This window comes from Ovis canadensis, chromosome 15, assembly GCF_042477335.2.
Source record: "Ovis canadensis isolate MfBH-ARS-UI-01 breed Bighorn chromosome 15, ARS-UI_OviCan_v2, whole genome shotgun sequence".
Lineage (NCBI taxonomy): Eukaryota > Metazoa > Chordata > Mammalia > Artiodactyla > Bovidae > Ovis > Ovis canadensis.
In genome coordinates this window covers 61310631-61372625 of record NC_091259.1, presented here as the reverse complement: position 1 = coordinate 61372625, position 61995 = coordinate 61310631, and the positions used below count along the sequence as shown (strand labels likewise).

General features: G+C 43.4%; 3 protein-coding genes and 1 pseudogene across 3 annotated transcripts; all 4 read left to right on the top strand.

Annotated features, from left to right (window-relative positions):
- The first annotated feature begins 6996 nt into the window (after nt 1–6996).
- On the top strand, nt 6997–10069 carry LOC138420044 (olfactory receptor 2AT4-like; annotated as a pseudogene).
- A 4944-nt stretch (nt 10070–15013) lies between these two features.
- LOC138420043 (olfactory receptor 2AT4-like) lies at nt 15014–19028 on the top strand. Its single transcript, XM_069553100.1, has one exon. It carries the CDS (start codon nt 17561–17563, stop codon nt 18524–18526), a length of 966 nt encoding a protein of 321 aa, XP_069409201.1. The 5' UTR covers nt 15014–17560; the 3' UTR covers nt 18527–19028.
- Nucleotides 19029–37606: 18578 nt separating this feature from the next.
- Nucleotides 37607–38690, top strand: LOC138420042 (olfactory receptor 2AT4). Its single transcript, XM_069553099.1, has one exon. It carries the CDS (start codon nt 37647–37649, stop codon nt 38616–38618), a length of 972 nt encoding a protein of 323 aa, XP_069409200.1. The 5' UTR covers nt 37607–37646; the 3' UTR covers nt 38619–38690.
- An 11653-nt stretch (nt 38691–50343) lies between these two features.
- LOC138420735 (olfactory receptor 2AT4-like) lies at nt 50344–51309 on the top strand. Its single transcript, XM_069554158.1, has one exon. It carries the CDS (start codon nt 50344–50346, stop codon nt 51307–51309), a length of 966 nt encoding a protein of 321 aa, XP_069410259.1.
- The last annotated feature ends 10686 nt before the right edge of the window (nt 51310–61995 follow it).

Sequence of the window (61995 nt, the reverse complement as noted above, 5' to 3'; positions counted from 1 at the left end):
ATACCACCCCCTCCTCACCGGTGGAGGCTGTCACAGCAGACGTGGCTGATACCGCCCCTCTCCTCACCGGTGGAGGCTGTCACAGCAGACGTGGCTGATACCACCCCCCTGCTCACCGGTGGAGGCTGTCACAGCAGACGTGGCTGATACCACCCCCTCCTCACCGGTGGAGGCTGTCACAGCAGACGTGGCTGATACCGCCCCTCTCCTCACCGGTGGAGGCTGTCACAGCAGACGTGGCTGATACCACCCCCCTCCTCACCGGTGGAGGCTGTCACAGCAGACGTGGCTGATACCACCCCCTCCTCACCGGTGGAGGCTGTCACAGCAGACGTGGCTGATACCACCCCCTCCTCACCGGTGGAGGCTGTCACAGCAGACGTGGCTGATACCACCCCCCTCCTCACCGGTGGAGGCTGTCACAGCAGACGTGGCGATACCACCCCCTCCTCACCGGTGGAGGCTGTCACAGCAGACGTGGCGATACCACCCCCTCCTCATCGGTGGAGGCTGTCACAGCAGACGTGGCGATACCACCCCCTCCTCACCGGTGGAGGCTGTCACAGCAGACGTGGCTGATACCACCCCCTCCTCACCGGTGGAGGCTGTCACAGCAGACGTGGCTGATACCGCCCCTCTCCTCACCGGTGGAGGCTGTCACAGCAGACGTGGCGATACCACCCCCTCCTCACCGGTGGAGGCTGTCACAGCAGACGTGGCGATACCACCCCCTCCTCACCGGTGGAGGCTGTCACAGCAGACGTGGCGATACCGCCCCCCTCCTCACCGGTGGAGGCCGTCACAGCAGACGTGGCGATACCGCCCCCCTCCTGACCGGTGGAGGCCGTCACAGCAGTTCTAGGGCGCCTCAGGGATGACTGGTCACCACAGGTCCTGTTACCTGAGGAGACAGTGACGGTGGCGCGCTTCTACCTAAGACCTGACCACCAGGCACATATCCCCTCGCACGACCAGCTGCCACAGTACTTGTACCTCACTTGTGGCCAACAGCACAAGCTGCTTCACCAGAGGAAGCTGTCCCCCTGCAGAGGGGAAGACATCTAGGGGGTGGCCTCTCAGTGACTATGGTGGTGATAATATAGAAAACTTCTTCACAGCACTTCACAGCTTGCAAAGAACTCTTGCCTAGAGTGTCTCACTAAACCTTCACTTCAGCCAGTATAGCCGCTACTGTTACCTACTGTTCATGAGGGGGAGACAAAGAGGGAAGTGACGTCACTGCCCAAATGGAGGAGCTGGGATTTGAACTCAAGTGTGTGGCCCCAAAGCCAATGGCACACTGCCTCCTGGTGGAAGGAACGATGGTGACAGTGATGAGTGTGCTGGAGGCCCCAGTAATGGCCCTGGATTCTGGACTCTCCTCCCCAGCACTCCAGGAGCCTCCTGCCCACACCAGGAGGCAGGCCAGTCTCTCCCCCAATGTATTTATAACTTCCCTTTCCCCCTTGGCACCTTCTTTTTCCAGCCTCTTGGATCTGTCGAAGCCTGACGCCAGGGAAGGTGAGGAGCAGTAGGGGCGAGATGGAGACAGACAGAGCGTCACTGACGACTTTCCAGGGCAGAATGGCTTAGGCAGCTGGCCTCCACTGGGTGTGGGGGCAGGGCAAGGAGGAATTTAGAGGGCCAGCCTGTCTTCTGTTCGGAGCTCAAAAATATTCCTGAGATAGGACATCCCTGGTGGCCCAGTGGTTAAGACTCCACCCTTCTACTGTAGGGAGCACAGGTTCAGTCCTTGGTAAGGGAAATGAGATCTTATATGCCGCACAGTGTGGCCACAAAAACAAATAAAATAATTTTTTAATAAAAAGTAAAGGAACCTATAAATTTTAAAAAATGTTCCTGAGATACATGGACTTCTCCTGGAGACATTTCTGGACCACCCCATCCACTTTCTCAGATGGACGAGACCTGGACTGGGAATGTTATGGGCCTTCCCACAGTCCCGGGAGAGACAAGGTCGTGTAACCTGGGTGGGAGATGCTTCTGACAACTGCTGGCCCCCTTCGCCTCTTCTCACCCTGCACCTCACCAGTACAGAGCTTGCACAGAACAGACTCCTGTTCAACAGAAGAGGAAATAGAACCTCAGAGAGCTCCAAGCCAAGCTTGAACCCAAACTGGTCTGCCACCAGGGCCTGAGCACATATCCACTCTATGGCCTCCCAGACTCATTCGATGGAGAACAAACTCCATCTAAGAAAGACAGAGTAAGAGAAGCCAAGGAGAGAGAGTGAACATTTGGGAAACTGAGTAGCTCTCTGCTCAGTAACACCTGTTCCTCTAGCTTCAGTTCAGTTCAGTCGCTCAGTCGTGTCCGACTCTTTGCGACCCCATGAATCACAGCACACCAGGCCTCCCTGTCCATCACCAACTCCAGGAGTTTACTCAGACTCATGTCCATCGAGTCAGTGACGCCATCCAGCCACCTCATCTTCTGTTGTCCCCTTCTCCTCCTGCCCCCAATCCCTCCCAGCATCACAGTCTTTTCCAATGAGTCAACTCTTCGCATGAGGTGGCCAAAGTATTGGAGTTTCAGCTTCAGCATCAGTCCTTCCAATGAACACCCAGGACTAATCTTTAGGATGGACTGGTTGGATCTCCTTGCAGTCCAAGGGCCTCTCAAGAGTCTTCTCCAACACCACAGTTCAAAAGCATCAGTTCTTCGGCGCTCAGCTTTCTTTATAGTCCAATTCTCACATCCATACATGACCACTGGAAAAACCATAGCCTTGACTAGATGGACCTTTGTTGGCAAAGTAATGTCTCTGCTTTTTAATATGTCTAGGTTGGTCATAACTTTCCTTCCAAGGAGTAAGCGTCTTTTAATTTCATGGCTGCAATCACCATCTGCAGTGATTTTGGAGCCCCCCAAAATAAAGTCTGACACTGTTTCCACTGTTTCCCCATCCATTCAAAACCCTCAAAAGTTCCCCACACCCCATCCTCTGGCCAATAGCACAGTTTACAATTACATGGAGATTTTTTCACAAACTTTTTCTCCTTTGTGTGGTTCGTTGGCTCAGAGGCTAGACTAAGAATTAGCAAACCTGAGATCTCAATCCTGCCTTGTCCTGTGTGAACTGGGCAATTCCTCTCACCTCTGCACTGTTTCCTCGCCTGTCACGTGGGGCTCTGGATTGTTGTTCAGTTGGTGGGAAACCTCCATAGACCACAGAGTTCTGTGCCCCAGTGAGGACTATTAATATTATTGTTCTCATATCAGCAAAGCCCAGTGGTATCTGCTAACCAGCCACTTGGGAGTCCCCAGAAAAGCAATACACAGGGCCCTACTAGAAGGAGGCCTCAGGGGACAGGACCCCAACGGGCTAGGGATGAGGGCTTAGGGGTCTAATGAATCCAGTTTCAGACCCAGCCTGGTCCTCCCTACTGAGGTGATGCTGGCCTGGGGAGAGGAAGGGGCAGCTGGAGTGGCCTGAGCTACAGGAGAGCTGAGCCCCGCTCATGTAGACTTGGAGGCTACAAGGAAGTGCCCAGAGTCTGTCAGAGCCCAAGGAGGGACAAGGCTCTGGAAGGATATGGTTTAAGGGGGCAGACAGTCAAGGACCTTCACCCCACAATGAGAGGGAAATGGGCTAAACTCTTTCTGCCTCAATTTATAGCATTGCAGGCTGACTTCCCAGTTGGTGCTAGTGGTAAAGAGCCTGCCTGCCAATGCAGGAGATGTAAGAGATGTGGGTTCAATCCCTGAGTTGGGAAGATCCCCTGGAGGAGGGCATGGCAACCTGCTCCAGTACTCTTGCCTGGAGAATCCCATGAACAGAGGAGCCTGGTGGGCTACATATAGTCCATGGGGTTGCAAAGAATAGGACATGGCTGAAGCTACTGGGCATGCAGGCTGGCTGCTGACTCACTGACTGTGTAACTATGGCCAGGCACAGCCCCTCTCTAGGCCCCTCCTCCCTATTAGTAACAGTAAGGGAGCAGGGCCAGAAGTTTCACAGAATCAAGGGTCTATTCCACAGGATGCTGGAGGGAAAGCCCTGGGGGGGGGTGGTCAGGACAACTCTGTGGAAACACTGAGAAACGAGGTGCTGGGCCCCACGGAGATGCTGGGACTACAGGAGAGGAGCTGGCTCAGTCTCCAGCCCCAAGAAAGCCGCAGGCTGGTGAGGGAAACATGAATGATCCTGGCTGTCAGACAGGGGCGCTTCAGTGCCTTTTCCATGGTGGACTCTTGGGAGCCCTGGGCAGGGAATCGGGGATCTGACTTTCATCTCTTTGTGTGACCTTGATTGAGCAAGTCGCTCCCTTCGCTGAGTAACTTTATCGGATAAATGAGGGGAGGGCCATGGGAATTGGACTACATTGCTTGCTTTTAAGGATCCTTCTGGCTCTGATGTTCTGTGACAGCCCTGCGAACCTTGCACAAACCTCACACAACCCACTTACATGGGCTCAGTCAGTGGGGAGAGAACAGCATCTCAGAATTGTATCAACTTCCCTGGAAATATGGTTTGTATTCACTTAGATGCTAAAACAAAAGAAGGTAAAAATCCCTGCTGATTAGTCCATGATGGGAAAAAGTTAAGCTGAACTCGGGTTAACTGTGTCATTCATTAGTTCATTTATTTAAAAAGTGTTTGTCGAGGGTTTATTATGAGCTAGGCTCCACCAGGCACAAAGTGTACAACAGTTTTACTCAGGATGGGTGCTTTGACTGCTATGACTTCTTTGCATGCAGAAGCATCCAGTCCACCTCTTCTTTAAGTCATTTCTTTCTGTTTTAAAAAATTTATTTGGGTGCATCAGGTCTTAGTTACAGAATGTGGGATCTTTCCTTCCTTGCGTTGCAGACTCTCGAGTTGTAGCTCACAGGCTCAGTAGCTGTGACTCTCAGACTTAGTTCCCCTGCAGCATGAGGGGTCCTAGTTCCCCCACCAGGGATCAAACCTGGGTCCCCTGCGTTGCAAGGCAGTTTCTCAACCACTGGACCACCAAGGAAGTCCCCTTAAGTCACTTTTTGAGGATAGCATTTTTTTTTCTAGCCATGCAGAGCCTCTGTTTAGTAATCAGTCCACTTGAAACTGTTTGAAAATACCCTCAGAACAAAAGAGAAATTCATAACTGTCTTTGACAGCAGTCTAAGAAACAGAGAGAGGAAAAGGAAAATTTTGGCCTTTTCTTTCCCCAGGTACAGACCAGAGCTTCTGAATTCTCCAGGTGGCCTTTCTTGGTGGAAAGAGTGTAAGACCAGATCTAGAGGCCTAGATTCCAGGACCGAGGCTGGTACAGACCAGCTGTTTACCTGAGGCTGCTCGCCATTCCCACCCCAGCCTGAAGATTCATTTGTGAAGAAAGGGTTAGGGACTCAACTGTCTGCAAGCAATTATCATGCTTACATAATCTTTGACACAAGAAGGGTTTTGTTAGAAGAGGGAGAGAAGCTGGAGATGGTTCTGGAAAATCAAGTGGACCGGCTCCAGGTGTTCCTGGGGCAGAGAGGCAGTGAACGTCAACATAACCTGGCCCTGGATCTCTCAGTCAAGGTGAAGGGTGAGTCAACACTGCCATTGGCTCAGTTCTGAGGGTTGGAAAGTCTCACTTTGGGGGCCTTGGGCTGCCACGCATCCTCAGGAGCTTTCTTCAGTGGTCTCCCAGGGGTGGAGTTACTCTCTGCAGAGGGCTTGGGTTGTCTCTCCTGACACTGCTTCTGAGATGTTTTAGTTCCCCATGGTGCACTCTGGACTGGGGCCCAGGCGGTGGGCATGAAGTGGCTGCTGAGCTACAGCAGCCGGGCGTGGGGAAGACCATGGAGTGGTCCAGGAAGTGCCTGGGAGTCTGGTTTTTTCTTTTTTTTTCCAATAGGTGGAGAATCCACATTCCACTTGGATTCACTGGGGAAAATGACTCCTGTTACCAAAAGCATATAAAATGCTCCTACCCTAGTAGGGCGACTAACATCTCAGTTTGCCAGGGACTAAGCGATTTCCTGGGATGTGGCACTAGCAGTGCTAAAACCAGGCAGATCTGAGCAGAACAGGATGGTTGGTCCCTGGACATGACAAAGAGACAGGATCCAAGGAAGGCCCCAGGGCATTCATGCTAGATTGGGACAGAGCCCCAGCAGCAGCTGCATGGAAAGAGGAGCTGTTCTCAGCTGAAGCAGATGGCATTTTGTAGTGGCCCTTGAGGAAAGCAGCTGTCTCTATCAATAAGACATCATAGAAAGGGAATCCTCCACATTCTGATTAATGTCACTCAGTTATATTACTTTTTAAAAAGAACAATGGATCTAGGGTCAGACGGTTGCTTAAAGATTTTTAATCTAGCTCCTATCTAAACATTAAACTTCCTCTGCACCATTTTAGCCAAAAAGACCTCAGCTTTGCATACCTCTAGTTATATGGAACAGAGAAGGCAACGGCACCCCACTCCAGTACTCTTGCCTGGAAAATCCCATGGATGGAGGAACCTGGTAGGCTGCAGTCCTTGGGATTGCTAAGAGTCGGACACAACTGAGCAACTTCACTTTCACTTTTCACTTTCATGCATTGGGGAAGGAAATGGCAACCCATTCCAGTGTTCTTGCCTGGAGAATCCCAGGGACAGGGGAGCCTGATGGGCTGCCGTCTATGGGGTTGTACAGAGTCAGACACGACTGAAGTGACTTAGCAGCAGTAGCAGCAGTTATATGAAATTTGCTCATTTTCAAGCCAGTCTTTTGCCGCATGGGATAATGCTGATTATAAGAAACTTATTTCACATGTGGGACTCCGTGCGTCCCTGGAGCTGCTCACACTGGCCCCAGTTCTTGGTATGTGTTCTACCCGTCCTTTGACAGCCCTTTAGAGGTTTATGTCCATTTCTCTTCCCCACCAGACAGGACCAGCTTTGCAACCAATGTTCCTTAGACAACTCATCATCCTGGGCATCTTAGTTGTGCAATGAAATTCTAGGCACAAAGAAACTGTTAGGATTGAAATCCATGGTTGGAAAGAAAAAGATACATGTTTCAGTTGACATTTTCATGCTTGTTCCGGTTTACAGAAATGTACTAATATTTCCAGTCTGTCTGCTGATATCCAGCACTGACTCACAATGGAAGCCATCTGCAATGGATCAAAGGGCTCCTCACCTGTCTTCTACTTGGTGGGCATCCCCTTCTGCCCGAATCCCTCTTCCTCCTTGTCTTTGTCATTTTCCTCTTAATCTACCTGCTCATCCTGGTGGGAAACGCCCTGATCCTGGTGGCCGTGGTGATAGAGCCCAGCCTTCACAAGCCCATGTACTTCTTCCTGATCAGCCTCTCAGCCCTGGACATCCTCTTCACCACAACCACTGTCCCCGAGATGCTGTCCTTATTCTTGCGTGGGGACCGTTGCCTCAGCTCCCCTGCCTGCTTCCTGCAGATGTGCCTCTTCCACAGCTTCTCCTGCTCTGAAGCCTTCATCCTGGTGGTCATGGCCTATGACCGCTGTGTGTCCATCTGCCGCCCACTGCATTACGCTGTGCCCATGACCCCGCAGACCAGTGCTGCCCTGGCAGCCAGTGCCTGGCTCACCACCCTCCTCCTGCCCATCCCGGCGGTGGTGCAGACCTCCCACATGGCTTTTGAAAACACCGCTCACATCTACCACTGCTTCTGTGACCACTTAGCTGTGGTCCAGGCCTCCTGCTCTGACACCAGCCCCCAGACCCTCATGGGCTTCTGCATCGCCATGGTGGTGTCCTTCCTGCCCCTTCTCCTGGTGCTTCTCTCCTATGCCCACATCCTGGCCTCAGTGCTTCGCATCAGCTCCCGAGAAGGACGCTCCAAAGCCTTTTCCACCTGCAGCTCCCACCTCCTGGTGGTTGGCACCTACTACTCATCCATTGCCATAGCCTATGTGGCCTACAGGGCTGACCTGCCCCTCGACTTCCACATCATGGGCAATGTGGTGTATGCTCTTCTCACACCTGTCTTCAACCCTCTCATCTACACACTGAGGAACAAGGATGTGAAAGCACCCATCACCAAAATGGCATGTCCCCAGAACCTAGGGAATTCCAGGGCCCTTGATCCTTCAATTCAGTTCAGTTCAGTCGCTCAGTCGTGTCCACTCTTTGCAACCCCATGATTTGCAGCATGCCAGGCCTCCCTGTCCATCACCAACTCCCGGAGTTCACTCAGACTCACGTCCATTGAGTCCGTGATGCCATCCAGTCATCTCATCCTCTGTCGTCACCTTCTCCTCCTGCCCCCAATTCCTCCCAGCATCAGAGTCAACTTCTAATGAGTCAACTCTTCGCATGAGGTGCCCAGAGTACTGGAGTTTCAGCTTTAGCCTCATTCCTTCCAAAGAATACCCAGGACTGATCTCCTTTAGAACAGACTGGTTGGATCTCTTTGCAGTCCAAGGGACTCTCAAGAGTCTTCTCCAACACCACAGTTCAAAAGCATCAATTCTTCAGCACTCAGCCTTCTTCACAGTCCAACTCTCACAACCACAGTTACAACTAATTCAGCTCCCTGGACACAAACGACAGTATGCAGTACAGAATAAACACAATAAACATTTTTAAATGAATTATAGCAATCCAAATTGACTTCACTTGGTTGATCAAATATCTAAAACCTAGTCCTCAAATAACGGATCAAGAAGTCTTCCCACTGGTGCTACAGAATAATTGATTTTCACAATTTCCCCCAGTCGTTAACATGATGAATAAAATTTGATCATTCAGTGATTCATATTAAAAATCTTTACTTGATCTGCACAGAAATAAACCAGACCTATTTGCTGCTCTTGTGGTATTTATAGTTTAACTGCAGAGTCAGACCCAAAGAAATACTATAAGGCAATATGACCAAGAGAAGCAACAGGGGAGGGGACTGAAGGAGCCAAGAAGTTAGCATTTGATTCAATGTGAAAATTTTCCTGTAAGTTCTTCTATTTTTGGCATTGATATCACTTGTTTGTTAGCAAATATTCATGAATCAGCAATACAGTTGGGGGAGAGGCTTGAAAAGATTGCATAAGAAAACCATTAGCTTCTCCAGTCAGGGAGCGGTAACAGGGTCCGTGTTCTTGTCCAGTGGAATGGATCCATTTTCAGCTTGGCTGTCCATTAAAAAGTGATGCTTCCTGCCAAGAACTGGCGGGTGGAAGTTAGAGTGGCTCCACTCATCATTACCCTCAGTGACCCAGCTGGGGAAATGTGTGTCTCCAGTCCTGATGACTCTGGCCTCTGTGGATTAAGCAGTCCTGATTCAACTGGAGACACAATAAATCTCACTAAATTTAAAGCTACAACTTCTGCCTGGTCATTTTAAGCTCACTGTGAGAGCAGACCAGCAGTCACAAAAAGGAGTTACCATGTTAGCAAGGGCAATTTACCGTGATCTTCAGGAGGAAGGAAAACTGCTCTTCCATAATGGGGACTGGGAGGTCGGCACTCAGGCAAGTGAGCGTTTCTTATTTCTGCCAACTCTAATTCTTAGTGGGCCATGAAAACAACCATAGCATGATGAAGCATAGCAACCAGGAGTTCAGAACTGACATGGACGAGGATCTGGATCATGCTAGAATGAACTCCATCTAGAGCCACTGAAAAGATTGAGTGTGAAGGAAAAGGGGAAGGGGAACTAGAATGGGTGAGAGAGGAGGAAGAAGGGCAGGACTGCTTGCAGCCTTGGGACTGACTGCAGCAGCAGGGGCAGTCGTCAATTCAACTGATCTTTTTCTTGGAAATTTCCCTCGAAAATGTGACCAGTCAGAATTCTGGAAACCCTATGTCCAAATGGAGTGAACTTCTGAAAAGTGAATGGATCTAGGACTTTCCTGGTGGTCCAGTTGCTAAGACTTTGCCTTCCAGTGCAGGGGATGTGGGTTCAGTTGCTGGTGAAGTGAAGTCGCTTAGTCATGTCCAACTCTTTGCGGCCCCGTGGACTGTAGCTTGCCAGGTTCCTCTGTCCATGGGATTTTCCAGGCAAGAGTACTGGAGTGGGTTGCCATTTCCTTCTCCAATCCCTGGTGGGGGAGCCTAAAATCCCACATGCCTCACAGGCAAAAAACCAAAACATAAAAAAAAGAAACAACCAAAACATAAAAAAAAAGAAACAATATTATAACTAACTCAATAAAGACTTTTAAAATGGTCCATGTTAGAAAAACTTTTTAAAAAGTGAATGAATCTGAGAGGTTCAAGGGATAGACTGGAGTAGACAGTGGTCTGTCCTCTTGGAGCTGAGTGCTGGCTGCTAACAACTCACACACATATACCCTAAGATAGAGGTGTGCTGAACCTGACCCTCATTGCTTTCCTTTTTGGGGGAAAGGGAATAAGAGAGTAACTTTATAAGTAGAACAAACCAACTACTGGGTACTAAGCAGTCCAAGCTTCGATGCCAGCTGTTGACATCCTATAGAAGTACAGTATCTATAAAGCCAGCTGTTAGGCATATAGAGACCCTAAGAGCCCATGAAAAGTACATCTTCCCTTGCAGGAGATGAACATCACTAATCCCCTGGGAAACTGAATGTATGCAGGCAGCCTCTCCCCTGGGTATTGCTAGAAAATGCAAACAAAACTCCTGGAGTAATTTTCACATAATTGTGTTTCACTCCAAATACCCTATGTCTGTTATCTCATTCAGTTCAGTTCAGTTGCTCAGTCATGTCTGACTCTGCGACCCCATGGACCACAGCATGCCAGGCCTCCCTGCCCATCACCGACTCCTGGAGTTTACTCAAACTCATGTCCATTGAGTCGGTGATGCCATCCAACTACCTCATCCTCTCCTCCTCCCACCTTCAATCTTTTCCAGCATCGTCTTCTCAGATGAGTCAGTTTTTCACATCAGGTGGCCAAAGTACTGGAGTTTCATTTTCAACATCAGTCCTTCCAATGAATATTTAGGACTGTTTTCTTTTAGGATGGACTGGTTGGATCTCCTTGCAGTCCAAGGGACTTTTAAGAGTCTTCTCCAACACCACAGTTCAAAAGCATCAATTCTTCAGCATTCAGCTTTCTTTATAGTCCAACTCTCACATCCATACATGACTACTGGAAAAACCATAGCCTTGACTAGATGGACCTTTGTTGACAAAGTAATGTCTCTGCTTTTTAATATGCTGTCTAGGTTGGTCATAACTTTTCTTCCAAGGAGTAAGCGTCTTTTAATTTCATGGCTGCAGTCACCATCTGCAGTGATTTTGGAGCACAAAAAAATAAAGTCTGACACTGTTTCCACTGTTTCCCCATCTATTTCCCATGAAGTGATGGGACCAGATGCCATGATCTTAGTTTTCTAAATGTTGAGCTTTAAGCCAACTTTTTCACTCTCCTCTTTCACTTTCATCAAGAGGCTCTTTAATTCTTTGCTTTCTGCCATCAGGGTGGTGTCATCTGCATATCTGAGGTTATTGATATTTCTCCTGGCAATCTTGATTCCAGCTTGTGTTTCCTCCAGCCCAGCGTTTCTCATGATGTACTCTGCATATAAGTTAAATAAGCAGGGTGACAATAAACAGTCTTGACGTACTCCTTTTCCTATTTAGAACCAGTCTGTTGTTCCATGTCCAGTTCTAACTTTGCTTCCTGACCTGCATACACATTTCTCTAGAGGCAGGTCAGGTGGTCTGGTATTCCCATCTCTTGAAGAATTTTCCACAGTTTGTGATGATCCACACAGTCAAAGGCTTTGGCATAGTCAATAAAGCAGAAATAGATGTTTCTCTGGAACTCTCTTGCTTTCCCCATGATCCAGTGAATGTTGGCAATTTAATCTCTGGTTCCTCTGCCTTTTCTAAAACCAACTTGAACATCTGGAAGTTCATGGTTCACATACTGTTGAAGCCTGGCTTGGAGAATTTTGAGCATTACTTTACTAGCATGTGAGATGAGTGCAACTGTGCAGTAGTTTGAGCATTCTTTGGCATTGCCTTTCTTTGGGATTGGAATGAAAACTGATCTTTTCCAGTTCTGTGGCCACTGCTGAGTTTTCCAAATTTGCTGGCATATTGAGTGCAGCACTTTCACAGCATCATCTTTTAGTATTTGAAATAGCTCAACTGGAATTCCATCACCTCCACTAGCTTTATTCATAGTGATGCTTCCTAAGGCCCACTTGACTTCACATTCCAGGATGTCTAGCTCTAGGTGAGTGATCACACCATCATGATTATCTTGGTCATGAAGATCTTTTTTGTACAGTTCTTCTGTGTATTCTTGCCACCTCTTCTTAACATCTTCTGCTTCTGTTAGATCTATACCATTTTTGTCCTTTATCGAGCCCATCTTCACATGAAATTTTCCCTTGGCATCTCTAATTTTCTTGGAGAGATCTGTAGTCTTTCCCATTCTATTGTTTTCCTCCATTTCTTTGCACTGATCACTGAGGAAGGCTTTCATATCTCTCCTTGCTATTCTTTGGAACTCTGCATTCAGATGGGTTTATCTTTCCATTTCTCCTTTGCTTTTTGCTTCTCTTCTTTTCACAGCTATTTGTAAGGCCTCCTTAGACAGCCATTTTGGTTTTTTGCATTTCTTTTCCTTGGAGATGGTCTTGGTCCCTGTCCTCTGTACAATGTCACGATCCTTTGTCCATAGTTTGTAAGGCACTCTGTCTGCCAGATCTATTTCTTACTTCCACTGTATAATCATAAGGGATTTGATTTAGGTCATGCCTGAATGGTCTAGTGGTTTCCCCTACTTTCTTCAATTTAAGTTATCTCATTAAATCCTCTCAAAAACTCTATGAGATGGGTAATATTGTTATGTTCCATTTTATAGATGGAGAAACTCAGACTCAGAGTTCAAGTAACTTGCCTGAAGTGACATGCTGTGCTTAGTCACTCGGTTGTGTCTGACTCTTTGTAACCCCATGGATTAGCCCTTCAGGCTCCTCCATCCATGGGCATTCTCCAGGCAGGAATCCTGGGGTGGGTTGCCATGCCCTCCTCCAGGGGATCTTCCCAACCCATAGACTGAACCCAGGTCTCCCACATTGTAGGCAGATTTTTACTGTCTGAGTCACCAGGGAAGCCCAAGAATACTGGAGTGGGTAGCCTATCCCTTCTCTAGGGGATCTTCCCAACCATAGCTAAAATACATTAGAACTGATATTCAAACCCAGGACCCTATTTAGACCCTCTGCCCTGATCCATATGCAGAGTACGGTTCTGGGGATGAAGTTCTGGGTCTGCCATGTAACTTTAATACTAAACATTATCATAAGCATCAGTAAGTCATTTCACTTCTCTGGACCTCAGTTTCCTCCTCTTGACCTGCCTGTCTCCCTTGGCTGTTCTGGGGACCAAATGGAATAATGTCAGTAAAAGCTGCCCCATTGGTTGTAAAGTTCTGGAACCCATGAGGGCTATTAACAATGTTGTTCTCATTATTGGAACATCTCAGAGGTAAATCCCATCCCAACATAAAGAACTCAATCCTGGGTGAGTAGGAGGCTCAGTGCCCCAAAGGAGCCCTGCCTCGAGGGATAGTACTCCAGCAGGCCTGGCCAAAAGGGAGAGTTAGGGGTTTAATTAGCCATAGCCCATCTGCTACCAGGCTCTTCTCTGCCAGCCAGGTTGGAAGACACATAGGGGACACCACGAGAGGCATCAAGGTAGACAGGACTTGGCAGGTGAGTGAGCTGGGGGTGACGTGCCAGAGCTCAGCAAAGACCAGAGTGTGGAGACAGGGCAAGGATGTGGGAGGGAGGGATAGAACTGGGACCAGGGATCAGGGAGACTAGCTGAACGTGCACAACAGGCAGGCACCCAGGAGCCAGGTTGCTGTGTATATGTGGGCTGCGGGGCCTTGGACCACATACCCTGTCTGGTCTGTGTGCTCAGAGGTGGGATTCAAATCGTCCTGGTCAAGGGCTTCCATAGGAAAGCAAGGCTGATGGCAGCAGTAACATTGGAGACACTAGCCCACTTGGGGTTTATAGTTGTTCCAGGTTCTTGTGTAGCATTGCTTAAGCATTCTCTGCAGGACTCAGCAACCCCGGGGGTCACAGATGAAGGAAATAAGCTGCAATTAGAAGCTGTGATGGGAATCCGGTCCTTTCTGACTCATAGTGCACACACTTGACCACTAAGCCCTCAGGACATGCTGCAGATAAAGCCCCTGGCTGGGCAGCAGGTGCTCCCTAGCTGGGAGAGCCCTCACCCTCGCCCTTTCCCTTTGAGTCATGGACCATGTGACATGTGCTCCGCCAGACACAGAGCGGATGCTTGGGAAAGGGTTCATCAGATTAGAAACCCCTCAGAGTTCTTTTCCTCTAAACCCATCACTACACAGATGAGAAAACCAAGTATTGGAGGATGGAGAGAATGAAAATTACCCGCCAAATTGAGAAGGCATTCTGAGACTGTAAAATGAGGCAGGCAGCTCCATATGATCAATGGATCTTTTTATTATAGGGTAACTTACAAGGTGGTTTTATTATAGGGTAACTTATCAGGATCAAGCAGACAACAATCTGGAAGCATTCATAGCTGCACTATGCACCATGGAGGGGCCACTGGGACAATTTTATAGTTAATCTAGGGCATGGGGGTAAGTGCTTGGAGACAGGATAAGCATTCCTAAATCAAGTTAATGAATGGATGACCGGTCTCGTGAGTGCTGGGAGTACATCACAGAAGATTTTCAGCATTGTTTGGGAACTAACAGCATAGAGGCCACATGATCCTCATTATTAAACAATATCTGTTAACTACAAAGCCCTTGATGACAAAAAGTGGTTTACTGCACAGTACAATCCTGGTTAGGGTCAGTGGAAGGACAGGAGACACTGAAAGGGGCCAAGATGGCGTCAGTTATGCTAACAGCCATAAGCCAGAGTCACAAGAAGTGAGTGGCAGAGCTGGTCCAGGAGCCAGGACTTCTGGTTGCTAAAGGCAGGGTTCTTCTACAGCAGGCTGGCTCCAGAATGATCTGTGCTCTTACCCCTCACCAACCATTGCCTTAAACAAGGGTCTTGTTCCAACCGTCAGTTTCTCATATGCTGAAGGGAACAACTACTCCCTGGCAGGGTTGGATGATGGGAGAAGATGATGCACGTGAAGCAAAACATCAGGTTGGATCCTTGGTGATTCTCTATCCGTCCCTGTCCCCACCTGCACTGTAACATTCTCCTAGACAATCCCAACAGGGAGGACCTGCTGGGGCAAGTTCTGTACCCTGGGAAATAGTACCTATTAGGTCCTAGTGGCTCAGCGGTAAAGAATTTGCCTGCAATGCTGGAGATGCAGGTTCGATTCTGAGATCAGGAAGATCTCCTAGAGAAGGAAATGGCAAGCCACTCTAGTATTCTAGACTGGGAAATCCCATGAACGGAGGAGCCTGGCGGGCTACAGACCATGGGGTTGCAAAGAGTCAGACACGACTGAGTGGTTAAGAACTGCAACAAAAGATCCTAAGCACAGGTCTGTGTCACTCAGATGTAGTGTGCAATCCAGAACAAAATGAGAACCCTAACCTCGAAAATAGTGTAAGAAAGTCCAGCTAACTCTAGATATTTCCTAAGATAGCCAGCTGAATTGTGCTTTGAAAGATTAAATGTTAAATTCTTTCCAAAATTATTCTTGGTGCCCCTGCTTGGCTGATGACCCAGCATATGCCTAGTCTGCCTGTTGGACAGTCCAGCACCAGTTGGTGTGAAACACCACATACCACTTCTCCTCTGGAGTCTCAGGATCCCTCTCTCCATTTGCAAGGGGGAAGGGAACTTGACTTGATGGCTCCCTTAGGGCCCCTCTGGCTTCAGATCCCTGCCTTTCTGCCCCTCCAACCCCCTGCTCTGCCTCACCCAGGACCAGCAGCCACAGATGCTTCTCTGAGAGCAGAAATGTCCAGGGCACTGCAGTCTGCATTCCTTCAGGTGTGAAAAAAACCTGGTGACCATACTTGTTGGACCAGGGTTCTGGTTAGCTGAGAGTGAACCCTTTAACATGGAGACAATCAGGTCAGTGTCTTGCCAGGTCCTGGGTGTGGCCTCTGAGATTCTCTTTCCAGGAGCACACACATAGGACAGTTGTCCTTCCTGTGCTCATTTTGGACAAAGTAGTTGCCGGTTCCCACTTCCAAATCTAGAAGCCAGACTGTACAATCCAAATCCATCACAGAGCAAACTAGTGAATTTTTTAAAGGTGGGCAAGAAGTGTGGGGTAGGGGCAATGGGTTGGAATTGAAGATTTAAAAAACCTTTTTGTTCCAGTCGGACAGTCTCTGATTACAGGACATGAGGGGTGTTTGTAGCTAGTCTGTTTTGCATTTGTTTTAGACAAGAAAGAAAGTAGCTGTTGTTCCTAAGAATTTCAAGGACAGTTGCTTGATGACATCAATAGAGTTCAAACAGCAGTGATAGAATTGTAAACATAAAATTACCTGGACTGCTCATTAGAGGCTCATCTTGAAGTAGGGATGAACCAAAATTGCCTCAGCAGTCCCTGAATTGACCCCAGTGCACATTTAACGAACAACCTACGGTATGAGGTTTTTCTATTTGGGCAGCTACAGTTTTCAGTTCTCTGGGTCCTTTCTAGCTCTCATGACAGCTCCTTGTGTCTTCTGAGCTGATATTTGATGCCCACACCACAGTTGGCATCAAAGAGCTAAATACAAGACTGGCTGGGCAGTGGCGGCCAGGAGGAAGGATGTTGACAGACCCTAAAGGAGAAGATGCACCATCAGCTTGGGCTCCATCAGGAAGAGGGCAGTCCCTCTGAAGGCCTGGGTCCATCCCATCACTGAAACATGAATGAAAGAGAACCCAGAGAACTTGGCAGGGAGAGAAACCAGCAGAGTTTCTGAACCCAAAATATGAAAAGGGAGCCCTTCCCTGGGTAATGAGTAAGCTGGGCAAGCAGCATGCTGCAAAAAATATTGGAAAAATCAGATCTTTCTAGTGATGTGGTAGAGTGATGTCACTTAGTAGAACTTGAAACAAGAGCAAAAGAAGAAGCAATGACATAGGAATCTTAAGCGATCATCTAAGATCTGATGCTCAAAAGATACTGTGGGACATGGAGCAGAGAAGGAACAGAAGCTCTTTCAAGGCACTTATCATAGCTATAACTAATAATTAACCATGTGATTGGCTTTTAAAAAAATATTTATTTATTTCTTTGGCTCTTCTGGGTCTCAGTTGCCACACAGGGAATCTTTGTTGCAGTATGTGGGATCTAGTCCCCTGACCAAAGATTGAATTCAGGCCCTCTGTATTGGGAGTACAGAATCTTAACCACTGGACCACCAGGGAATGCCTATGTGGTTTGCTTTTAAACCCACCATCCTTCTACTAGAATTTAAGCCTTGTAAAGGCAGGGCCCGTATGTGCCTTATTTACCTTCTCACAGCCTTGTGCACTGTAGGTACTTACTAAATACATTACGGAAGAAGGAAGAAGAAAATTGTGGGTTAAGATGGAAGAATGATAGCCCCAGTCCTCTAAACTCAGTCATAAATGATTTGGATTGCAATCATCGTAGAGAGAACTATACAGAATTCTCCTTCCAAACTTCTGTTTTATCTAGTTTCCAGATGCTCTGACAGCCTGTCACCCTGGCATATAGCTCTCTCCCACCATGTATGCCACAGCCTGTAATGGATCAAAAGACTCTTCACCCATCTTCTACCTGGTGGGCATCCCCTCTCTACAGGACGTCTTCTTCCTCCCTGTCTTCTTCATCTTCTTGTCCTTCTACCTGCTCATCCTGGTGGGAAACGCCCTGATCCTGGTGGCCGTGGTGATAGAGCCCAGCCTTCACAAACCCATGTACTTCTTCCTGATCAGCCTCTCAGCCCTGGACATCCTCTTCACCACAACCACTGTCCCCGAGATGCTGTCCTTATTCTTGCGTGGGGACCGTTGCCTCAGCTCCCCTGCCTGCTTCCTGCAGATGTGCCTCTTCCACAGCTTCTCCTGCTCTGAAGCCTTCATCCTGGTGGTCATGGCCTATGACCGCTGTGTGTCCATCTGCTGCCCGCTGCATTACCCTGTGCCCATGACCCCGCAGACCAGTGCTGCCCGGGCAGACAGTGCCTGGCCCACCGCCTTCCTCCTGCCCATCCCGGCGGTGGTGCAGACCTCCCACATGGCTTTTGAAAACACCGCTCACATCTACCACTGCTTCTGTGACCACTTAGCTGTGGTCCAGGCCTCCTGCTCTGACACCAGCCCCCAGACCCTCATGGGCTTCTGCATCGCCATGGTGGTGTCCTTCCTGCCCCTTCTCCTGGTGCTTCTCTCCTATGCCCACATCCTGGCCTCAGTGCTTCACATCGGCTCCCGAGAAGGACGCTCCAAAGCCTTCTCCACCTGCAGCTCCCACCTCCTGGTGGTTGGCACTTACTACTCATCCATTGCCATAGCCTATGTGGCCTACAGGGCTGACCTGCCTCTTGACTTCCACATCATGGGCAACGTGGTGTTTGCTATTCTCACACCTGTCCTCAACCCTCTCATCTACACGCTGAGGAACAAGGATGTCAAAGCAGCCATCACCAAAATATCATGTCCTCAAGACCTAGGGTATTCTGAGGACTTTTGATCCTTAGATATAGTTAATCCTGTACCCAGGATACCTGTGTGTTAAGAAGAGAGAATGCCATAAACAAAATTTTTTTGAAGGAAAGAATGACTTATAGCAGGACCAAAAATGCACTATTGGAGCTTCGCTTTCCAAAATTAATGAAAAGCTAAGTAATGAAATCAGTCCTTTTGTGGAAAGAAATAAGAATGTCAGATACAGTATGTAAAGCATCTTCTTAAAAGTATCAATTAGATTTTTTTTAACATAATAGGTCTAAAGTAAGAATAAAGACAAGAATGCAGACAAAGTAGTTATTAAGACATAGATAGACATGTAGATCAATAAAACACAGCAGAGAGCCTAGAAACAGACCCTTGAATATATGGGCAATTGATATATAAATGACACTGTAGATCAGTGTATGATAGTATTAGAACTATCAGATATCCACACATCAAAAGATGAAATTTGTCTCTTACCTCAAACGCATACAAAAATCAATCTCAACCTAAATAGGAAAGGCAGAACTATACAATTGTGTAAGAGACTATAGTCATGATCTTGGAGAAGGAAAGTATTTCTTAAGTAAGATTTTTAAAACTCTAAATGTAAAGAAAAAAAGCATAAATTTGACTGCTTTAATATGTAAAATTTCTATTCATCCAAAGGCACCAAAAACAGACTGGAAAGCCAGGCTACAGAACAAAATAAGTTATTTCTTATGTATATTACCAACAGAAAAACTCAAGATTCATAGCCAGGATATACAGAAAATCAAATCAATTTTTAAAACAGGTAGTCAAGCCATAAAAAAATACTGCTAGAGCAAAAAACTGCACAAAAGGGAATAAACAAATGTCCAATAAATATAAGAAAATGTGTTCAAGCTCTTTAGTAATAGAAGTGTAAATTACAACAGCAAATAGTTACCACTAGAAGCCAATCAGACTGGCTAAAATGCCAAAGTCTGATGATACCCGGGTTGGCTAGGATGTGAATGGATGGAGCTCTCATATGTGGAGAGTGGGAATGCTAATTGGTACAGCCATTTTGGAAAATACTTTATCATTTTCTTATGATGTTGAAGACACACATATTCTATGATCTAGCAACAGCAGCATTTCCCCAAATTGTGAAATGTTCCTAAAATGTAACACTATATGCCAATAAAATATGAAGGAATTATGTATACATGCAACAACCTAGAAGAATCTCACAGCACTGAAAGAATCATAGCTCAAAAGGACACATATAATATGATTTCAGTTGTATAAAGCTTAAAGACAGGCAAAGCTAAATACATTTTTAATCAATGCACACAGATGTCATTAACTATGAAGAAAAGAGAAGGTATATTTATTACAAACATCAAAATCATGGTTATGCTGCAGGAGAGGGAGAGGGTTGTTCTCAGAGAGGGCTGCCGAGGGGCTTATGAGTTGTCATCAATGTTTCATTCTCTCCTGAGTGATGGTGACATGAGTATTTTCTTTACAATTAAACTATATATTTAGGCTTTATACAGTTCTGCTCTGTATGAATATTGTATCTCATTGTAACCTCTGACAAGGCATCATTCCATTGGACAGAGTTTCCAGTAGTAGTTCTCAATGTTTGGTCCAAGTCTTCCCATGGGTACAATGGATGGTGGTGGTTTTCACATCCATGGTAAGCATCAAGCTGCTGAATATCATTTTCTTCATTTGTCCATTCATTTAAGAAGTCTTTACTGAGCATCTGGGAAGTATTAATCTATATAGTGGGCTTCCCAGGTGGTGCTAGTAGTAAAGAATCTGCCTGCCAATGCAGGAGATGTAAGTGATGTGGGTTTGGTCCTTGGCCAACAAGATCCTTTGAAGCAGGGCATGGCAACCTACTCCGGTATTCTTGCCTGAAGAATCCCATGGACAGAGGAGCCTGGTGGGCTACGGTCCATAGGGTCATAAAGAGTTGGACACAACTGAAGCGACTTAGCACGCATGCACACCCGCACAATCTATACTGTAAAGGCTAAGAGACAGAGATAATTCGGGACCACCACTGCCCTCAGTTCACTCACAGTCTGGTGAGGAAGACAGACATGGGTGGAAAAAGTGTAGTAAGGTAGATGATATTTCAGAGGGAAGCACAAGGGGCAGCAGGAACCCAGGGTAATATCTAATCCAAGATATCAATAAAAATGTCTTCCATAAATACTGTTAACCTATGCGCTTGTTTCTGTTTGTCGGAGTCCTCATGGAGTTAACCCCAGGATGGATGTGAACTGATTGAATAGAAGCCCTAAACTGCTCCAATTGGAGGAGAGAGTTCATTCTAGTGCTGACCAGGGAACATGGCTGCCATCCCTGGTCCAGGAAGACCCCGCATGCCCTGCAGCAAACATGCAGCCACTGAAGCCCGTGAGCCTGCAGCCAGCGCTCCGCAGCAAGAGAAGCCACGGCAAGGAGAAGCCTGGGCCCCGCGACCAAGAGCAGCCCCTGCTCTCTGCAGCTAGAGGAAGCCAGGAGTACAAAGCAACAAAGACCAGCACAGCCAAAAAAAGAGAGAGAAATGGAGTGACCACTCAAACCCAAAGGATTTTAACACCCAATCCCTTTCAGGAATAACACAAGTCAAAAAGGGATCAGGATGTAGTTCTCTACACTGTTAGGCTCCCCACAATCCCCACCCAAACAGGCAGGAAGAGAAAACCATTCTCAGAATAGTGAATGGAACAGGCAATGACATTTTCATGGCATGGGTTAAAGGGAAGAACATTTTCCTTAGCAAATTTTGATAAAGGTGTAGCACTTAAGTGCAACTTAAAGCAAGGGCATTAGCAGAGAGTGAGAATTCCAGTAAATAATAATGAGTGTCTTCATACCTGATTAAAAAAAATTATATCAGTTTTTGGCCATACCGCATGACATGTGGAATCTTTGTTCCCCAGCCTGGGATTGAACCTGTGCCCCCTCACAGTGGTAGCAAGGAGTCTTAGTCTCTAGACTGCCAGGGAAGTCTCCATACCTGATTCTAAAGTCATAAATACAACAACTCTAAGTCAAAATTATGAAACAAGTCATTTTTTTTAGTGAATTCTAGCCTCCATTTCTGCTCCCTTCACCTGTAAAAACAATTTTTATTCATTTTTTTTGTTTTTTCTTTCCATTTTAATATAAGCAAAACCATATATTTACAAATATATGCATAATAAATAAACACAACTATATTATTTTAAAATATGGCAATTTTGACCATGTTTCCACTTTGTCTTAGAGGAATGGTAGCATATTATAGTACTGTTCAAGACCCTGATTTTTAAAATTTAATCAGACTTGTGGTTGCCAAGGGAGAGGGGAGGAGAGGGATAGACTGGGAGTCTGGGGTTGGTGGATGCAAACTATTATGTTTGGAATAGATAAACAAGGTCCTAAAGTATAGCACAGGGAACTGTATTCAATATCTTGTGATAAACCATAATGGAAAAGAATGTTTTTTTTAAGTATGTGTAAAAATATTTGTATATTGCTGCAAGTTTTGTTATAAATAATTTTAGGCATAATATTCATTCAAAGAACAGTTATTACAGATTAAATATGTAGAGAGTAACATACTAATGTAACTGAAAAATACCTTGATCTGATACACTGAATTATTTTGTCTTTTGTATTTACTATTATCTACTGAATTTGCTTTCACTCTTTAAAAAAATATTAATTCAGTTCAGTTCAGTCGCTCAGTCATGTCTGAATCTTTGCGACCCCATGAACCGCAGCATGCCAGGCCTCCCTGTCCATCACCAACTCCCAGAGTCCACACAAACCCATGTCCATCAAGTTGGTGATGCCATCCAACCATCTCATCCTCTGCCCTCCCCTTCTCCTCCTGCCCTCAATCTTTCCCAGCATCGGGGTCTTTTCAAATGAGTCAGCTCTTTGCCATCAGGTGGCCAAAGTATTGGAGTTTCAGCTTCAACATCAGTCCTTCCAATGAACACCCAGGACTGATGTCCTTTAGGATGGACTGGTTGGATCTCCTTGCAATCCAAGGGATTCTCAAGAGTCTTCTCCAACACCACAGTTCAAAAGCATCAATTCTTCAGTGCTCAGCTTTCTTTATAGTCCATCTCTCACATCCATACATGACTACTGGAGAAACCATAGCCTTGACTAGACAAACCTTTGTTGGCAAAGTAATGTCTCTGCTTTTGAATATGCTATCTAGGTTGGTCATAATTTTCCTTCCAAGGAGTAAGCGTCTTTTAATTTCATGGCTGCAATCACCATCTGCAGTGATTTTGGAGCCCAGAAAAAAAAAGTCAGCCACTGTTTCCACTGTTACGTCTTATAAATACTGAACTTTGTTTCCCTCCTAATGAACATATTTTGTCATATACCATCCTTTTCTTACCCCCTAAAATCACAGTCTATCTGTATTTTAAACTTTTTTGAATCCTAAAAAATAAAAAATTTAATCAGTAGTTTAAGATGGAAGTAAAAAACAGCATATTTGTATATTGATGGAAATAATTCAGGAGAGTATAAAAAATTGGTGATACGAGGCAGAAGGGAACATTATTGGAAAGGACTGGCTTCAGATAGGAGCATGAAAAGTTTATGGGAACAGAGCAACTTCCTAGGCAGGGTGTGAGCACAGATGCTGGTAGGTGAGTGAAGGTGGGATGAAACTCTGCAGGACTTCTCTCCTCGTTCGCTGTAGACAATGGGAATAGGTATCAGTGGACTGAGAAGAGAAGGAATGAAAAAGACATTTAGAAGAGAAGACAAGGGAACGAAACAGGGACGTATACGATGACTGCCTGCCAGTGTTAAGGTCCTACCTGAGTTAGGTTTATCGCCTACAGAACGTTCTTACATTAAACTCAGATAAGGTGTACTTACAATAGGAAAATGCTTCCTGAAGATCAATTTCACTCTAATCTAAAAGTATAGGGCTCATCCTGAGTCATAGGGTGTACAACTAATAGTCCTAATGTTACTGATTCTTCCCAGTGGAGACTTAAAAACAACTAAGCGCTGGAGTAATCACATAAGCCAAGCTGTATTACAGGCAGAGATGATCAGATTTTTTAAAAGTAATCTGTCCTCACAAATGGCTACCTAAGCTTCTTGTCAGAAAAATCAAATCTGTCAGCTAAATGATGCAAGCTGTCATGTATTAAGTATGTATACATGAGCCTACTCTGTATTATATTTCATATTTCAATGCTACTCAATGTTACTTGGAGAGGAGGGAAGAAGAAATATTAAAAAAATAATTTAAAAAATGATTCTAAGATTTCAAAAACTAGTTTAAAATACGTTTAAACTTAATTAGAATGTTAAATTCTAAAGCTGACTTTACTTATCACTTATGCAAAGTGAAAATTCTTTCTTGAAAGTTAAAGTTGCTGAGTCATGTCTGACTCTTTGCGACTCCACGGACTGTAGCCTGCCAGGCTCCTTTGTCTCTGGAATTCTCCAGGTCAGAAAACTGGAGTGGGTAGCTGTTCCCTGCTCCAGGGGTTTTTCCCAATCCAGAAATTGAATCCAGGTCTCTTGAATTGCTGGCAGATTCTTTACCATCTGAGCCACCAGGAAAGCCACCACAAGAATACAGGAGTGGGTAGCCCATCCCTTCTCCAGGGGATCTTCCAGACCCAGGAATCAAATTGGGGTGGATTCTTTACCAGCTGAGCTACCAGGGAAGCATATTTATGTAACAATCTATTTTGGCCACACTTCACGGTATGCGGGGTCTTAGTTCCCTGACCGGGGATCGGACTCACGCTCCCACACACTGAGAGTGCGGATTCTTAACCACTGGACTGACAGGGAGGTCCCTGTAATACTATTTTTATGCATTGACTGCTTATATTCTTTATGGTAAATGAAGTGGTTATAATATACTAAGTTCTTATTTTGTTCTTTCTGTTTGTATTCTAAATAACATGGTTCACTTTAATTTCTTTTATCTTCTCATGTTTTTTCAAGTATATTGCCAGAATTGATCACACTAACCTTGTCTAGTTTCACCTTTGACTTCGTTATTTCTACACTAACTTATTTTTGGTTCTAAGCAATACATTTTAAAAATAATACGCACACTTTTTCTACGCTTTCTTTAAAATAATAGAGGCTGTCACTGAATGCTGTGCTGTGCTGTGCTTAGTCACTCAGTCGTGTCCAACTCTTCGCGACCCTTTGGACTCTAGCCCACCATGCCCCTCTGGTCATGGGGATTCTCCAGGTAAGAATACTGGAGTGGGTTGCCATACCCTCCTCTAGGGGATCTTCCCAACTGGGGGATCGAACCCAGGTCTCCCACATTGCAGGGAGATTCTTTACCATCTGAGACACCAGAGAAGCCCGTTACTGAATACTAGTTCCACAATGTTTAGAAATTAAACAGCACACTCCTAAATAACCAATGGGTCAAAAAACGATATCACAATGGGAATCAAAAATATTGTGAAATGAGTGAAAGTGAAAACATAATATGTCAAAACTCATGAGATGGAGCTAAAACAGTGCTTGTGCTGTGCTGTGCTTAGTCGCTTAGCAGTGCCAGACTCTTTGCAACCCCATGGATTGTAGCCCGCCAGGCTCCTCTGTCCATGGGGATTCTCCACGCAAGAATACTAGAGTGGGTTGCCATACCCTCCTCCAGGGGATCTTCCCAACCCAGGGATCAAACCCGGGTTTCCCACATTGCAGGCAGATTCTTTACTGTCTCAGCCACCAGGGAATCTCAAAAATACTGGAGGGGGTAGCCTATCCCTTCTGTAGGGGATCGTCCTGACTCAGGAATAGAACTGGGGTCTCCTGTACTGCAGGTGGATTCTTCACCAGCTGAACTACCAGGGAAGCCCAAAACAGAGCTTAGAGGGGAATTTATAGCTGTAAATACTTAAATTAATATTTACATTAAAAAGGGGGAATCTCAAAATTAATAACCTAATTTTTAACTTTAAGATATTAGAAAGGAAAAGCAAACTAAATTCAAAGTAAGCAGTAGGCATGAAATAATGATCAAGATTCAATTCAGTTCAGTTCAGTCGCTCAGTCATGTCCAACTCTTTGCGACCCCATGAGGTGCAGCATTCCAGGCCTCCCTGTCCATCAGCAACTCCTGGAGTTCACCCAAACCCATGTCCATCGAGTCGATGATGCCATCCAGCCACCTCATCCTCTGTTGTCCCCTTCTCCTCCTGCCCCCAATCCCTCCCAGCATCACAGTCTTTTCCAATGAGTCAACTCTTCACATGAGCTGGCCAAAATATTGGAGTTTCAGCTTCAGCATCAGTCCTTCCAATGAACACCCAGGGCTGATATCCTTTAGAACGGACTGGTTGGATCTCCTTGCAGTCCAAGGGACTCTCAAGAATCTTCTCCAACACCACAGTTCAAAAGCATCAATTCTTTGGCAATAAGCTTTCTTCACAGTCCAACTCTCACATCCATACATGACTACTGGAAAAACCATAGCCTTGACTAGACAGACCTTTGTTGGCAAAGTAATGTCTCTGCTTTTGAATATGCTATCTAGGTTGGTCATAGCTTTCCTTCATGGCTGCAATCACCATCTGCAGTGATTTTGGAGCCCCCCAAACTAAAGTCTGACACTGTTTCCACTGTTTCCCCATTTATTTCCCATGTAGAGATGGGACCAGATGCCATGATCTTTGTTTTCTGAATGTTGAGCTTTAAGGCAACTTTTTCACTCTCCTCTTTCACTTTCATCAAGAGGTTTTTTAGGTCCTCTTCACTTTCTGCCATAAGGGTGGTGTCATCTGCATATCTGAGGTTATTGATATTTCTCCTGGCAATCTTGATTCCAGCTTGTGCTTCTTTCAGCCCAGTGTTTTCCATGATGTACTCTGCATATAAGTTAAATAAGCAGGGTGACAATATACAGACCTGATGTACTCCTTTTCCTATTTGGAACCAGTCTGTTGTTCCATGTACAGTTCTAACTGTTGCTTCCTGACTTGCGTATAGGTTTCTCAAGAGGCAGGTCAGGTGGTCTGGTATTCCCATCTCTGAAGAATTTTCCACACAGTCAAAGGCTTTGGCATAGTCAATAAAGCAGAAATAGATGTTTTTCTGGAACTCTCTTGCTTTTTCCATGATCCAGCGGATGTTGGCAATTTAATCTCTGGTTCCTCTGCCTTTTCTAAAACCAGCTTAGACATCTGGAAGTTCACAGTTCATGTATTGCTGAAGCCTGGCTTGGAGAATTTTGAGCATTACTTTACTAGCATGTGAGATGAGTGCAATTGTGCAGTAGTTTGAGCATTCTTTGGCATTGCCTTTCTTTGGGATTGGAATGAAAACTGATCTTTTCCAGTTCTGTGGCCACTGCTGAGTTTTCCAAATTTGCTGGCATATTGAGTGCAGCACATTCACAGCATCATCTTTCAGGATTTGAAACAGCTCAACTGGAATTCCATCACCTCCACTAGCTTTGTTCATAATGATGCTTCCTAAGGCCCACTTGACTTCACATTCCAGGATGTCTGGCTCTAGATGAGTGATCACACCATTGTGATTATCTTGGTCATGAAGATCTTTTTTGTACAGTTCTTCTTCTGTGTATTCTTGCCATCTCTTCTTAATATCTTCTGCTTCTGTTAGGTCCATACCATTTCTGTCCTTTATTCTGCCCATCTTTGCATGAAATGTTCCCTTGGTATCTCTAATTTTCTTGAAGATATCTCTAGTCTTTCCCATTCTGTTCTTTTCCTCTATTTCTTTGCACTGATTGCTGAAGAAGGCTTTCTTATCTCTTCTTGCTATTCTTTGGAACTCTGCATTCAGATGCTAATATCTTTCCTTTTCTCCTTTGCTTTTTGCTTCTCTTCTTTTCACAGCTATTTGTAAGGCCTCCCCAGATAGCAATTTTGCTTTTTTGCATTTCTTTTCCATGGGGATGGTCTTGATCCCTATCTCCTGTACAATGTCACGAACCTCCATCCATAGTTCATCAGGCACTCTATCTATCAGATCTAGTCCCTTAAATCTATTTATCACTTCCACTGTATAATCATAAGGAATTTGATTTAGGTCATACCTGAATGGTCTAGTGGTTTGCCCTACTTTCTTCAGTTTCAGTCTGAATTTGGCAATAAGGAGTTCATGATATGAACCACCCAAAATTGTGGAGAGGTCTGACAGAATGTGGTCCACTAGAGAAGGGAATGGCAAACCACTTCAGTATTCTTGCCTTGAGAACCCCATGAACAGTATGAAAAGGCAAAATGATAGGATACTGAAAGAGGAACTTCCCCGGTCTGTAGGTGCCCAATATGCTACTGGAGATCAGTGGAGAAATAACTTCAGAAAGAATGAAGGGATGGAGCCAAAGCAAAAGCAATATCCAGTTGTGGATGTGACTTGGATAGAAGCAAAGTTCAATGCTGTAAAGAGCAATATTGCATAGGAACCTGGAATGTTAGGTCCATGAATCAAGGCAAATTGGAAATGGTCAAATGAGATTGCAAGAGTGAACGTCAACATTCTAGGAATCAGCGAACTAAAATGGACTGGAATGGGTGAATTTAACTCAGATGACCATTATATCTACTATTGTGGGCAGGAACCCCTTAGAAGAAATGGAGTAGCCATCACAGTCAACAAAACAGTCCAAAATGCAGTACTTGGATGCAATCTCAGAAATGACAGAATGATCTCTGTTCATTTCCAAGGCAAACTATTCAATATCACAGTAATCCAAGTCTATGCCCCAACCAGTAATGCTGAAGAAGCTGAAGTTGAACGGTCCTATGAAGACCTACAAGACCTTTTAGAACTAACACCCAAAAAAGATGTCCTTTTCATTATAGGGGACTGGAATACAAAAGTAGGAAGTCAAGAAACACCTGGGGTAACAGGCAAATTTGGCCTTGGAATATGGAATGAAGCAGAGCAAAGACTAATAGAGTTTTGCCAAGAGAATGCACTGGTCATAGCAAACACCCTCTTCCAACAAGACAAGAGAAGACTCTACACATGGACATCACCAGATGGTCAACACTGAAATCAGATTGATTATATTCTTTGCAGCCAAAGATGAAGAAGCTTTATATACTCAGCAAAAACAAGACCGGGAGCTGACTGTGGCTCAGATCATGAACTCCTTATTGCCAAATGATAAAGATTAGACTGAAAATAAATGAAAAGAGAATAGAAAAGCTGGAGAGAAGAGACAAAATCAACACTGATTCTTTAAATGTATCAACAAACTTGACAGAACTTTATCTGGACTGACCATGAAAAAAGAAAGAAGAGCTAATTACTAAAATAAAAATGAAAAGAAAGACATTAATACCATCTACAGAGACATAAATAAGAAATATTGAAAGAGACCACCATACAACATCTGAAATGAAAAGTTGAGTTCATCACTAGCTTAAGCACAGGAAAGCTATAGTTTCTGGCATGGTTTGTTTCTGAGCAACACAGGGAGCTGATCTTAAATAGAGTTGTGGAAAATGTGGAGATTAGTGGTTGGTAGACTTTCAGGAGTAGGAGTATCTAGGGATTGATTTGCCTTTAGCCATGGAAGTGTGGTTACTGGAGTGAAGTAGTTGCTGGGTGACTGATTGATTGACTGGCTTTCAGCAATATGTGTACTGATGCAGAACCATCATTGACTGATGAAAACAGATTTTAAAAAGTTATGATGACTATGTGTCACCATAGTTCTAGAAGAACCAGTAATTTCCTAGAAGTTTGAGAACATTTTTATTCTCAGAGGTAAAGAAATAAATCATATTTTATTCCATAATGTGATAATAGTAAGTCTTAGAATAATGGCTTTTTACATGGAAATCTCAGCCAACTGTTTAGCTCTTCTATTTAAGTTCCATTTTCTTTAGTAAAACAAAATAAAGTTAGAAACCTAAAAGGAATCTAAATCTTGGTTTGTGCTTGTTTTCTCTGGCTTAACTGTTGTACTCCATGCAGGTTCTTCTGGCCCAAGTTTCCAAGTCTTTCAATTAGTTTCATCCATAACATCCCAGAAAGCCTTTAGTCATTCTCATGCTGCCAAAAGCTGGCTCTGATTGTTTATTAAGGAGTTCTGTACTGTTCGAGAAACAGAAAACAGAACAAAAGAATTCACCTAACAATCTGGTTATTCTATAAAATTCTTTGCCTTTTACTTAAGAATGGTTAGATTATCTCCCCCAGAAACACTTTCAGCATTTACCATTACCATCCAGAAGCAGAGATGCACATGTATAAATTTATCCCCAACTCAAATTTCTCTCTTCAATCAAAAGGAGTAGATCTGGAGAGGAAGAGATGACATATATAGTTCTTGTTTGTTATTCAAAGAAATCCCAAAACCATCTTCAGCTCCATCATGAGGTTCATTAGATCAGGAGGGGCTGCAGTACCAGTTTTTGGTTTCCACAAAGTTTTGTACTCAGCTGCCAAGGCTTAGTAACCTTGCATCCTGCAGTTATAAATCTATAGTGCTGCTGCTGCTGCTAAGTTGCTTCAGTCGTGTCCGAATCTGTGTGACCCCAGAAATGGCAACCCACTGCAGTATTCTTGCCTGGAGAATCCCAATGGACAGAGGAGCCTGAACGGGCTACAGTCTACGCCGTCACAAAGAGTCGGACACGACTGAGTCACTTCACTTCACTTCACTTCATAGACGGCAGCCCACCAGGCTCCCCCGTCCCTAGGACTCTTCAGGCAAGAACACTGGAGTGGGTTGCCATTTCCTTTTCCAATACATGAAAGTGAAAAGTGAAAGTGAGGTCACTCAGTCGTGTCTGACTCTGTGCGACCCCATGGACTGCAGCATACCAGGCTCCTCCGTCCATGGGATTTTCCAGGGAAGAGTACTGGAGTGAGGTGACATTGCCTTCTCCAAAATCTATAGTGAGTAGATATTAACTATGGAAGTTTCTTCTCAGTGTCCTCAGACTCTGTGGGTTTGAAGCTGTGACCTTCTTTGTCCATGCACACATGCAGATTTTAAAATCTATAAAATCAAATCAAATCTATTCATACAGTAGAAACTAATACAACAGTGCAAAACATCTGTACTCCAATAAAAAGGAATTTTAGACATAAATAAAATAAAACAAAATCTACTTACTGCTCACCCCAGAATTCCTACCTCTAAGAGTCATCTCAGAGATATATTTGGGCATATATGCCCCTCAAATGGATGTTACAGGATGGGAGAAAAGAACTGCAAATGAAACCACCAACAAAAGATTAATCTCCAAAGTATACAAGCAGCTAATGGAGCTCAACACCAGGAAAACAAACAACCCAATCAAAAAATGGGTGGAATACCTAAACAGACATTTCTCCAAAGAGGACATACAGATAGCCAATAAACACATGAGAAATTGCTCAACATAGCTCATTATTAGAGAAATACAAATCAAAATTACAATGAGGTAAAACTAAGATCATGGCATCTGGTCCCATCACTTCATAGCAAATAGACGGGGAAACAGTGAAAACAGTAGCTGACTTTATTTTGGGGGCTCCAAAATCACTGCAGATGGTTACTGCAGTATGTGATATTAAAAGACACATACTCCTTGGAAGGAAAGTTATGACCAACCTGGACAGCATATTAAAAAGCAGAGATGTTACTTTGCCAACAAAGGTCCATCTAGTCAAAGCTATGGTGTTGCCAGTAGTCATGTATGGATGTGAGAGTTGGACCATAAAGAAAGTTGAGCACCGAAGAATGGATGCTTTTGAAATGTGGTGTTGGAGAAGACTCTTGAGAGGCCCTCTGACTGCAAGGAGATCCAACCAGTCCATCCTAAAGGACATCAGTCCTGGGTGTTCATTGGAAGGACTGATGTTGAAGCTGAAACTCCAATATTTCAGCCACCTGATGGCAAAGAGCTGACTCATTTGAAAAGACCCTGATGCTGGGAAAGATTGAGGGCAGGAGGAGAAGGGGACGACAGAGGATGAGATGGCTGGATGGCATCACAGACTCAATGGACGTGAGTCTGGGTAAACTCCAGGAGTTGGTGATGGACAGGGAGGCCTGGCGTGCTGTGATCCATGGGGTCACAAAGATTCGGACACTGCTGAGTGACTGAACTGAACTGAACTAATCACCTCACACCAGTCAGAATGATCATCAACAAAAAAATCTACAAACAATAAATCTGGAGAGGATGTGGAGAGAAGGGTACCTTCTTTCACTGCACTTGGGAATGTAAACTGATACAGCTACTACAGAGAACAGTATGGAGATTACTTTAAATATTATGAATCAATCAGATGAACCAGCAATTCCACTACTGGGCATATACCCTGAGAAAATCATAATTCAAAAAGACACATATATCCCAATGTTCATTGCAGTATTATTTACAATAGTCAAGACATGGAAGCAGCCTAGATGTTCATCAACAGATGGATGGATAAAGAATCAGTGATATGTTTTTTACAATGAAATATTACTCAGCCATAAAAAGGAGCAAATCAGAGCCAGTTGTAGTGAGGTGGATGTACCTAGACCCTGTATACAGAGTGAAGTAAGCCAGAAAGAGAAAAATGAATATCCTATGCATACATATGAAATCTAGGAAAACTGTACTGATGAACCAATTTTCAGGGCAGGAGTAGAGATGCAGTCATAGAGAGCAGAGTTGTGAACGGCGGGGCGGGGGGAGGAGGAGAGGGTGGGGCAAAGTGAGGGAGTAACAGTGAAACATACACATTACCATATGTAAAGCAGTTAGCGGGAAGTTGCTCTGTGACACAGACAGCTCAGTCTGGTGCTCTGTGACAACCCAGAGGAGTGGGATGGGGTGGGGGGTGGGAGGGAGGTTCAAGAAGGAGGGGACATATGTATGCTTATGGCCGATTACCATCGTTGTACGACAGAAACCAATACAACATTGTAAAGCAATTAGTCTCCAATTAAAAGTAAATTTTTTAAAAAAGTATGTTAATTATAACATTGTTCATAATATCAATAATTGGATATAGCTCAAATATCCACTAGCAGGATAATTATTAGATAAAGTATATCATGCCCATACCACCAAATACCAAATATCAGATAAAAGAATGAAGTAGATCAGACATAGAAAGATTCCAAGACTTATTAAGTTAGAATGTAAGTGACACAATAAGTACAAAATGATTCCATTTATGCTAAAAGCAAAACACAGCTATGCACACACAAATGTTTAGAGAAGGTCTGGAACACAGCAAATCGGTCATAGTGATGACTTGTGAGGAGGGAAGGGGAACTGTGCGGAAGGGCTGATGTGAAGAAAATTTCCATTTTTTATTCAAAAAAGCTCTGAATTGATGAAAATACTTAACAAAGGGATCTATTTGTTACTTGTGAAATTTAAAAAACCTTTTTTTTTTTTTTAACATTTTACACACATGAGTGAAAGAATAACGGAAAGAGAGCTGTGGACCCAAAGGAGAGAATCAGAAATCCTGAGGCAGGAACGGGCTGCGGCACTGCCTGGGGGTGGGGCACAGACCCCCACCACACATATAGCAGCACTGATTGTATTCTGATCAAGGGACAGGGTTTCCTAGCTAAGTTCATTAAAATGATAGTTCTGGAGACCTCCCTAGTGGTCCAGTGCAAGGCACTTGCAGTGCAGGGCACTCAAGTTCAATCCCTGTCCCGGAAAATAAAATCCAACATGCCATGATGCAATTAAGCCCACAAGCCACAACAGAAGGTCCTGCATGAGGCAACTAAGGCCCAACACAGCCAAATAAATAAAGCTTGACTATTAGCAAAATATTCACCTTCTGTTCATCAAGCAAAGTGTTTAAAGTCAATGTTGCAGTATATTTGTTTGATCAGAAAAAAAAATAGTAGCTCTCACTTAATTGAATGTTTATCATGTGATAGACACTGGGCTAAGCACGAAATCTTCCCAGGAGCCGCTTACACTCTTACAAGATAGGGGAAGGAAGGCTCAGTGAGGTTAAGGTGACATCATTGGAAAGAACTCAGGTCTCAGCCACGAGGTGATGCACAGCTGAACCAGATTTAGGGTCCAAATCCCAGCTCTGCCACCAGCAACCCATGTGACCTAGGTCAAGTCACTCTACTTCTCCAAATCTCAGTTTCCTCAAATGCCATATAGTAGGAATCATCCTACTGGCTATTGTGAGACCAGCTAGGAAAACAGGAATCAAACTGCTTTGTTAGTGATAAAGTTCTGGGACCCATGAGGATGGTTAATGACACTGTTTTCATTTTCTGCAAAGCCAAGGGCCAAGTCCCCCACTCCACCCTAGGAAGTGTTCCCAGTGGGCGGATGTGGGGTCCCATAGGGGAGCCAACTTGAAGGAGAGCATCCCCACAGGGCCTGGTTCTGGGTTTTAATCGGCCGTGGCTCGGCTCCAACCCGGCTCTTTCCCTAGGGCCAAGTGTGATGACTTCACAGAAGACATCAAAGTGGATCAGGCACAGCAGGTGAGCTGGGCTGGGGAGGGAACGTTCAGAAGGGAGAAAAGTCTGGGGTGGATGGGCAGGCAAGCTCAGGGAGGCCAGGAGCCCAGGCACACACAGGTGCTGTGCTAGCATCCAGATCCCCGTGTGCACACACAGTCTGACTATGTGACCCCAGGTCAGCCACCTTAGCAGGACAGACAGGGATGTGCAGTCACAAGAAGGAGGCCAATGATCTTGTAAGAGTTTCTCACAAGGAAGCAAGGCTGAGGATGGTAAAAGAAATGGGACTATTCAACAAGGTGTCCGTCAACACTGTGAGTCACAGAGGAGAGAACTGCAGTTCAGAGAGGGAAAGTGAAAGAGGCAGAGCGGGAATGGAAACCCAGGTCTTTCTAATTCCAGGTAATAAACCAAACTCTATAATCCACACCTATTCTCCTTTTCTGTGGGAATAGCACCTGGTAGGGGAAATATGAGAGAATGGCATGGATTTGGGAGTTGTAGAGATGTACAATGACCCAATGACTATAAAGAATGAGGCATGCACCAGGAGCTTAATAAATGGGAGAATCTTACTCTCTCTTCTAGAGTCTTAGGCCAGGAGGCATTCAGCTCCTGCCATATCCAGAGGGGACACTAAAAAGTGTGTATTGAGTTGAAGGAGATTATCTCTCCCCAGGTGTTCATTTTGCAGATGGGAAGACTGAGGCCTCGAGGCCCAAAGTCACAGCAAGCAAGGGGCCAGGACTCTGGGCTTCCAGGCAGGGCTCAGTCTTTTGCCAGCAGGCTGGCTCCAGAACAACCTCTGCTCTCACCCCTCACCAGCCTTGAACAAATATCTGTTCTTCTTCAACCCTCAGTTTCTCCTTTGGTGAAGGGGCATAGCCACTCCCTGGCAAGATTTCATGATGGGAAGAGAAATGCATGGTGTGGGGTTGGACATTCAGTGATTGGGTTTTCTGTTCTCTGTCCCCTCCAGCACTGTAACTGGCTCAGAGATAATCTTGACCAAAGAAATGGTCTTCTAACAATGTTTAGTGTCCTTAAGTCCTGAAAACAACCCCCTGAAATATGCATTCAGAATAAAATTATTTAAACCACAAAATAAATGTAAAGGAGTCCAAAGTTTTTCCAATTTTTGCTGTGTTTTTACATCAAATGATGCTTTTTAAAAATATCAAACACTGACTTTTTTTCCTGTTATCATCTAGCTAGCACCCTAAACACGTGTTTTGTTGGTTTGTTGCATAGGCCCACTCTGCCAAGCAGAAGTTTAGGGAAGGAAAGTGTGTCAGTGCCTTTAGGATGAGCAAATAAACATCAACTTGTTGATCTGTCTTGTGGCCCCAAGTAGATGAGGCAGCCTGGGCTCATTGCTTAGTTATCCTGGACTCAAAGTGATAGTCCAGCCCTGTTGATGGTCTAATTCTGATTCTGTCATTCACTTACTGTGTGACCATGGGCAAATGACAGCCTGCTTCTGAGCCCCCCACCTTCTGTGTTCCCTGCTATATAAGAAAAGGGTTAGACTAAGACTATTTATTGCTAATGATCCTTTCATTCTAATTCTATGAATGAGTAGCAAAACAAAGCCAGTTGGGAAACTGCATTCTGGCCCCTGCCTCTGGAACCCCAAGTTCCTAAGAAGGGTGATGGTGCTTCATTAAATAGAAAATCAGGCCTCGTTATAACCCTGGGCTCCCAGTCTGATGGAGCCACAAACACATAAACAGACAGAGAAGACACAATCCAGGGTAATCATAGCAATGACCAAAAAAAGCACATAACAGTGAGAGCCAGGAAAGAGACCTCCAAGCCAGCTGAGATCAACAAAGACTTCTTGGAGGAGGGAATAGTGGAGCTTAGTTTGGAAAAAGAATGAAGCAAGAGCAAGGAGTTGCCATTTGATGGTAGTCAGGAGAAATAAGGCTATAAGAAGTTAAGCTTTAAATGGAGGCTAAGGGATCATCCCTCATGAAAAATCCTTAAAGAATACTGGATGGGAGCTTGGACACTGGGTTTAAGCCCTACCTCTACAATGAATTGTCAGTTGACCTTAAGAAAAGAGTTTCCGGACTTTAGACTCAGTATCTGTCTCCCCCACTTAATAGAAATGAGCCAGAGAAGGGAGAAGGAGTTGGACTTGATAGGTCTGAGTTTTTGCCCCTCAAACCCCAACTCAGTTTAACGCAGTGACATTCAATCCAAAACTGACTTCTCTGAGCTCTTACAACATGCAAGAAAATAAAGGTGATTTGCATCAACTTGTGTTTGAGAGAAAGCTGGTGATTGGCTTTGGGAGACTGGATCTGGCCAGCTGAGGGTTCACTCTTTTAAGGCATGGTTACAGGAGTTTTGCTTTTCTGCTTGGCTAATGGGGGATCAACATCTAGAACTTTTTTTTTTTTTTTCTTTCAAGGAAGACTTCACAACAGAGTGGCCTATTTCAGGTGTCTTTTACAAAGTCATTTTACCAGCCTTCACCCTCTTACAGGAAATCATGTCACCCTCCACACTTAAGAAACTTAAGAACAATTTGGAATTTAGGGTTGTTGTTGACTGTATCATCTTAGAAAAGGAGACAGAAAGAGAAAATCATTGCCCAATCTCTCTCCACATGAAAACCTAAGTTCTAGATTCTCCAGAAGACATAACCTAGAATAAATAGACTTAGTCTGGCAGTCAGAGGTCTGGGTTCTGATCCTAGCTTTGCTGTGTAATCTTGGGCAAGCTTTTGCCCCTTCTGTCTACAAAGAAAAAAAAAACACAAAAACACCTGGCTGGACATGTCTAGATTTGGGACTTTTATAATTCAGTGGCATGAAAGATATTTTATTAGAAGCAATATCAGGGATGGAGTAATCTCAGAGTCATATTCCCAGAGAAGAAAAGAGCTAGTGATTGTCAGTTCACTTTGAAGGCCCCTCCTCCCTGGAAATCCAGCTCATTGCATCCTTCTTGCATCTGTGTTTCTCCAGATTACTGAAAAATATGATATTAGCAATTAACCCCATTTTGCCTAATTGCTGCAGTGGAAGTGTTGGGCTAGCATGATCTATTATATTCTACACAGAAATGGAAGTACTGACACCTAGCTTAGAAGGAGTCAGGAAGAACCACCATTTGAGGCTTACAAGAGAAGAATAAGCTCGATAACTATGTGAGCAATAGCATGTTGCAAAGAACCTTGGAGAAAGCAGTCCTTCCAAAGCAACATGGTGGAACTTTGAGTGCAAAAGAGGCATGAGTTCAATGACTTGATTTAAGAGACCTGGCATCCCAAACTAGATACATAAAATCTAACATGAAGACTAGCAGAAATCTTTCCAGAGAGCTTTTCACAATCATAATTCAACAATCAAATGTTTGGATCTGACTATCCTAGTGAAATGTAAAGTCCAAGAAGATAGGGACTTTGCCTGCCTTCTCCATTTTCATCACTGTGTCAGCTGAACATAGCATGTCTTTCATTTGGCAGGTTATTAGTTAATTAATTAGTTTGACAAAAGAAAGAAGGTAGAAGTTTTGGGTTAATACAGTAGGAGTTAACACCACAACCTACTAGTCAGTCCTCAAGAGCTGGTTGTGATATTACCTTTATATTTTGACTAGAGTGTAAATATTATAGATTTCTCATTCCATAATCCTTCGATTCTATTGTTTCCAGATATTCCAGTGTCCAGATGTTCCAGCTGCTCATCTCCCAGAAATCCAGCTCTGGCTCATTATGGAGGCCACAACCTGTAATGGATCAGTGGGTGGCTCACCAGTCTTCTACCTGGTGGGCATCCCCTCTCTGCCAGAGTCTCTCTTCCTCCCTGTGTTTTTTATTTTTCTCCTTTTCTACCTTCTCATCCTCACAGGTAATGCCCTGATCCTGGTGGCTGTGGTGATAGAGCCCAGTCTTCACAAGCCCATGTACTTCTTCCTGATCAACCTCTCAGCCCTGGACATCCTCTTCACCACAACCACTGTCCCCAAGATGCTGTCCCTATTCCTATTTGGGGACCATTTTCTCAGCTTTTCTTCCTGCTTATTGCAGATGTACCTCTTCCAAAGCTTTACATGCTCTGAAGCCTTCATCCTGGTGGTCATGGCCTATGACCGCTATGTGGCCATCTGCCGCCCACTGCATTACCTTGCGCTCATGACCCCACAGACCAATGCTGCCCTGGCATCCAGTGCCTGGCTCACTGCCCTCCTTCTGCCCATCCCAGCAGTAGTGAAGACCTCCCAGATGGCGTATGACAACATTGCTAGAATATACCACTGCTTCTGTGATCATCTGGCTCTAGTTCAAGCCTCCTGCTCTGACACCAGCCCCCAGACCCTCATGGGCTTCTGCATCGCCATGGTGGTGTCCTTCCTGCCCCTTTTCCTGGTGCTTCTCTCCTATGCCCACATCCTGGCCTCAGTGCTTCGCATTGACTCCCGAGAAGGACGCTCCAAAGCCTTCTCTACCTGCAGCTCCCACCTCCTGGTGGTTGGCACCTACTACTCATCCATTGCCATAGCCTATGTGGCCTACAGGGCTGACCTGCCCCTCGACTTCCACATCATGGGCAACGTAGCATATGCTATTCTCACACCAATCCTCAATCCCCTCATTTACACTCTAAGAAACAAGGATGTCAAGGCAGCCATTACCAAAATCACACATCTTAAGACTCAGGCTGGAATAGGAGCCCTTGACCTTTAGATGAAGCTAATTCTGCTCTCCGGAGAAGGAAACGGCAACCCACTCCAGTGCTTTTACCTGGAGAATCCATGGATGGAGGAGCCTGGTAGGCTACAGTCCATGGGGTCGCAAAGAGTCAGACACGACTGAGCGACTTTTTCAATTCTGCTTTCAGGATACCTAATAACAGTGCCCAGCACAGATTGTTGTTGTTTAATTGCTAAGTCGTGTCTGACTCTTTGCAACACTATGGACTGTAGCCTGCCAGGCTCCTCTGTCCATGGGGTTTCCCTGGCAAGAATACTGAAGTGGGTTGCCATTTCCTTCTCCGAGGGATCTTCCCAACCCAGGGATCGAATCTGCGTCTCCTGCATTGGCAGGCGAATTCTTTACTTCCGAGCCACCAGGGAAGACCCCAGCACAGATTAGGAACTCAATAAATATTTTTGAGTAAATAAATCAGTAGATATAGAATGGTAAAAGAAAATTCTGTTGAGCAGTCAACTTCAACAGTGGTTGTCATATTTTGGTCCAGGGCTTTCCCCCTAGTGCAATGGAATAATGTTCATCTTTATATGATATCTTGCACTGTATAAGAATTTCACTACTTCATAAGAAGCTTTTTATTAAAAAAAAAAAAACCTGCATGGCAAAAAAATCTTTAAAAGCAAAGTCAAAAAACAAAAGACTTACATCACAGGGAAAGGGCAAATATACAAAATAGATAAAGAGTTCTGGAGAAGGAACTGGCAATCCACTCCAGTATTCTTGCCTGGAGAATCCCATGGACAGAGGAGCCTGGTGAGCTACAGTCCATGGGGGATCACAAAGAGTCTGTCATGACTGAGTGATAACATGTGTACATACTTCCTGAACTTATAGAAGAAAAATCTAACATACAAATATAAAAATGGGCAAAATATATGAAAAGATAGGTTACCAGAAAAATGCAGTGGTCTTTAAACAATGAAAAAGTATTTAATCTACTGTATTAAAATAGTGTATAAAAAGAATACAAATTAAAACTACGGTGTGAATTTCCCTAGTGGTCCAGTGGTTAGGAATCTGCCTGCCAGTGCAGGGGACATGGGTTTGAACCCTGGTCTGGGAAGATTTAAGATACTGCAGGACAACTAAACCCATGTGCCACAACTACTGAGTCCACGTGCTGCCACTACTGAAGCCCATGAGTTCTAGAGTCCACACTTCGCAACAAGAAAGCCACTGCAATAAGAAGTTTCTGCACTGCAACCAGAGAGTATCTCCTTACTGCTCACCACGACTAGAGAAAGCCTGGCACAGCCAAAACAAAACAGTAAATAAAAAAATGTAAAACTACACTGAAATGCCATTTTCCACATAATCAGATTAGCAAAACAATATTCTGGCAATATGCATGTAGAAAATCAGAACCCTTGTAAATTACTTGTGAGAATGCAAATTGATAGAGCATTACTGTGATACCCACCAAAAGTATATATGCATTTACCCTTTGACCCAGAAATTTCATTTCTAGGAATCAGTCTCAAAGATACGCTGGCAATAATTCATTAGGCTACTCATTCATCATTAGGGAACAGGTTGAAAAAAAATTTTTTTAAGTATAATGCATCTATAAAAAGGAAGTGATAAGGCTGTATACTGATCTAGGATATGCTAGTGGACTTCCCCGGTGGCTCAAATGGTAAAGAATCTGCCTGGAAAGCAGAAGACCCTGGGTTGGGAAGATCCCCTGGAGAAGGGCATGATAACCCACTGCAGTATTCTTGCCTAGCGAATCCCATGGACAGAGGAGCTTGGCGGGCTATGGTCCCTAGGGTCGCACTGAGTTGGACACAACTGGAGTGACTTTGCACACATGTGCACAGAAGGATGAAACCTCTTAATTAATAAAGATGGTTACCTACAAGGAGAGAGAGAGAACAGAGTGGAGGGGACAGGAACGGAAACAAGAGAAATGTACAATCTGACTTTAGATGTATATATAATTTTTATATAATTAAAAGAAATAAAAAAGAAAAAACACAATTCCCTCCTTTTTAAAACAAACAGAAACACTTGACCTTAGATGTCTATCAAATCAATGGCATGATCATTAGGAAAATTACTCCAAGAGTCATCGAAACAGTGTTTTGACTGTACATCCTAAGAGGGCTATAATTTAAAAACAAGAAAAATCATAATAGTTTAAATTACATTGAGATGTCTTTTAAAAAATATGTTACAGTTTTACTGAAGAGATTAGATTGAAATTAAATCATTCTATAATCATTTAAAACATTTCATTTTGAAATTATTTTATACTTACAAAAAGTTACAAAGACAGTATAGAGTTTCTAGTTAACCTTTCATCCAGCTTCCTCTAATTTTAACATCTTATGAAACCATTCTGCATTCATCAAAACTAAGAAACTAACATGAATCTATATAACACATTATCACTCAAAGTCCATCGTTTACATTAGGGCCCACTCTTGGTATTATATATTATTTTTTGTATAGACATCCAGTTGTTCCAGCACCATTTTTTAAAGCCTATTCTTCATCATTAAATTGTCTTTGAACTTTTGTCAAATACCGAACTATAGTTGTGTCTATTTCTGGGCTCTGTTCTGTTCCATTGGTACATTTCTCTGTCTTTTTACTAACACCACGTCATCTTGATTACTGTAGCTTTACACTTAGTGTTGAAATTGGGTAGTGTGAATCCCCCAACTTTGTTTTTCTCTTTTAGAATTGTTTTTACTACTTTAGTTCCTTTGCTTTTTGATATAAATTTTGGAACTAACTTTCTGGGTTTTGATTGGGATTGTGCTGAATCTATGTGTTAAATTTGGGATACTTGACATTTTACCAATATTGAGTTCCAATTTAACAACATGGATATCTCTTTATTTATCTCGATTTTCTTTGATTTTATTCATCAGTGTTTTGTAGTTTTTAGCCTATGGATTGTGCACATATTTTGTGGAAGAAAGAAAGTGAAAGTCGCTCAATCGTGTCCAGCTCTTTGTGATCCAATGAACTATATAGTTCATGGAATTCTCTAGGCCAGAATACTGAAAGGGTAGCCTTCCCCTTCTCCAGGGGATTTTCCCTACCCAGGGATCCAACCCAGGTCTCCCGCATTGCAGGTGGATTCTTTACCAGCTGAGCTACCAGGAAGTCCAAGAATACTGGAGTGGGTGGCCTATCCCTTCTCCAGTGGATCTTCCTGATCCAGGAATCAAACCAGGATCTCTTGCACTGCAGGCAGATTCTTTACCAACTGAGCTATGAGGGAAGCCCCACGTATCTTGTTAGGTTTATATTTAAGTGCACTTTTTGTTAGTCTATTAATATGGTGGGCTTTTCATTGATTGGTTTTGAATGTTGAACAGATTCTTTATTCCTGGAATGAACTCCACTTGGTTATGATATATTGTCCTCTATAAATGTTGCTAAGTTTGATTTTTTTTAAATATTTTGTTTAGGATTTCTGCATGCGGGATACTGATCTGCAGTTTTCTATTAATTTCTTTGCCTAGTTTGATATTAGGTTAATATTGGCTGGCCTTATAAAATGAGTTGGAAAGTTCTCTCTCCTCTTCTATAATCTGGAAAAAGTTGTGTAGAATTGGTATTTTTTTTCCTTAAATATTTAGTAGTATTTTCTTATGAAACGCCCTGTGTCTGGAATTTCCTTTTAGGGAATTTTTTTTCCTACAAAATCAATTTCTTTACTAGATATAGAAGTGTGGGGTTCTTTGTATTTATTTTTGGCTGAATCTTTGTTGCTTTGCATGAGCTTTCTCTAATTGTGGAGCATGGGTTTCTCATTGTGGTGGCTTCTCTTGTTTCGGAGCACAGGCTCTAGGCACTCAGGCTTAATTGTTCAAGGCACGTGGAATCTTCCCAAACCAGGGGTAGAATCATGTTCCCCGCCTTGGCAGGCGGATTCTTATCCACTGCACCACCAGGGAAGTCCTAGATATAGAAGTTTTAAAATTATCCATTTATTCTTGAATGGGTTTTGGTAGTTTGTACCTCTCGAGGAATTTGTCCCTTTCATCCACATCATAAAATTTATAGATATAGAGTTGTTTGTAGCAGTCTTTCGTTATCCTTTTAAAGTCTGTGATGTCTCTTCTTTCATTCTGAATGTTGCTAATTTGTGTCTTCAATTCTTCTTCTTGGTCAATCTGGCTATAGATGTATCAATTTTATCAACTTTTCAAAGAGTCAGATTTTAAACCTTAATGTCCCTCATGAAATAGCTAGAGGGAAGCTCAGGGAACTCAGTGCTGTATGATGACCTAGAGGAGTGGGTTGGAGGTGTGGGAGAGAGGCTCAAGAGGGAGGTGATAGATGTATAAATATAGCTGATTCACTTTGTGGTAGAGCAGAAACTAACACAACATTGTAAAGCAATTATACTCCAATTAAAAAAAAGAATCAGCCTTTAGTTTTATTGATTTTGCCCAGCAGTTTTTCTGTTTTCAGTTGTATTGATTCTTGCTATAATATTTATAATTTTCTTTCTTTTAAGTACTTTGGGTTTAATTTTGTATTCTTTTTCTAGTTTCTTAAAGTGAAAGATTAGATTGTTGATATGAGCCTTTTATTCTTTTCCAATATAAGTATTAAACTCTATAAATTTCCCTCTAGCTACTGCTTTCATAATTCCCTACAATTTTGAAATGTTGTACTTCTCTCTCTTTTTTTTCAACTCAGAATGTGTTTTTAATTTCCCTTGAGACGTCTTAAATTCTGGAGCACTTCCTCAGGCCCATCCACTTGAATAGGGCTTGATTCCGACCTCTGCCTCACCAGCATTACGTGGCTGCTAAGATCTTTCTGCAGCTCTGTAACCTCCCAGCTGCTGTCTTCTGGTTTCTCAAAGTCTTTCCCTATACGTGCACACCTGAGGAGCTGGTCCCTGACTTGAAGAGTATTTGTATAGATTTTGAAGTTCCTTCCCTGTAGTACTATCCTCCCCAGTATTTTGCCTTTTAATTTCCAGCGTTTTTGGTAATCCAAATTCCAATTTGTATCTCCTGTTTATTAGGACTTTATTTTTCTAATTGAGCTCTATTCTCCAGTCCTGTAAATTGGGAAATGCCCTCAGGTAAAAATCTGGGATCATGTGGAAATTACTTCCTGAGCTTTCCTATTCTCAAGGATCACAGTCCTTTAAGGTCTCTGAAGCCTTCAAACAATTGTTTTACATATTTTATCCAGCTTTTACAGTTGTTTTTGGCATGAGGTTTAGTTCCAAAGAAGGTACTCTGTCATAGGCAATACTTAGAAGTCCTCTTTGAGTTTTTGCACTATTGGTAGGAGAAACGCAGTGCAGACCCTAGGATTTTAGAGTGAACATTGTGGTTAACTATTCTCCTTTTGAGAAACAGTGCCTAGCCCTAGTGCAGCTGAAAGCCTGACAAGAAACACTAAAGGACTATGGGTCCCAAGCTGACCCTTACAAACTGGGTATTAATTTGAACAAACAAAATATAAAACTGGATATGTACAAAAACATCCCACTGTCAAGTGGGAAGTCAAGTAATAAATATTATATTAGCTCAAGCAGATCTTGAAGGCACAAGACAGTTGTATGAGTGGGTGGCTCAGACTTCCAAGATGTACCATCTTGCAATATTGATACCTTCCCATCAGTTCTGACATAGGGCCTCATGGGAAATTCCCTATAATCAACTCTCCCAAGAAGAAAGAAATCAGGCTTGATTTCACAAACAGTTCTTCACAATATTCTGAGACTACTCAAACATGGACTGCTGCTACATTACAGCCCATTCAGGAAGGCCTCGAAGGATCAACAGGAAGATAAATCCTGTCAGTGGGCAGAACCTTTGCCAGCCTCTTATCTTTCACCTGGTAGGTTCATCTCACCTGGAAGGTAAAATGGAAAGAGGTTTGGATCTATACAAGTTTATGAGCAATGGCTACGTCTTTGCTGGTATATGAAGTAACTTAGAGCAAAGTACCAGGTTTGGTGAAGAGAAGATCTGGAGAAAATTACTAGAGCTAATCAATGAATATAGTAAAGTTGCAGGATATAAAATCAACACACAGAAATCCCTTGCATTCCTATACACGAATAATGAGAAAGTAGAAAAAGAAATTAAGGAAACAATTCCATTCACCATTGCAACGAAAAGAATAAAATACTTAGGAATATATCTACCTAAAGAAACTAAAGGCCTATATATAGAAAACTATAAAACACTGATGAAAGAAATCAAAGAGGACACTAATAGATGGAAAAATATACCGTGTTCATGGATCGGAAGAATCAATATAGTGAAAATGAGTATACTACCCAAAGCAATTTACAAATTCAATGCAATCCCTATCAAGCTACCAGCCACATTTTTCACAGAACTAGAACAAATAATTTCAAGATTTGTATGGAAATACAAAAAACCTCGAATAGCCAAAGCAATCTTGAGAAGAAGAATGGAACTGGAGGAATCAACTTGCCTGACTTCAGGCTCTACTACAAAGCCACAGTCATCAAGACAGTATGGTACTGGCACAAAGACAGACATATAGATCAATGGAACAAAATAGAAAGCCCAGAGATAAATCCACACACATATGGACACCTTATCTTTGACAAAGGAGGCAAGAATATACAATGGAGTAAAGACAATCTCTTTCACAAGTGGTGCTGGGAAAACTGGTCAACCACTTGTAAAAGAATGAAACTAGATCACTTTCTAACACTGCACACAAAAATAAACTCAAAATGGATTAAAGATCTAAATGTAAGACCAGAAACTATAAAACTCCTAGAGGAGAACATAGGCAAAACACTCTCAGACATAAATCACAGCAGGATCCTCTATGATCCACCTCCCAGAATTCTAGAAATAAAAGCAAAAATAAACAAATGGGATCTAATTAAAATTAAAAGCTTCTGCACAAAAAAGGAAAATATAAGCAAGGTGAAAAGACAGCCTTCTGAATGGGAGAAAATAATAGCAAATGAAGCAACTGACAAACAACTAATCTCAAAAATATACAAGCAACTTATGCAGCTCAATTCCAGAAAAATAAACGACCCAATCAAAAAATGGGCCAAAGAACTAAATAGATATTTCTCCAAAGAAGACATATGGATGGCTAACAAACACATGAAAAGATGCTCAACATCACTCATTATTAGAGAAATGCAAATCAAAACCACAATGAGGTACCACTTCACACCAGTCAGAATGTCTGCGATCCAAAAATCTGCAAGCAATAAATGCTGGAGAGGGTGTGGAGAAAAGGGAACCCTCCTACACTGTTGGTGGGAATGCAAACTAGTACAGCCACTATGGAGAACAGTGTGGAGATTCCTTTAAAAATTGCAAATAGAACTACCTTACGACCCAGCAATCCCACTGCTGGGCATACACACCGAGGAAACCAGAATGGAAAGAGACACATGTACCCCAATGTTCATCGCAGCACTGTTTATAATAGCCAGGACATGGAAACAACCTAGATGTCCATCAGCAGATGAATGGATAAGAAAGCAGTGGTACATATACACAATGGAGTATTACTCAGCCGTTAAAAAGAATTCATTTGAATCAGTTCTGATGAGATGGATGAAACTGGAGCCGATTATACAGAGTGAAGTAAGCCAGAAATAAAAACACCAATACAGTATACTAACACATATATATGGAATTTAGGAAGATGGCAATGACGACCCTGTATGCAAGATGGGAAAAAAGACACAGCTGTGTATAACGGACTTTTGGACTCAGAGGGAGAGGGAGAGGGTGGGATGATTTGGGAGAATGGCATTCTAACATGTATACTATCATGTAAGAATTGAACCGCCAGTCTATGTCTGACGCAGGATACAGCATGCTTGGGGCTGGTGCATGGGGATGACCCAGAGAGATGTTATGGGGAGGGAGGTGGGAGGGGGGTTCATGTTTGGGAACGCATGTAAGAATTAAAGATTTTAAAATTTAAAAAATAAAAAACTAAAATTAAAAAAAAAGAACACATATAAAAAGAATAAAAAAAAAAAAAAGAGAAGATCTGGAGAGATTTAAGGCAACAGACTTCTGAGAAAGGCCTCAAACTGTGAAGATATTTTTGGCCCATGTGACAATTTACCAAAGGGAACTCATGGTGAAAAAACTCTCTGAAACCAGCAAAAATAGGTAAAATCAGATACACAAGATGACCCATTCATGAATATCAGTCAGACTCATAATGAGAATGAAGGTTACACCATTGGCATAAAGTTTGAGGCCCCTGAGAGCTATTAATAATGTTCTAATCATTACCAGCAAAGCCTAGGGACAAATCCTACCTCACTCTTCATGTATGCTGTAGGTGATGCCAGGGAGTTTATTCCTGAGGGATGATGGGTCCTCAAGGGAGCACCATCTTGAAGAAAATAACCCCAGGAGGCCTACCTGAAAGCAGGGAACCGAGGGTTTAATAGGCCATGGATCAGCCTCTAACAAGTCTTCACATGGAGACACAACAGGATACACCAGTATGGACCGGCTTAGTAGGTAAGCAGAACCAGGGATGGAGCATCCAGAGACAGGCAGAGAAAACCGGGGCAGGGAGACAGGGGTAGAGAAGCCAGGATGTATGAACTTGGGGCAGGGGTCAGGGAGACTGGTTGGGTGAGAACAAGAGGCAGGAGCACAGAATCCAGGTTGGCTGTGCACACGTGGGTTGTGAGACCTTGAGTCACACGTTCTGACAGGTCCAGGCAAAGGAGGACTCTTACACACGGGATTCAAACCACATCCTCATCAAATCATTTCCTCCCACAGGAAATCAAGGCTGACGGAGCAGTGACCATTGGAAACATGAGGGCACGCTGAGTGCTTACCTGTCCCAGGCTCTTGTGTAGTGTTGTCTAAACGTTCCCTTCGCATTCTCTCCACAAGGACACAACAATCCCGGAAGGTCACAAATGAGGGAAACGCGTTCAGACAGAGGAAAGTGACTTGCCCAAGGTCACACAACTGCAGGTACGAGATGGGATGGGACTCCAGTCCTTTCTGACTCATAAGTGCATACTCTTGACCACTAAGGCCCGCAGGACAGAATGAAGGTAAAGCCCCTGGCTGGTCGCAGGTGCGCAGGAGAGGTGGGAGAGCCCTCACCCTCTTGCGTTGGGGTGTGGACCATGTGACATGACTCTGCCAGACATGGAATGAACACTCAGGAAAGGGTTTTGAATTCCAATTGGACTGGAAACCCTTCAGAGATCTTCTCCTCTAAACCTCTCACTATACAGATGAGAAAACCAAGTCTCAGGGACCCAGAGTCACAGCAAGCAAGTAGCAGAGCTGGTCCAGGAGCCAGGACTCTTGGTTGCAAGGTGGAGTTCTTTAACAGCAGTCTGCCTCCTAACCACCTCTGCTCTCACCCCTCGCTAATTGTGACCTTGAACAAGGGCCTGTCCTTCTCCAGTCCTTGGTTTCCCATTTGCCGAGGGGCGTAAACACTCTGAAAGAGCTGTGAAGGAGGAGATGATGTCCATCAAGTGCAGCATCAGGTTGGACACTCAGTGATTGGGCTTTCTGTCCTTCCCTGTACCCACCTGCACGGTGACTCTCTCGTAGACAGTCCCACCAGGGAGGACTTTCTGGGGCAAATTCTGTGCCCTGGGAAAGAGTACCCATTAGTCCCTAAAGCACAGGATGGCATCACTCAGATGTAGTGTGTAATCTAAATCAAAATAAGAGTCCTAACCTGTAAAATAAATTTAAGAAATTTCAACCAAATTTGGATATTCTCTATGATGGGCTAGTTGAACGGTGCTTTGAAAGGTAAAATGCAAAGTTCTTTCATAAAGTACTTTTGGTGTCCCTGTTTGGCTGGTGTCCAATATGCCTATTGGATGGTCCAGTACCACCTGGCAATAGAAAGCCATGTCCCATCCCTCCACTGAGGTCTCAGCATCCCTCCTTCATCGTCTAAGCAGTGGGACAGAGGCGGGATGAGATGGGTAGCAAAGCTGATGGCCTTTTAGGGCCCCACTGGCCTCCCCTCTCAGCCTTTCTGCCCCTCAAATACCCTGCTCTGCCTCACCCGGGACTGCAGACACGACTGTTTGTCTGAGAGCAAAAATGTCCATGGCAGTGCAAAGCAGTTTCACTTTTTTTGCTAGGTCCTGGGGTCTGATATTTGGAATATTATTTTAAAGGAAGATTTCCATTGCCAGATGCTAGTTCTTAGTGCTTATCCTGTAGCAACTCAAGATAAAAACTTGAATTATAAATTTGTCTGATATTATCAATGAAAAAGTGGAAAGGGAAACAGAAAACCTTGGTCTTAATATGTTCTCCTCTGTAAAGCTGAACTTCTGGATTCCCCAGGAGACATGGGGAGTAGAAGAGGGAGTCCTGTCCCAGGAATCAAAGACCTGAGTTCTGGGGATGACTCTGCATCCAGTGCCATTGGTACCTGGAAAAGGTCTCACCCTTTTTGTGCTCAGCCTCTTGCCTTCAGGAGGAAAACTGTTAGATCTGAAGATTAAAAGTTTTTTCCAGCTTTTACATTGATGGTTTTATGCATAAGAGGTGTTTCGAGAGAGAGAGAAATTAGAGGTGACTCTAGGAAAAGTGTGGGGCCCTGCTCACAGAATCAGCAGGATCAACATGGAATTGCTTGCAATGGGAACAGGGATTGCTTAGCCCAAGGGGTGAGTATCAAGTAGATGGCAAATCAGTATTTCTCTTAATTCAATCCCCCTAGATCTATGAACACACTTCCTCCTGATTCCTTCTTGGTCGGGGGCGGGGGAGTTCTCTGGCCTTGGAGCAGCTATTGCAAGCAAACCTCCGGTTCCTCTCCATCTAAAATGCTTCTCAAGCAATGATCAGGGACAGAGAAGCCCGGAGGAGAGTGGGTGTGCCAAACAGGAGTTTGAGCTGAGCTGCATGCCAGCAGAGGCAAGTTCAAGAGTAACACAGATATACTCCCTGGATTCCCTGTTGCTGCCCATTTGCAGGAGAATCCATGCTCAGTTCTGACTCCAGTCAGGAATGGCTCTTTCCGCCAAAGGCATTTTCAGTATCACTCCCGTCACTGCAATGTGACAGAGCCCCACACCCAGAGACAGAAAAGGGAGTACTCAACTTAGAGACAGGCAAAACCGCTGCGCCAAGCAAACAAAGGAGAGGGAGCCATTCCTGGTCAATAATTATGATGAAAAGATAGCATGTTGCTGTAAATGTTAGAGAAATCAGGCCTCCCTAGCAGTGTGGTGACAAAGATGTCACTTTTTTAAAACCTTAAAGCAATGCCAAATGAGAAAGGAGCTCAAGGACATGGTTTAAGAGACCCGATATCCCTGAAAGGATCATATGAGACATGGATGAGGGGACCAAAAGAGTTCTTTCACGACACTTGGCACAACTGAAATTAAATCATTATGTGATTCTTTGCTTAATGTCTTTCTCTCCCACTGAAATTTCTGCTCCATTAAGTTAGAGACCTTCTTTGTTTTGTTCAACTTGTTATATATGCAGCAACACTTGGTTTGGTATACTGTAGATAATTTTGCCACATTATTTTTTTAAAAGGAAAAGGGGAATTCTGAGAGAGAGGATGAAGACAGAGCCCATCATGTCTGTTCTAGTGTTGGTTGTAAATAAATGTGGTTACAGTATACAGTGATCGCTCTGTAATTCATATTCCAGAATCACCGATTGTTCTGGTTTCCAAGTCCTCCCACCGCTCACTTCCTGGGCGTCCAGCTTAAACCACCATGGAGACTATAGCCTGCAATGAATCACAGGAGTCATGGACCATCTTCTACCTTGTGGGCATCCCTTCTCTGCCAAAATCCCTCTTCCTTCCTATCTTCTTCATCTTTCTCCTTCTCTACCTACTCATCCTGGTGGGAAACGCCCTGATCCTGGTGGCCGTGGTGATAGAGCCCAGCCTTCACAAGCCCATGTATTTCTTCCTGATCAACCTCTCAGCCCTGGACATCCTCTTCACCACAACCACTGTCCCCAAGATGCTGTCCTTATTCTTGTGTGGGGACCGCTACCTCAGCTTCCCTGCCTGCTTCCTGCAGATGTACCTCTTCCACAGCTTCTCCTGCTCTGAAGCCTTCATCCTGGTGGTCATGGCCTATGACCGCTATGTGGCCATCTGCCACCCGCTGCATTACCCTGCGCTCATGACCCCGCAGACCAGTGCTGCCCTGGCAGCCAGTGCCTGGCTCACCGCCCTCCTCCTGCCCATCCCGGCGGTGGTGCAGACCTCCCACATGGCTTTTGAAAACACCGCTCACATCTACCACTGCTTCTGTGACCACTTAGCTGTGGTCCAGGCCTCCTGCTCTGACACCAGCCCCCAGACCTTCATGGGCTTCTGCATCGCCATGGTGGTGTCCTTCCTGCCCCTTCTCCTGGTGCTTCTCTCCTATGCCCACATCCTGGCCTCAGTGCTTCGCATCAGCTCCCGAGAAGGACGCTCCAAAGCCTTCTCTACCTGCAGCTCCCACCTCCTGGTGGTTGGCACTTACTACTCATCCATTGCCATAGCCTATGTGGCCTACAGGACTGACCTGCCTCTTGACTTCCACATCATGGGCAACGTGGTGTATGCTATTCTCACACCTGTCCTCAACCCTCTCATCTACACGCTGAGGAACAAGGATGTCAAAGCAGCCATCACCAAAATGGCATGTCCCTGGAACCCAAATAATTCTGCAAAACCCTGATTGATAGTGAAATTTATTTTCTCACAAACACCAGTAACAATAGAGGTAAAATTGGATAATTCAGATAGCCAAAGAGTCAGAACAATAATTCTTAAAATACAGTCCTAGCTATTCTTCCATTGTAACAAAATAATGATTTTCTTTCCTTAATTCACAGACAAAATTGGTTGGGCTTTTCAATTTTTAAGCTGTGACTCCCAAATTTCACAAGATTTGTGTTTACATTTCCACTAATTCAAACAATTTTAATTCTCAGAGACTTAAATATTTGACTAGAAAGAAATTCAGTTTTTTCCCTGGTAGAGCTTCTAATATTTCTAAATGCCCCCAGGATGGCTGACACATAGTTATGAATCAGCCTTGCCCTTTTTGCTGGAGTAGTAACTTAGACATCCTCTTCAATGAAAACATCTGAAACTGCTATCATCTCAATTCTTGTTGCCTGAAAATACACTGCCACTACCAACGTGTCAATACCAGTCATGCAGGAAATTTACCACTGGTGTCTAGGCCTTAATAGTGTCCTGAAAGTAGAGCATACCCTTCCTTGAGGTTACGCTTAGGCAAGAAGTATTCCTTAGCAAACCTGTACAGGCAAAGCATTGCAATTCTTTTAATTTGAAGCCATGCAATAGTTTTTCCATCCATAACAATGAGAGCTAAGTCTTTTTCTCTTACTAGTAGCCTGCGGTGTCCAGGACCTGCACTCTTGCTCACAATACAAACATAGGTATTCCTCTTAGCTCTAGAAGCCAGCCCTATTTCTTGATTCCCTTTCCCTATGCCAAATTTCCTCTTGAAGAATATTTTCCACCTATCACCTCACCTGCTAAATGGCACAGTCTCTCTTATCTCCCATTAAAAAAAAAACTATTTTCAACTTTTGTGCATCAAATGACACTATCAGGAGAATAAAAAGATAATCCACAATGGGGAAAAATATTCATAAATTAAGGAATTAATATCCAAAATATATTAAGAACTCCTACCACTCAAAACAACAACAGCAACACCCAATTTAGAAAATGGGCAAAAGTTTTGAATAGACATTTCTCTGAAGGAGACATACAAATGTCAAATAAGCCCATGAAAAGATGCTTGACATTACCATCAGTCTGGTAAGTCAAAATCATAATGAGATAGCACTTCCTACCCATTAGGATGGATATTATCCAAAAATGGAAAATACCAAGTGTTAGAGAGAATGTGGAGCAATTGGAAAGCTTGAAAAAAAAATGATGCAGCCACTGTGGAAAATAATATGATGGTTCCTCAAGAAGTTAAATATAGAATTAATGAATGATCCATCATCTCCACTTCTGGGTATATACCCAAAAGGATTGAAAGCAGAGTACTAAGAGACATTTGTTCACCTGTGTTCATAGCAACATTATTCACAGTAGCCAAAAGACGGAAACAACGCCAATGTCCATCAGCAGGTGAACAGATAAACATATACACCCAGTGGAATATAAGTCAGCCTTAAAATGAATGAAATGCTGATACGTGCAACAACATGGACAAACCTTAATGAAGCTGTAAGTGAAATAAGCCAAGTACAAAGGGGTAAATATTGTGTGATTCCATTTACATGAGGCGCTTGTCATAGTCAAGTCATGGAAACAGAAAGTGAAGCAGTGGTTCCCGGGAGCTAGGGGTGAGTGGGGAAGGGAGAGTTACTGTTTTCTGCATGTGGAGTTCTGTCTGATGACGGAAGAGTTCCGGAAATGTACAGCGGTGATGGTTGCACAACATTGTCAATGGACTCAATACTACTTCACATACATTTAAAGATGGTCCAAATGGTAAGTTTTATGTTACATATGTGTACCACAATAAAAGATATTTTAACAAATAGTTTCAAATCAGACCACAGGTCACAAGTCCTTGAGTAGCCCAGGGGCTGGCTGCCATTTTGTCAGATGTCCATCTCTAGACCCACTGATCATCTGTGGTCAGAGGAAGATATATGGAGTTCATCACATGGTTTGACATGAACACAAGAATTCATGGAGCAGTTTGCCTTAAAAAGTGGGGTGGGAAGGCATTTGTAACCTGGTACATTTAGGGGAATCATTGCCCTATCGGTGTCAGGCAGGTGTTGGAAGGTTGTTGTGGAGATTTGGGTGAGACTGGGAAATTTCATCTCTCAAACATCTCTAGCCTGCCTCTACTCCTCTCCATCCCACTTCATTCACTCCGGTGCAGGTGTTACCACCTTCTCTCTCCTGAAGGAGCGCAATCATCTCTCCAACCGTCTCTCTGCCTCTGTGCCCACCCTTCACTTCATACCTGACCAGAATGGGCTTTCTGGCAGACAAATCTGGTCACCTTACCACCCTTGATAGAACTTAAAGGCTCTCTCTGCTCTGGCTCCTCCTAAATGACTTCTTTGACCTCACATCTCACCATTGCCTCTCTAAAAGGAGAGGCAATTCTGAATTTTTTTCAGTTTGCCAAACACGCCAACTCATTCTCATTCTCACCAATCAGTCACCCTTCTCTCTTCCTCTTTGTCTATTTCAACCGAAATCTTAGTCAGGCTTCTCCTGTAACATCACATTCTCGGAGGAGCCTGCCCAGGCACCTTGCCCTGAAAAGTGAGGTAGATGCCCTTTGTGTGTTCCCCCTTAGCGCTCTATTACTCCCCCATCATAGTGTCAATGCTAGTTGCTCAGCTGTGTCTGACTCTTTGCGATCCCGTGGACTGTGGCTCACCAGACCCTACTGTCCATGGACTTCTCCAGGCAAGAATACTGGAGTGAGTTGCCATTTCCTTCTCCAGGGGAGCTTCCCAACCCAGGGATCAAACCCAGGTCTTCTGCATTGCAGGCAGATTTTTTACCACCTGAGCCACCAGGGAAGCCTCATCATGGCACTTTTAAATTCTTAACTTCTGAACCTTAGGAGAAAAGAGCTCTGAGCTCATGATACCTTTTAGTCTTTGTAGGCTCCTTGCTTGTTTTATCTTCCCCTTTACCTCCAAGCCCCCAGTTCCCACTCTACTCCCCTTTCTCACATTAAGTATGTCCATAAATATAAGCATATCTTTGAAAATAGGTAGTGTTGCTATGTGCATATATGTACAAGTTGAATTCACATAAAAAGAATTATGTTACACATCTCCATTTATTTCTTAGGTTTTCATTTCATGTCTCTGTTGCTATTGATAGATCTAGTTTCATCGGTTCTTATTGACATTCCATGATATGATTTCATCACATTTTACTTTTCTAGTGGAGGCCACCTAAATTACCTCTAACTCTTTGCTATCAGTGCGTCTTGATAAATGCCCTTGTGTATGTCCTTGTATGAATCCATGGAAGATTCTCCCTGAAAGAAAGAACAAACACATTAGTCATGGTGTGCACAAACTTTAGCTAAACGTAGTCCCTCTTCATTATTTGTAGATTCCGTGTTTGTAAATTCATCTACTACCGAACCTAAAACTAGTGCGGATGGCAGTTTCAGGGTCACCCAGGGACACACCCAGAGCAGCAAAATATCTGAGTCATCATGCGCATGTTTCAGTTGAGGTCTAATAAGAACATTCTCTGCCCTCTTGTTTCAGCTCATATTGTGATCAAGTGTCCTTCCCATGGTCTATTTTTGCCATGCTTTTAGCATTTTTGTGCTCTTTTGGTAATTTCCCTGTTTAAATCAGTACCCAAGCATGGTGCTCAAGTGGTGTCTAAGACTTCTAAGCATAAAAGTCTGTGATGTGCCTTATAGAGAAAATACATGTGTTATTAAGCTTCATTCAGGCATGGGTTATAGTGCTGCTGGCCATGAGTTCAAGGTTAATAAATCAATAGTGCATATACTAAATGGGGATTTTTAAATTAATTTTTACTGGAGTATAGTTGACTTACAATATTGTGTTAGTTTCCACTGTACAGCAAAATGAATCAGTTATACATATACATGTTGTTGCTGTTGTTCTGTTGGTAAGTTGTATCCAACTCTCTTTGCAATCCCATGCCAGGCTTCCCTGTCCTTCACTATCTCCTGGAGTTTGCTCCAACTCATGTCTATTGAGTTGGTGTTGCTGTCTAATCATCTCATCCTCTGCCACCCCCTTCTCTTTTTGCCTTCCATCTTTCCCAGCTTCAGGGTCTTTGCATCAGATGGCTAAAGTTATTGGAGCTTCAGCTTCAGCATAAGTCCTTCCAGTGAATATTCAGGGTTGATTTCTTTTAGGATTGACTGGTTTGATCTTCTTGTAGTCCAGTGGTCTCTCAAGAGTCTTCTCCAGCACCATAATTCGAGAGCATCAATTCTTCGGCATTCAGCCCTCTTTATGGTCCAACTCTCTTTGGTCCAACCCTCTTTATGGTGACTACTGGAAAAACCATAGCTTTGACTATACAGACCTTTGTGGGCAAAGTGATGTCTCTACTTTTTAATATGCTGTCTAGCTTTGTTATAGCTTTCCTTCCAAGGAGCAAGCATCTTTTAACTTTGTGGCTGCAGTCACACCATCTGCAGTGATTTTGGAGCCAAAGAAAATAAAATCTGTCACGGATTCCACTTTTCCCCCCTTTTATTTGCCAGGAAGTGATAGGACCGGATGCCCATATATACATATATCCACTCTTTTCAAGGTTATTTTCCCATATAGGTAATTATAGAGAGTATTGAGTAGAGTTCCCTGTGCTATACAGTAGAACCTTATTAATTACCTATTATATGTATAATAGTGTGTATATGTCAATCAGAAATACCCATAAAACAAGTTATATATTTGATCACATCAGTTGACAAAAATGTTGTGAGCAGAGGCTCACAGGAAACTAATCTTGTACTCCTCCTAGAAGAATGACTATGTGTATTTGCAGCAACTCAATAGAACACAGCTACCACAAATAATGAGAATTGACTGTACTGAACGTACTTCAATATTGTTTCCTTGAATGGCTATGCCTTTTATACTCCCAGCAGTAATGGACTATAGACTATAGCTCCCATCTCCCCCACATCCTCACCAACATCCTCTTCCAACTCTCTAATTTTTTCCTTCTTTATCAGGCTAAAATGGTACCTCATTCTGTTTCATTTGTATCTCTCTGATTACTAATGAAGCATCTCCTTGGTAGCAACTAGCATTTTCCCATATTGCTTATGAAAAAACTGCTTATTTTATTTGGATTTCCTGTATTATTTCATTGCTTTCAAGACTTTTGTATGTTTGCTCCTTGTCAACTTTAAATATTACTGTCAACTTTAAATGTTACAAGTATGTTTTTCAAGTTTGTAATCTACCCTGCCTGCATTGAGCAGAAATTCTTCATTTTGATATACTTCAATCCATCACATTTTTACCTTTTAATATGTGGAGTTTTAGCCTTTCCTTACCACAATATCACAGCTATTCCTCAATATTTTCTTTTACTAGCTTCCTAGTCTTTTTTTTTTTTTTATACTTTTACCTTGAATTCATGTGGAATTCTTCTTTAAGTTGTAAGGTAGGAATTCTGCTTTATTTTTCTTCATATTTGAAATCATATTTTCCATCAATCTCTTCCTCTTTCTCTCTTTTTTGGCCACGCCTTGGGGTGGGATCTTAGTTCCCCAACCAGGGATGAAACTTTTGCCCCCCGCAGTGGAACCACAAAGTCTTAATCACTAGACTGCCAGGGAAGTCCCACCAGTTGCTCTTAAAAATCTTGTCTCTCCTCATTCTTTTATAGCCCTATATTTATCAAGTTCCCATACACTTTGTGTACTTCTGAGTTATTTATTTTGTTCTGTTGTCTACTTGCCTATTGGAATGTCAGTACCATGTTATGATACTATTATAGCTTTGTAGTATGTCTTTTTACATATCTGATTCAGGAAGCCCCTTCTCACCTTTCATATTTTTTTAAGTTGACTTACCTGTTTGAAGTTGACTTACCTGTAAATTTTGAAAGGTTTGTAAACTCCCTCAAAAACGCAGTGAAAATTTTTTGAGACTTCATTAGGCTACCACTCCCACTTATTTGATACAGCTCCCCATTTATTAAAATCTTCTTTGTCTTTATTTTAAACTTTTCAACAATCATGGTTATAATTTTTGACAGTATAAACTTCATCATTTGTGTTACTATTGTAAAAAGCATTAAAAAATTTTTTTCTAGTTATTGCAGCCTGGATGGGAGGGGAGTTTGGGATAGAATGGATACAGTATATGGCTGAGTCCCTTTGCTGTCCACTTGAAACTATCACAACATTGTTAACTGGCTATACTCTAAAATAAAAAGTTTAAAAATTTTTTCTAGTTGTTATGCTAGAAAAAGACTTATTTATAGCTAATATAGAGTTCCCCAGTCACAACCCTTATCACACTGAATTATAATTCCCTTCCTATTGCCTGTATTTAGTCTCCATTAGATGCCAAGCTATGTGAGGACAGGCACTGCCTCTGCCTTTTCCATCTCTATATGCCTGGCATCTCTCGTAGGGCCTGGCACATAGTAGTCGCTTAATAAAGAACTCAGTCCTTGGCACATGGGGTCAGTTGATGATCGTTTCCTCCCACTCTCTGAACAAAATCATGTTCGACCCTGCGTTTTATAGATGGATATACTCACATCCAAAGAAAGAGAAGATGTGTTTCCCATGGAGTCAGCATAAATTAAAGAAAAAGCTGGAGTCAAAGCCCAGGTCTCCTGGCTGAGAGCCATTTCATTTCCTTTAAGTTGTCTCTGCTGATTAAATGCCCCTTGTCTTAATCTCATGGGAAGAACAGATGGCAGATTCTCTAGTCAAGGTGGAAACCCAGAGGCAGAGGTCAGTTTTCCTTGAGAGAGTCAAAGGACCTGAAGGATGATTCCTGGTGACACAGAATCCCAAGCTGCTCCTTCCATTGTTCTCAACTCCATACCAATAGGTCCCAGACTTTTGTGTGGGTTGAAATCACAGCGAGGGCTTGTTCAAACATAAGTTGTTTGCCCTCCTGCTCAGATTTTTAAAATTCAGTTTGTTCTAAATGGGGCTCAAGAACCTGCATTTCCAACACAAGCAGGCACACAGAAGGCACTCAATAAGCATGAGGTTTTAAAATACCGTCTTGCAAAACCAACAAGTTGATAACAGTGTCCATTACAACACTCAGCACTGCCCTATAACTTTCTCCTTAAATGCAGTGTGAGAAAAAAATGCTTCATTAAAAGTCAACTATTTTCTTTTCTTTTACCAGGCAATGAAATCCTACCTACCCAGATTCTTTTTTGCCTTGCCAGACAGGAACTCAGAGCCTCTTTCTCATCTTCTGTCCCTCTCTTGTTCAAGTGCCTGAAAATATCTGTTGCTCTTCTCCCTCCCTCTAGATTATTTTTTGTATTTTGTCCTATTTTACATTGTCTTCAATTTCTAAAGCTGTCTCAAACCCTTCTTTTACATAGAATATAAATAACATATATGTATTATATACTAATGCATAGGTATCATTAAGAAGACATCTGCTTAAAACAAAACAATGACCACCAGAAAAGTTAAGGGCTAGGTACTTTTCTGTTTTATTCTCAGTAGATTTTCTTGGATAATCTCTAGTTTCAGGGAATTTTCCAACCCCCGAACTGCTTAATTTATGTGAAAAGTGGAGAAATGGCAATCAGAAACCTGAATAAAATGAAGAAAGTATTAGGGTAATAAAGGGTAATACTATCAGGCCCTAGATGGGCTTCCCAGGTGGTGCTAGTGAGAGATGAGGGTTCAAACCTTGGGTTGGGAAAGATCCCCTAGAGGAGGGCATGGCAACCCACTCCAGTATTCTCGCCTGGAGAATCCCATGGACAGAGGAGCTTGGCGGGCTACAGTCCATGGGATCACAAAGAGTCGGACACAACTAAAGAGACTTAGCACACATGCACACATCAGGCCCTAGACAGCAGTTGCTGTCATGGCATGTTCCAAGAGCCTGGTGCGATTCACTGGTATTTCCATATCTTACAGGAGGCCCCTTCCAGGGCTGGGATCTCCATTTCAGTTGCCTGTGGACTAGTATTCAGAGAAGACTTCATTGCCTCCAGAAGGCTCACAGAACTCCTGGGAAAAGGTCTGGCAAGGCGCCTGTTGCCCTCTTCTACTGGCTCACCTGCCCAGCTATTGGATCCGATTCATGTGAGTAGTCACCACCGGAAGCTTGTGCACACTGGCCCCAAGAAGAAGAGAAGCTGTCCCAAGAAGATGGGGTGGTAAGTGCTCAGGGTGCTGCAGGTACGTGTTCGAGGATCTGCAAGCGAGTGTGAGGTCACTGGGCAGGGTGCAGGGCAGGTTTAGGATCAGACATCCAGGACAGAAACTGAACTAGGGACTCTGAATCTAATGCTCACTGCCTGTCCCGGTGCCTCCTCATAAAGGCCTCAGACACCAGAGAAGGTTCTTCCCTGACTTTAATTCCTGACAGTTCAGAGGTCTTAGGGTCAAGTGACCTGTAGTCTGAGCTCAGGCTTCTCTGATTCTGAAGACTCATGATTACACAGCCAATATTCTAACAGTAAGATTCAAATATCCTAATATTCTATTATCTTACACCATTCTTAGAGTATAAGATGCTAACATTCTCAGATTCAGGGTCTATGGTTTTAGACTGTAAAATTTTAAAACTGAGAAACAAAGATTCCAAGGAAAACAGGATTAAAAATAGAAAATTCCATGATTTTAGAGATTGTAGATTCTTAGAGTCTGAAATGCCAAGATCTTTAGAATCTAATTCCCATTGACTTCAAATTCTTAAAAATTTTGAACTGAAAAGTGTAGAAATCTAGAATCTTAAGTTATGACTTTACGCCTAACTACTGGTGGTACCTGAACAAATAAGTCAACTTTCCAGGCAACCTGCCAGGAGAAGCTTTGCACCTTCTGACATACTTTGTACCTTTTGCTCAAGGGCAAACCTAAACCAATGTCAAAGCTGCTGATCTGCTCAGTCACTTACTGGTAAGGCCAGATCGTGTATAGACTAAAAGTCTTCTCTGCCTTCAATTTCATCACTATGTTGCTGGAATGGACACCAATTACTTTTTATGTGCCCAGCATCTCTTCTTCTTAGAAACCGCAACTCCCAACTGCATGCAATTCTGACAGAGTCATCAACCACACACAGCATAACCTTCCCCTCCTCATGGGCACATGACCCAGTCTGGCTAGAAAATTCCCATATCCCGAACACAGCAATCCTTCCACACATGAGCAGAAGCAACAACATATATTAATACAAGGAGAAAAAGAGTGCTGTGAGTGCTCATAAACCCCAGGTTATAAGCAGTAAGGACGGTGTATACACTGTGAGTGAAGTTGTGCTCCTGCGTGAATGAACCTAGAGTCTATTATACAGAGTGAAGTAAGTCAGAAAGAGAAAAACCAGTATGGTATATTAACTCATGTATGTGGAATCTAGAAAACTGTTACAGATGAACCTATTTGCTGGGCAGAAACAGAGATGCAGATGTGTGGACACAGGGTGGAATGACTCTGGAGACTGAGGTTGTTTTTTGTGTACTTCCATGTGTAAAACAGATCCAGATCCAGATTCTGCCATACCTAAATCAGTGGAAACCTACCTTCTAGCGCAGGGAGTCCAGCTTGGTGCTCTGTGGTGACCTAAATGGGACTGGGGTAGGGACAGAGGGAGGTCTAAGAGAGAGGGGATACATGTGTACATGAAGCTGATTCACTTCATTGTACAGCAGAAACTAACACAACATGGTAAAGCAACTTTATCACAATTATTTTTTAAAAATTGCTCCTGACCAACTTTCCCATGAGGTGGAAAGAGTCAGGGTTGGCTTATTCATAGACACAGTAACTACAGTGTTCAAGACATGCCATATTTTTTGGAAGCCATGAAAATGTTTTAACTTCTTTTAAAATTAGAAGGAGAAAAGGAATACAATACAACCTATATTATATTCATCTTTATAATCATATAATTGATAAATAAAATCTTTTATGTTTTGATGTAAAGGAACGAACTCAAAAAGCAAAAAAAAAAACTGAGGATCCATTAAAGTTGTATGTGACTTTGAAAAGAATCTGTCTGAGAATGAAACCAGCATGGGAAAAATATCTCTGAGAGATGGAGCAAGGAGAGCAAAGTTATCACGTGAACCTCTGGATCAGCCATATCAGAAACACAACCATCCCCTTGGATCCCCGGTTAGGTGAACAATGGATTCTGCATTTTACTAAAGCTGATGAGTTGGATGCTTGTTATTTTGTTGGCTTCCCAGAAGCTTCCTATGTCTGTGGAATTCCCCAACTTCTCCCACTAGAAATGCCTTTACTTGCTTGCCAGCTTCCCTTGCAAGGAGAGCCCAGGCATGTGAACTAAATTCTCTGGCCCAACAGAGATTTTTGCGAGCTACCTATATCCATTAGTAAAATTATTTGCTGATTAAGCCAGCCACAGTTGGTTTCTGCTGTTTGCAAGTCTCTACAGGTACAGCTAGTTCAAGCTGGGCTTCTGTCCCTTGCAACAAAAGTGTTCGAACACACAGCAGAGCCCTCTCCTGCCCTTGCCTCTTCCTCAGGGGACTAAGTTGATCACTGGTGGTATTTTCCCAGCAGTCAAAGCTTACTCATTCCTGGAGAAAGAATGTGTCAGACTGAGCTCTAGTCAGGGAGGGACCACAGGGACCAGGAAAGCTATAGAGTGCAGTTTGAAAAGTTAGTGTGATTTCAGGACTCTCCCTTTTCTCCCGA

What these genes read in the sequence shown, in the direction of transcription:
- LOC138420042 (XM_069553099.1), top strand. Translation starts at nt 37,647, where the DNA reads ATGGAGGCCACAACCTGTAATGGATCAGTGGGTGGCTCACCAGTCTTC.
- LOC138420043 (XM_069553100.1), top strand. Translation starts at nt 17,561, where the DNA reads ATGTATGCCACAGCCTGTAATGGATCAAAAGACTCTTCACCCATCTTC.
- LOC138420735 (XM_069554158.1), top strand. Translation starts at nt 50,344, where the DNA reads ATGGAGACTATAGCCTGCAATGAATCACAGGAGTCATGGACCATCTTC.